Source organism: Pinus tabuliformis, chromosome 5_2 (assembly GCF_031772625.1).
Source record: "Pinus tabuliformis cultivar Carrire ecotype Pingquan chromosome 5_2, CPIR1, whole genome shotgun sequence".
In the NCBI taxonomy this organism is placed as follows: domain Eukaryota; kingdom Viridiplantae; phylum Streptophyta; class Pinopsida; order Pinales; family Pinaceae; genus Pinus; species Pinus tabuliformis.
The window spans coordinates 987,194,705-987,266,793 of NC_142306.1; the positions used below are offsets into that span (position 1 = coordinate 987,194,705).

Below are 72,089 nucleotides of genomic sequence, written 5' to 3' on the forward strand. Positions count from 1 at the left end.
TGTGCATAAGCCACACATCCAAAAACTTTCATGTGGGTGACTCCTTGCTTTGTCCCACTCCATGCTTCTTCTGGCACTCTGTTCATGACTGTTTGTGTAGGGCATCTATTCAAAATGTACGCTGCACAGTGCACAGCTTCAGCCGAATAATCATTTGGCAAATGCTTTGCCTTTAACATACTCCTTGACATATCCATGATTGTTCTATTCTTCCTTTCGGCAACTCCATTTTGCTGCAGAGTGTACCTAGTGGTAAACTGATTATGAATTCCATTTTCTCTACAAAAACGTAGAAATTATTTGGAGATATACTCACCTCCTCTATCAATTCTTAGAACTTTTATGCATCCCGCTTTGGTTTTCTACAAGTGCTTTGAAATTGCAAAATCTTTCAAACACTTCACTTTTGTTCTTCAGGAAATAAACCCAAGTTTTTCTAGTAAACTCATCAATGAATGTTAGTATATAGTGGCTGCCTGCAAGTGATGGAGTTTGCATTGCTCCACATAGATCTGAGTGGACAATATCTAAGGGTGCTTTTGCCCTTATGCTTTTCCTAGATGGAAAACTTTCTCTGTGTTGTTTCCCCAAGATACAACCTTCACAAAGGCTGTCTGGTTTCTCTATCAATGGTAATCCTCTTACCATTCCTTTTCTTTTCAACAATTTAAGACCTCAAAAGTTGAGATGTCCAAATCTCAAGCGCCACAACCAATTTTCATCCTTTGGTTCGCTTTGGAAAGCCTCTTGTGTCACTGCTGCTATTTCTTCTCCATTTTTTAAATCTACTTTCATTCTGAGAGGGAACATCCTGTTCCTTGTCATCTTCATTTTAGCAATACATTGTTTGTTGGGTGTTTTATCCATGATGGTGCATACATAATCCACAAAGAAAACATTGTATCCCTTTTGAACAAGTTGTCCAATACTTAAGAGGTTACATTTCATTCCAGGAACATAATAAACATCTGCTATGGTTTTCTTTTCACCTTTCTTTGTTAAAACTTTTACTTCTCCTTTTCCCATAACAGAAACTTTATTATCAGTCCCTAGTGTGACTTGTGACTTCACACTCTGATCTAACATAGAAAACAGGGCTATGTTTCCTGTCATATGGTTATTGCAACCAGAGTCTAGAAACCATACATCTTCACTCTTTTCTTTAGCCATATTACAAGCTAAAAACAAATTATTTTGGATGATATTTTCTCTAGTGAAATTTGCACTAGTTCTATTACTCATATCATGTTGTTTCTTCCTACATTCATTTGCATAATGCCCATATTTTTTACAATAGTGACATTGGACATTGGATTTATCATACCTTTGTCCTTGAGCATGATGTTGACCACTTTGTTGGCTACTGCCTTGGCCTTGGTTCTGATTTGGATTGTTGTCTCTTCCTTTCTTGTTTCCTCTACCTTGACCTCTTCCTCTTCCAAAGAACATCTAGGTCTTAAAGGCTTGTTCTAGAGATGAGTTTTCATTTCTACTCAATCTCTGCTCATGTGCTATCAGTGATGCATGTAGTTTGTCAACTGAGAAGTTTGTGAGATCCTTTGTCTCTTCTATGGTGGTGACAATCACATCAAACCTTGAGGGTAAGATCCTCAATAATTTCTCCACAATCCTCCTTTCTTCAATAATCTCTCCATGAGACCTTATCTGTGTGACCAAACCAATCACATGTGTGAGGAATGAGTCCATATTATCTAACTCCTTCATGCAAAGATTCTCAAAATATCTCCCCAGCAACTGTAGTTTTGTTGTCTTCACTTTCTCCATGCCTTGATAGGCTATCTTGAGAGTTTCCCATGCTTCTTTGGATCTCTTAGCTGCTGCTATCCTTGGAAACACACTCTCATGCACTGCTTGATATAAAAAGTAGAGGGCTTTAGAATCCTTCTCCTTGTTGCTCTTCAACAGATCTTTCTCTGCCTGAGTTAAACTATTAAACTCATTTTCATCTGCTGGTTCTTCAAAACCATCCTCAACAAATTCCCATAAGTCTTGGAAAGCAAGCAAAGCTTTCATAGTTATTGACCAATAGTCATAGTTTTTTCCATTAAATTGTGAGAGCTGAGTATTACAAATACCCATGCTAGTGCTGGCTCCAGCCATTCTTGCACTCTTAACTATGCTTCAAAATACTTGACTGTGTATTTAAAATAACTGACTGTCCTCACAAAAAACTAACTTGAGAAATACCTTGGATTCTTTCTTGACTAAATCTTCACTCTGCTGGAGAAGCTGCTATAGCAAAAAATGCTTCCTTCAGCTTCTTTGACACCTTCAAAGAGCCTGGACAAGCTCCGATACCATGATGGGAATTTCTGGTAATTCCAAAAAAAAAATGAACAGAGAATAATGCTCTATTTTATCACAGGATCTTAACACAGGGAAGCTAAAAATTGTTTGGGAGAATAGAGTTTTCAACACACAAAAAAAACTTTGTTTGCTGAAGACAGAATTTTACACATGCACAAAAACACTTGTATTCATTAACAAAAGATTGATGTTACAAAAGATCTTCCTCTCTCAGAGGGATTACAACTAGAGAATGCTTCAATTCCACAAAAAAAAATTACTTTGTCTTCTCCTGAAAACTACTTTGTCTCAGCTGCAAATTTTTCATTCACGCTGCTGCGTAAATTTACACTGTTGTAAAAATTTCTTCACATGTGCACTGCTGCGTGCTTCCCTTGCATTACATATGCAATGAACAACAAAACATTACATTCAACCCGCTGTAAAAACTTCTTACATTCGCTGCGGCGAGTTTTTCATATATTCCATTACATACTCCAGAACAACAAAAAACAAAACATAGCTTGACTTTTTGTTTTACCTGTGCCCTAAAACAAACTCCCGTAAAATAAAAAACAATAAAATTAAAGATTTTACCTACAATCTACGAACCATCGTAAATTACATTAATTACTTTAATGATAAACTGGCGGTCAAACAAAACATTTCACTTCACGTCAAGTCATAAATGACTCCATGGTGCAGGCCTGTACACAACCGTTGATTTAATCAAACAGTTGACGGCAATTCCCCAGAGGTCAAAATTGCACGGACTTTATGCGCTGGGGAAAGGTGGTTTTGGAATGGACTACCCAAACACGTGGCAGCAGTTGATTGTGATCGCTGCCCTCTAGTGAAATACCAGCGATCAGCATAAGGCGGTGCGGGGAAGTGTACGACAGTTTTGGCGCTGCACAAAGGCGGATTCCAGCAAACACAACAGTTTAAATTAATATTTCAATAACAATGACACATAGGTAAATTGCATGCAACTTTCAATGATGGGCATTGGCACTCAATGATCGATGGATGCTATGAGATTGCGCAACCCCTCGGTTGTCTGAAATTTAATAGAAGCGGGGGGGTCCGCAATGAATGGTTTCATTAAAACTATTTTTGCTAACATGGTGCTGTGAGGTGAAGTGCGTACCACCCTGCATCAAAACCGCTTACCATCAATAGTCCCTCCACATTCTATTTTCGAAAACGATTATAGTCAAACAGTTAGAGTAGGCTTGCAATCCCACTTGTTATAGAGGGTTAGAAGGTCGATTCGATGAGTAGTGAGTAGTCTTATTAGTTGACGGCCCCGACAAGCTGGAATTTCTTTGGCAATTACCGTCACTGCTCCACTATGACCGGCTGTTTTGTGTTACATTACACATTGGTTACGACAGCTAACAATGGAAGGTGGTAACGTCACGTAGCTAACAATGGAAGGTGGTAAGGTCAGGTGGCTCCCATGTGGCCTCCACATCGCTTTGACAAGACATAAGAAAGGGTCTTTCTTCCACATTAGCATATTTCCACACCAACTCACCATTGCCATGTGGCATTCACCGTTGACATGACATGCACCCTTGGACTCTCAGACTACACTTCAACTTAAATTAAATTTGGCCCCAATATTTATCCGGTTGTGGCAAGAGTGTCTACTCTTGTGTCAACCCAGATACCTGATTCCCTAAATCCATCTCTTGCGTAGCACATCTGGCATAGTACCAACTAGATATCATCCGACTTTACACATTGTATTTGGGCCACGGTGTATCCGAGCCTCCAAAGAAGTGTGCACTCTCACCATAGCTGGATTTCCAAGATTGCTAGATAATCCAGTTACGCTTCAAAGTAATCTGACCCCGAATGAGTTTTGTATTTCTTCTAAAGCTTGCAGAGAAAGAAAACCTAGGGAAATTTACCAGAATTTCTTGAAGATCAATAATTCTAGCAAAAACACCAAAACTCGCCTAATCCCTACGAACAGCCTTGAGATGCCCTATGACATTTCCACAAGAACTACATGGCATCAATAGAATGCAACTTACAATGGATTTGAAGCAAAAGGAAAAAGTGGCTCCAAAGGATAGATTTCACAAAAAAGCTTCAAATCGAGCTTTGATCACATAATATCAATATCTCTCATCAATACAAAAGTTTACATAAACTATAAAATCATTGCATCACTCCTTAACTAAGTGACTATCATCACAAGCTGAATTATTATTTAACATCTAATATATAATTTAACTTCTCATCATGTGAGATAATCTTAAATGTGGCAATGAGGCATTCAATTCATAAATGCTTATGGCTAGAAAAGTCATGTAATAATAAGTTCATAGGAGACCTCATACAATGAGACATAATCATATAATAACCTTACAGTTCATGAAAATAATAACTATCACATAGTGCCAAAAGCTTAACATATCCATAAAGGCATATGAGACCATTCATTCACCATGAACATGCAATGAATTCAACAACCTTCTATGAGTAATGTTGAACCATAAATTTACAAATAATATATTAAACAATTTCATTACCCATAGTTCATTCATGTGTAAGTCATTATGGTTATTTGAATAACTTGAAATGGTTGGAAATTGAAGGTAGAAATTCAACTCTCCACCCAACAATATGCCATCTATGCCACAATATTTCTTGCAGCTAACCACCTCTGAGATGACTCCAAAATATAAGAGGATTCTTTCTTGGGGAATTCACCCAAGGCTTAGTTGAGGCATTACTCAGTTCTAGGAGTCTAATTTAGGGAAAATTTTAAGGATGGAAATTTATCTTAAAGCTTAGAAACCTTGGCGAATCCCACTAGTCCATAATATGAAATCTATAAAATGTTTGGAGATATTTTTTTTTTAAATATTCAAATTTATAATATTTTTATATAGTTTATATATAATTTTTTGGTGATTTTAAGGGTAAAATAATTTCATTCTATAAAATTAGGGCGAATCATTTTTACAAAAAAATGGAAATTAGCGAATCTTTTTTTTGGAAAAAGTATAGAAAATTAGCCCATGGGAAAATATTAGCCCCTAAAATTTTCCCTGGTCTAAATCCACTATAAAGTTGGTTTATCAGTTGTAGCACTGCAGGAATCTATATCCCACTATATACATGGTTTATCAGCCTCACGGCAAGTACCACAATGGCTCAATTCATCCTACCTAGTGGTTTATCAGCTTTATAGCAATCACCCAAGTGGTTTATCAGCCCATTCAACAAGAACTAAGTGGTTTATCAACCTTCTCAATAAGTACTTAGTGGTTTATAAACTTACTCAACAAGTACTTACGGTTAAGTCCTCTTCTAAGCCTCCCACTAGTGAATCAGGCTTGATACACACAATCCAATGGCCTCAACACATCAATACAAGAGAATACACCCCAATTCAATAATACAGGGCTTGGTTTCACTTCCAACAATGCTCCTATGTTCCATGTCCATTTTTCTACGCTTCTTTCTCTATAGTGCTCCCTCCTCACTTACTTTTCCTCCTTACCTCTTATTTTTCTTCGAGGCTCTTTGTTTCTTGTGAGTCTGTCAACTTCACCTTCCCTCGCGTTGTGGGACAAAATTTCTATACTTTCCTCCATCCAATCATGTCTTTGTCATGTGTTAGGTGGTGGCTCAGTCCATTATGCCACCAGATACCACTCTCCCACTTGTCTGATCTCCGTCAGACTTGGATCCATATGCCCCTTCTTCAGGCCAACATTTCATATTTTTATTATTTTTAACAAAATAGTTAAGACCTGATCCAGATTTAAACAGGAATGCAACAAATTACAGATATAACCATAAATACAGAGATGCAGCAGAAATAACACTTCCTTTGATTAATATCAAATAATGAAATATGCTTACAAACAATATGGAAATGATATTAGCTTAACGATGGTAGCTTATCTCTGAGAAGAGATGTGGTGGCTACATGCCTCTGAATTGCCTTACAATGAGGCTCAAGGGCCTTTTTATTATTGAAAAATAAGAGCAAACCCTGAACAACTAAAACCCTAACCCGAGGAGATGTAACACCAAGAATTTATGGGCCCCGTTGGGGTCAATTGGGAAACCAACTTCCCGGGGTCGTGACTTGGTCATATTATCTTTGTTTGACGTGCATGATACGACTAAGAAATTAATTTATCAAAATTCATTGGTGATAAATTACTAAAAATGGTCGTTTAGGGCCTCAAAACGGCTCCGGAAGTTTAAGACCCGAAAAACTATTAAAAATAGTAAACTTTGCTACAAATAAGGAAACTGAAAAACTGAAAGCACAATGGTGGTGGTACACATGGAATTGATGGGTGGCCACCAATATCCACTTGGATCATTCCTCCCCCCTTAGGAAGCAATGGTCCCCATTGCGTTGGGTTCCTCCATGAGATGAGGAAACTTCTGTTGAACTTGGTCCCTGGTGAGCCACTTGCCCTGGTGAAGGAGTTGGCCTGCTTTGAAAACTTGATACAGTTGGATCTTCTGTTGGCGAGTGTTATTGATCTGCGTATCCATGATCCGATAAGTTGCAGCTTGTTCCATGCAATCTAGATTTAACTCTATTGGTGTGAGTTGTTCTGCAATGTCGGATGTGTCTAGTAATGGTGGAAAGTATGGCCGAAGGCGATCCACATTAAACATTGGGTGCAGGCCAAGGAATGGGGGAATGTTGAGCTCAAAAGCATTATCTCCCACAACCTTGGTGATGGTGTATGGCCCATATTGAAGTAGGCAAATCTTGCAGTGGGGCCCAACGAGGCGCTCCTTCTACAAATGTATCCAAACTTTGTCGCCCACCTGGAACTTGTGTGGCACCCAATGTTGATCATGTCACTGCTTGTACTTGGCATTGGTTTTGTCCAATATGTCATGGACCTATTGGAAAATGTGTTGAATATGCTCAATGAAGCTATTTTCCTTGTCGACTTCGGACTGGACATGAGCCGAATCTCCCTGAGTCACTGCAACTGGTATGGCCACATCAATGGGACATAGTGGCTAGAATCCCAAGCCCACATGAAAGGGGCTATGGCTAGTCGAGTTGTGGAGAGCCCGGTTGTAGCTGTGCTATACATAGGGGAGGTTCTCATGCCATGTGCGTGGATGCTTTGAGTTGTACATGTGCAGAATGTGTACAACCATCCTGTTGATGACCTATATCTCGTCATCAGTTTGGGGATGGAAAGTTGTGGACTTAGTGAGCTTGGTGTCCAGCATCGATGAGAGACTAGACCAAAATGTATTGAGGAACTCGCTATCCCGATCTGAGATGATAAAAATAGAATCCAGAATATTCCAATTAAAATTGTGAATTAAATTCGAATTTAGTCTCACCAACTACTTGGAAATAATTAATTAATTCATTATGGATTATTTAGTTGGAGAAATTCAAGTTAGAAGTCTTTCTGAAGTCATGCAAGAGTTATCCCTTAAATTAAGGAGATTATCCTTAATTAAGGAAATAATATTGAGTTATATTTGAATTCAAGTAATTAGTTAGTTTAGTTTACTGAGTTAAGTCTAGTTAAATTAGTTCCAAACTATTTGAGGAACTAATTGTGAGTTATCAGTCAGTTGATGCATGCATGCACTCAACTAGTGTACTCCAGATAACTGAAGATTCTCTCATCATTAACTCATGCATGTCTATTCTAAGAAAGACCCAATTGAGCTAAATGTCAAGGACAGGTTACTATCAGTTGCATGTGTTTTCCTATAAAGGAAATTCATCCATGCAGTCAAGGAAAGGTTCCTTGAGGATTGCGTAGTTCTGACAGGGTGTGAGATCAGTGTTACACTTGGTAACAGGAGGATCACCCAGGAGAAATTGCACAAGGAAATAGGAGCTTGGAGGGAAGAGGAGAACGCTTGTGAGAAGCTTTAATTGCCTGTGAGCATCCAGGAGGATTATACTGAGAGCTGGCTAGCTGTGAGAGCTAAGGCTTTGTATAATTTTGATGTATTTCCACCTTGTATGATATTACAAATAGTGGGGTTTTTAACTGAGGCTTTCCCCTAAGTATTTGTTGTGTTTCATGTGCATTGATTCTTCTTCTTCTGGTTATATGTGTTCAGCTCAAATCTTGCTCAATCTTTAAGCTTCCACAAGTTTGATAGTAGAAGTAGATTATAGTATTTTGCTTTGGTATATTGCATTATCGAGTTAATCTACAGTTAGATTTTCTACATAGATCTCAGAGGTAGATTTGTAAAGAATTTGCAAGAAATTCTACATGGTACCAGAGCTCGTTGATCTATAGAGAAATTTCTACATGGTATCAAAGTTGAGTTTATTGGAGCTGTGAATAGTATATGGAGAAGAGAATTTGAAGTTTGAAGTTCGGGGTTGCAGGTGCAAATCGAATTCTTATCATACTTCAAGGTTGGCCAATGGTGTTATATGGCTTGAGACTCGAGTATGCCTTGGAAGGAAGCTCGAATTACATAGCATGGAAAGATCACATGGAGGTTGTATTAGAAGACAACGGCTTGAAGGATTTCATTGATCAATAAATCCCAAAGCCAGGTTCAACTAATGCACAAGAGTTGGCTGAGTGGAAGAAGTGAGTGGCGAGGGAGAGACAGATCATCCTTGAGGGAGATCGAGACCATATTGTCTCAAGTCTCCATGGGAAGGATACTCCATATTCAATGTGGAAGACATTGAAGGACCTCTACCAAAACAATAGCGACCAGAGGAAATTGGCGCTCAAGGATAAGCTTCGAAGAATCAAGATGGAGAATGGCGATACTATTTCCACATATCTGAACAAGCTCACCACCTGTAGAGATGAGCTTGAAATTTTGGGAATAACTACTGTCGATGATGATATGGTGAGCCTTTCTCTCCTTGGCCTTCCAAAGAGCTGGAATAGCTACCAGGACTCTGTGAATGGAAGGGAGAAACTGTTGGATTGGGAACGATTGTGGTCAGATCTCATGCAGGAGGAGATTAGGAGGAGCACACGAGATGGTTCTTCATCCAAGGATGATGATGAAGAAAATTTGGCCTTAGCGTAAGGCAAGGAAAGAGAAGGGGAAGGCGTCCCATTCTGAATCAAATTATTCTCATGGAGGGAAGAAGGTTGACAAGTCTAAAGTGAGATGCTTTAATTGTCATAAGATGGGACATTATGCGACTAATTTCCCATCGAAGAAGTCCAAGAAGGTATCCTTGGAAGGATCGGAAGGTGAGGCATTAGCCTCTCAGTTTGAAATGGACTTTACCCTCATCACATGCATGGTGTCATCGATGATGGGTTGTGGTTGGTATCTTGACAGTGGAGCCTCATTCCACATGACCGGCGATAAAAGTTTATTCAGTGCTTTGGAGGAGAAAGACCTCAAGATGCACATAGAGATGGGTGACGACGAAAGGTATAGTGTTTCAGGAGTGGGCACAATTTATTTCAGAGAGAGCATGAACCTCTTATCACCTTGACAGATGTGAAGTGTGTGCCTGGACTGAAGAAGAACTTGGTATCGGTCACGATGTTGGAGGACAAAGGCTACGATGTTGTTTTTAGTAAGGGAAAGGTTTTCCTTAGACACATCACCACGAGACAGGTGAAGCAGATCGTTTCATGAGTTAAGAACCTGTAAGCTCTTGAGGTTCAAGATGCATACCAAGCCTTGAGGAGCAAGGCAAATGTTAGAGAATTGGTGGTTGAGAGGGAGAGTAAATTACCTCTCAACATGCAGCCCCAGAAGAAGTCTTAGACAATTGTGGAGGAGCCACAATTGGAGAAGCTAACAGGAGACCGAGTGGAGGCATCCACTCATGCTGAGACCTCCTAGGGGGAAATTTTGAGCTAAGTGGGCAGAGAGATCACATGCAACCATACCTCTAGGTGTGAGGTAGGGCAATGTGAAGTGATAGTCCCAAGAAGGCCGAAATTGGGTAGGGTCCATTGAGATGTTTTATCCCATGGATCGTACCTTACTACAAGAGCCCAAAGTACATAGTAGTGGGAGGAATCAGTGGGGTTGATGCAGTTAGAGATCAAAGCGACAGAGGCTAGAGTAGTTAGACACTAAAGAGCGCAGAGAAGGATTGACGACAGTGCAGAAAGGCCGAGTCAGCAGAAGCACAGAGTTTTCAATTGACAGAGGTAATAGCAGTCAGAGACTTTAATGACAATGGCATCATTCTAATTCAGGTTGGATGTTTTTTTTGTTTTTGAAGTTACTCAAGCAACAACACTAGAGATAAGTGTTGCACGTAGACAATTCCAAAGGTTCAGGATCAGGATCGAGCTAAATTCCTTTCTTGTTGAGAGGGAGTGTTGAAAATAGCAACAAGAAATGATAAAATTAGAATCCAGAATATTCCAATTTTAATTTGTCCTTGACTTCAAATTTTGAATTAAATTCGAATTTAATCTCACCAGCTACTTGGAAATAATTAATTAATTCATTATGGATTAATTAGTTGAGAAGTTCAAGTTAGAAGTCTTTCTGAAGTCATGCAAGAGTTATCCCTTAAATTAAGGAGATTATCCCTTAATTAAGGAGATAAGATTGAGTTATATTTGAGTTGTAATTAGTTAGCTCAGTTTACTAAGTTAAGTCCAGTTAAATTAGTTCCAAACTGTTTGAGGAACTAATTGTGAGTTATCAGTTAGTTGATGCATTCATGCACTCAACTAGTGTACTCCAGATAACTGAAGATTCTCTCATCATTATCCCATGCATGTCTATTTTGAGAAAGACCCAATTGAGCTAAATTTCAAGGACAGGTTACTATCAGTTGCATGTGTTTTCCTATAAAGGAAACTCATCCATGTAGTCAAGGAAAGGTTCCTTGAGGATTGCGCAGTTCTGACAGGGTGTGAGATCAGTGTTCCACTTGGTAACAGGAGGACCACCCAGGAGAAACTGCACAAGGAAATAGGAGCTTCGAGGGCAGATGATGAAAGGAGATTTTTGGGGTAAGCCAAACTCCCCTTTCTTTATAAATTTCATTCCTGAGGCCTGTGGGTTATCGGTCCACAAACCTATCAGAAGCAATATTGAGGCCTTAAGCCTCAGAACCTGGGAGCATTCACTCCATCGGATTACACAGGAACTACATGGAAATACACGGGAAACCCTGCTTGAACCCTTGTGTTGGTCTTCAAAATCTATAAGCCCGCATCTATAAATATCGACGGGTCCGTTCTCGATCCATCGCCTTCCCGCAGCACTCTCATTCCACCAATTTCCAATCGGCCCAATCTCCATCATCGATTCCATTTTCCGATCCAAAGGCTATTGGCACATCGCTTAATTAGCATTCCATTGCGTTGTCTGCTAGCCCTTCACCTTTGTGATTAAATCATGACCGTTGATTTGGCACTCGATCTAATGGTTGACGTTACATCCAATCAATGAAACCAATCGTTGATCCTTCATCGTCGATCTTCCTCCATCATATCCAACGAATTTTAGGGATTTCGGGTGGACAACAAACACAAGGATTAACCGCCTGAAAATCAGTTTCCTCTCTCCTCCTTGCTGCTACGTGTCCTTTGTTAAGTGGAATCAGGTGCCAACCCAAATTACCACTTACCACTTGTGACCTCGCCCGAAATACCACCTTCTGTCGTGAAACCACTTCTCTTACGAATTAACACCCTCACATCTTTGTTATGCGATGACCGTTGATTTATGAGATCCAATGGATCTCATGCACTCTCTGTCTGTTTCCCCTTTGACTTGTTTTCGCTTATTTTGATGGATCTTTGCGTTAAAAATACAGATCTGCCACAATCTGGAAACACTCACATCACACATATTAACATTGGATCGCCATCGATCCTTACAGTGATCGATGGTCGATCAAACCTACAACACTAGAACATTTAGACTATCTACGAAATATACACAGTGCACACTATATCCACACTGAAACACACACTTTTATTTAATATACAGAACGATTACAAATCTAAGGCATTTCAGCCTTAGAACGAGTTCTCTTCTTGACTACATTTTGATCACTCTATTCTCACTCTATCCTTATTGAACACATAAGTTCATCATTTATAAAACACATTGGATCGATCACTGGAAGGATCCGATCAAATCCTCTCCATGAATCACTCAACTATCCCTAATTCTCTCTACATGCATACATATGTGGCAAATTACATTTAATAAAGTCTTCGAGAGACTTTGTCCATTCCATCATTTACTCTGTTTTAAACAGATTTGTCCCGTGTTCAGCTCCGATGGTCCACGTCCTCTTCCTTGCTCCGCTTTGGATTCCTTCTTTAATGATGAGTGCTGGATGGTCCTGCATTAGAATCCCAAGGCACAAAAATTTATGACCTCGTGGTCATATGCTTCTCCTTATCCTTAGAAATTATACCCACTTCTCAGTGGAACTGCCTTCATGATCTTCTGTGAGCTACAACTAACCTCTGCAGTAACGGTCTTCCTCTGCTACATGATACCTCACAAAGCTTTCTCCTCTGAGCTTAGTCTTTTGGCATCCTTTTGGTTCCCTCCTTTGGAACCAATTGAGCACTCCTCGCTCTACGTTGCTGCAAGTCTTCCCACCTTCTACTGTCGTTGTCTACACGACAGTAAGACCATAAACTCTCCATACCTTAAACAACTATACCTCTTCTTCTTCTGCGTGCACTCCTTCTTCTACACGAAATCTCTTTTACGCAGGAAAACCTTTCCCTGCTTTGATACCACTTGATGAAAGGAGATTTTGGGGGTAAGCCAAATTCCCCTTTCTTTATAAATTTCGATCCTGAGGCCTGTGGGTTATGGGCGCACAAACCTATTGGAAGTGATATTAAGGCCTTAAGCCTCAGAAACTAGGACCATTCACTCCATCGGATTACACGGGAACTACATGGAAATACATGGGAAACCTCGCTTGAACCCTTGGGCCGGACTTCAAAATCTATAAGCCTGCATGTATAAATATCAGTGGGTCCGTTCTCGATCCATCGCCTTACCGCGGTGCTCTCATTCCACCGATCTCCGATCGGCCCAATCTCTACCGTCAATTCCATTTTCCGATCCAATGACTATCGGCACATCACTTAATCAGCATTCCATCGCACTGTTCGCCAGCCCTTCACCTCTGTGATTAAATAGTGACCATTGATCTGGCGCTCGATCCAACGGTTGACGTTACATCTGAACAATGAAACCAATTGTTGATCCTCCACCGTCAATCTTCCTCCATCATATCCAATGACTGTTAGGGATTTCGAGTGGACAACAAACACGAGGATTAACCACTGGAAAAGTGGTTTCCTCTCTCCTCATTGTTGCTACGTGTCCTCTATTTAGTGGAATAGGGTGCCAACCTAAATGACCACTTACCACTTGTGACCTCGCCCAAAATACCACCTTCTATCATGAAACCACTTCTCTTGCGAATTAACGCCCTCACATCTCTATTATGTGATGACCATTGATTTATGAGATCCAACGGATCTCATGCACTCTCCATCTGTTTTCCCTTTGAATTGTTTTCGCTTATTTTGATGGATCTCTGTGTTAAAAACATGGATCTGCCACAATTTGGAAACACTCACATTACACATATTAACATTGGATCACCATCAATCCTTCCAGTGACTGATGGTCGATCAAACCTGCAACACTAGAACATTCAAACTATCTACGAAATACACACAGTGAACACTATATCCACACTGAAACACACACTTTTATATAATATACAAAACGATTACAAATCTAAGGCATTTCAGCCTTAGAACAAGTTCTCTTCTCGACTACATTTTGATCACTCTGTTCTCACAAATTTACTCTGTTCTCACTCTGTCCCTATTGAACATGAAGGTTCATCATTTATAAAACACATTGGATCGGATCACTAAAAGGATCCGAACAAATCCTCTCCATGAATCACTCAAATGTCCCTAATTCTCTCTACATGAATACATATGTGGCAGATTACATTTAATAAATTCTTTGAGAGACTTTATCCATTCCATCATTTACTCTGTTTTAAACAGATTTTTCCCATGTTCAGCTCTGATGTTCCACGTCCTCTTCCTTGCTCCGCTTTGGATTCCTTCTTTAATGATGAGTGTTGGATGCTCCTGCATCTGAAGCAGAGGAGAAGGCTTCTGAGAAGCTTTGATTGCCTATGAGCTTCCAGGAGGATTGTACTAAGAGTTGGCTCGCTGTGAGAGCTAAGGCTTTGTATAATTCTGATGTCTTTCCACCTTGTATGATAATATAGAAAGTGGGGTTTTTAGCTGAAGCTTTCCCCTGAGTATTTTCTGTGTTTCATGTGCATTGATTCTTCTTCTTCTGGTTATATGTGTTTAGCTCGAATCTTGCTCAATCTTTAAGCTTCCGCAAGTTTGATAGTAGAAGTAGATTATAGTATTTTGCTTTGGTATATTGCATTATCGAGTTAATCTATAGTCATATTTTCTATATAGATCTCAGAGGTAGATTTGTAGAGAATTTGCAGGAAATTCTACATGGTATCAAAGCTAGCTGATCTATAGAGAAATTTCTACATTTTGAGTTCGTACTTTCATCCTTCTGCTCACAATAGGTTTCCCACCAGTCCTTGACGTGGGGGGCGGCTTTGAAAAGAGAAAAAGTAATATTTTCTCGGTTGGAAAAATCATGAACAGAAAAATATCCTTCTAAATATCCTTCTAACAGATTCAACCATTTATCTACGGCGTTTGTATCTATTTGGCCCTCAAATATGAGAATGTCAAAGTTTACTTGTACCTTAAAATGTGTGGAGCCTCCAGAGTGGTTGTTGGATGTGGATGCGCCACCGATGGGCAACCGTTGAAGGATGTGGACAAAGTTATCCATCATCGCGTTCCTTTATTTCTCGAAGGCCTCCTCGAGCAATATTTTGATAGGATCTTCTGCTCCCTCATCTTTCTTTTCTTCCTCCATGGGACGCCATCGGGATATACAGGTCCAGTCTTGCAAAGATTCGACCAGTTCGAGCCCTAACTCCTTATATCCTAACCTCATTGGGGACATGCAAAGAAAAACAAAGAAAGTGCAGACCCCTATGATACCACTGATCTGGATTTAAATAGGAATGCAACAAATTACAGATATAACCATAAATATAGAGATGTAGCAGAAATAACACTTCCTTTGATTAATATCAAATAATGAAATATGCTTACAAACAATATGGAAATGATACTAGCTTGGCGATGGTAGCTTATCTCTGAGAAGAGATGTGGTGGCTACATGCCTCTAAACTGCGTTACAATGAGGCTCAAGGGCCTTTTTATTATTGAACAATAACAGCAAACCCTAAACAACCAAAACCCTAACCCGAGGAGATGTAACACCAAGAGTTTATGGGCCCCATTGGGGTTAGTTGGGTATCCAACTTCCTGAGGTCGTGACTTGGTCATATTATCTTCGTTTGATGCTCATGATACCGTGTTGGAAAGATCTCTCCGAGGACTATGACAAACAAAATGAGTTAGTATCGGTCGTTGGCAGTAGATTTCCAAAAAAACGTCGTTTAGGGCCTTAAAACGGCTTCAGAAGTTTAGGACCCCAAAAACTGCTAAAAATAGTAAACTATGCTAAAATTAAGGAAACTGAAAAACTAAAAGAACAATGGTGGGAGTCCACGTGGAATTGGCGGGTGGCCACCAATATCCACTTGGATCAACAATTGAATTGTTTACAGGATTTGTCTTATCCAGTTATCACTTCCACATTGGCCTTTGCATTTATGACCACATATACAGAAAAAGAGGGTAGAAAGGCAGGGTTGTTACAATTTTGTTTCTTGAATCATGATGAAAGTTAGTTGACTCAATTTATGTTTTTTATTTTAGGAGCCTCTACTTGGATTTTCTATTAAGGCTCCTCATATTCCATGATATTATCTTCATAGAGGATTGGATGGGGAGGGTTGGAATTTTTATATCATTAGGGATACTCTTCTTGAGTTTATAAGTAACTCTCCTAGTTCCTAAAAAAATGGTTATGCCTTATTTCTTTTCCTCTTTATTGCCTTTTTGGGTTTCCTTTAGAGTGTTGACTTTGATACCTAGTGGTTCATGAGGATTGTGCATACCTTTCAACTTTGTTATTTGTCATTCCTTGTTTTTTATGTATATCTTTTTTATTTACTGAATCTACTGCTCTGAGATGGACTCTACAAGTCCAAATATTCTAGTTTCATATCTTCCCCTTCATCCAAATATGAGAAATTATCTACTCATTATGTCATCTTTATATATTTTTTTTGTTGTTGTTTTGATTTTCTTTTTCCTTATGAGCATTATTTTCTCATTTTGTTCTTCTCGGTTGCCTTATGTTGTTTTTTTGTATTGCTTGAGATGTTACTTTCAATTTCCTCTTCTTTGTCATATAGAGATGGATATTTTTTTTGTGATATTAGGTCAACTACTTTAGGGTTGGAGTTGGGTCGTTTGTTACCTATCCTCCTACTTGCCACTTTTTCAAGCCCCCCAAAATCTTTGTCCATTTTTCCTTTTGGTTTGTTCTTGGATGTGGCTGAGTGGACAATTTATGAAGAAGTGGCCATGCTCATGGTATTTCCAACACCTAAATGGGATGTGCTCATAATATATTGTTTGTGTCCATTTATTATCCTTATAGTTGAGGCATATTGACATTAGAAAGGGTATATATATATATATCCATGTATGCACAAATTCTATTGTACTATGTATACCTTCCATGTTTTGTAGCATCCAAGGATGTAATGTATGTTCATAAGGTACTACCAATGCCCTCCTATATTTCCTCTTCCCAAAAATCCTATGGAAGGGAGTACAACTAGACCAAAATAGGGGCTACTATGCAATCTTCTTTGTTGGGGTTGAAGCATTCTTTCCAAAATCTAAGATATAAACTAGTTGAATTGAAGAAATATGGTCCATTTTGAAAGATCCTATCATTGTTCTCCAGGTTGTTAAAAATTTCCATGAGAAATCCCTTTGAGCTTGGATTCAAATTGACATGGTACTTTGGTTTCCAAAATGTCTTATTCCACCATATTAGAGCCTTCTTTGTTGGTTATATTCCTATAACTTTCCTATTAATGCACGATATTGCATATATCGGATATTTTCTACAATAATTTTGGAATGTGTTCAACCTAAGGAATGCAAGTAGACACATATGGGTTCTCTATCCTAATATGGCCTTGTTGGTTTTCTTGTGTCTCAATTTTTTTATTATATGTTTCCTGTTTTCATCATGTTTGCTTGACTCTAACATGAATTCGAGTTCCCTACTTTGATTATGCATAAGGGGACATGGTCGTTTGATTTCCAAAATGTCTTAATCCACCATATTAGAGCCTTCTTTGTTGGTTATATTCCTAGAACTTTCCTATTAATGTGTGGTCCTACATATATTGGACACTTTCTTCAATCATTTTGGAATGTGATTAACCTAAGGAATGCAGGTAGACACCTATGGGTTCTCTATTCTAACATGAACTTATTGGTTTTCGCATGTGTCAATTTTCTGATTATTCGTTTCCTTGGGGTTGTTATCTTCATGTTTGCTTGACTCTAGCGCGAATTCGAGTTCCCTACTTTGATTTTGCATAAGGGGCTCGCCCCCCTTACCCCTCATTTCCTTCTTGATTTCTCCATGGCGACAAATCAAAACCCTAGTTTGTTAGAGCCTCAATATTTAGTTCAAGTGCTCTCCTAATCCCATAATTTATCAAAATGTGTCTACATTCCTAGTATATTATCAAAATGTGTCTACACTCCTAGTATATTATTTCTTCCTCCAAAGCTTATATCTCTAAATCTCTCTTTTTTATAGAAAATATCACAACTTTTATATATATCCACATTTCTATTATATCGAGTCGAGAGGCTCATTCTACAACATTCTACAACTCAGTATGAGGGCGATGTGTAATTATGTCCATGCTCAATGTGGAATTGACACCTATTCCTCTTAAAATAAAAATAAAATATTCTCTAAATAGAAAAGCAATGTCGGCTATAATAAAAAGCAAAAAATGAATATGTTATTATGTTTAATAGTTGTCCATATGATGTAATATAATTTCATGTAAAGTAATTGAAAAAAAAAAAAAAATGTGTGAGTAAGATGTTAAAACCTTATACTTTTCAAAAATGTTTCAATAGAGGATTTAAATAAATTATTTGAAGATCTATGTTAACTAATTTATGTCATACCAACTTCATATATATCTACATATAGAAAAAATGTTAAAATAAAATATTTTTATGTTGTTTATATTTTTTTTATTAGAAATCCAATAAAGATGTTTTGGACTTACTAATTTAAGTTATATACTTTATATAACATTCAAAAATACAATTCAAAGAATGAATAATTAGACATTGTATTAACATTCAAAAATACAATTTAAAAAATGAAAAATTAGACATTGTATTTTGCAAATTTACACTGAAAAAAATTTGATAACTAATACTAAATTTAAAATACATCTAAACTGGACTCAAATATCACAATTTTGATAATTAAATACATCTAAAACTGGGCTCAAATATCACAATTTTTGATAATTATATCATTCTTCCGGATAAAATAATAATAATTTCTAAATCTAAATTATTATAAGCTATAACATTGAAGATGATGTCTTAGGACCACCCAACATTTGGCCTCAAATAATGATATTATTATGATGTTTTTTAATTTTACAAGAACCACCCCATTTTTGGCCACAGCAAGTTTGGAGCCCTCGGGCTGTCTTCCAGGAATGCGTCCTATCATTGTGGACTCCCACTGGCATATCATCCGAACATAGCAAAACCGACATTGAACAACCTCAATACAAAACAGCGATTCAATTGCTCCGTTATATACCTCAACCAACATTGAACATCCTCATTCATTAATATCAACTTCGAAACCACTGTGACAGAGTAGCAGTTGTTTGATTAAATCCATTATATGGGCCAACCAATATTGAACATCTGCATTCCTTGTCAAGTTTGATGCAAAACCATTCTGACATATATTTAATTACATCGGTTAGATACCACAATCAAAATTAGACATTCTCATTCCTTGATATCAAGTTTGATACAATACCACTGTAACAGAGTAACAGCTGCTTGATTACATCAGTTTTAGATAACGAAAGGAGACGCACCAACTAGACTAAAGATATTCTAGGTCCTAAAAACATAATCAGAAATCTTTGTTATTCTATTCGTGGAGGGCCACACCTCCACCTTAGATCCATGGAAAACCAAATTCAAATATATACGATTATTATAACAGATGACCCTACAAGATGACCAGAAAAAGAAACGACATCTCAAACGTGAACTGCAGAAAGTGTTTCTAATTGCTTGTCTTTTCAAATCCTCACCACCGAGGATTTGGCGGCCTGCTATTTTCTGCGGAGACTCTCGATCCCCACTCAAGCAACTCTTTGCTTGTGTCATCCTTGTGTACAACAACTTCAATGAAGCATAAGCAATCCTTTTTGGGGCCTAAGGAAATTTCAATAGCCTCTACAAGCTCTTCTTCTGTTTTAACCTGCACAAAATAGAAGCAGCGCTGTTAAATGAAAACAAAAATACTTATGCAGTTAAATGGCCACTGACATCCGACAAAATGGTCCATCCATTGGTGAAATGATACAAAACCATGCAGAGCGGACAAGAACAAAATACTCATGGAATAAGAATGAACAAGAAAATCAAACAGAATAAAATCATGCTTGAGATATTTCAGCAAAACAGATTAATGGGAATCCCGCATTTTTGTTCGTATATTAATTCGAACTGCCGTGCAGGGAAAACGACGGTAGCATAGTCAATTGCCGAACCATCACGCCGCAGGAAAACAGCTCCAGAAAACCGCCTGACCTTATCAAACCGCTTTTGCTCAGCAAGTGGTTTTCGTACTAACGTGCCCGATGCAATAAGATTTTGTTACCCTTAAAATGTACCTTCTCCAAAACAGCCTTTCTATCGGGACATAACGTTCGTTTGATTTGGCTGAGCGATGATCGTTGGATGAATGAGAAGACTGCTTGCCGTCGGATCCAGGTCAAAGCTGGGTACGCTCTGCAAGGCATGAAGATTGAGTAAAGTTTTGTCTTTCACCAATAAATTAATTTATGAAGTACCTTCCCCATGCTGAGAATTAAATGGCGTTCCTAGATATAGGTGAAAAAAATTAACTTTGGTGTTTTGTTTGTTTTAGGCATGGGGTTTTTACTTTCACGGAACAAGTAAAAAAAAGATTTATTATTTTGATTGCATATGATATATATGCATTATGTTTTTGTTCAGTTGACTTGTGTGAGGAAATGGTGAAATGCACCGCTGGTGCAAATGGGATTGGTATGAGAGGATCGCACAGCAGTGCGAAAATAATTTTTTTTTATGAATTATATGCATTGTAATGCAAAGCAAGGAGATCCGCACATTAGTGCGAAGGCAGAACAAAAGGCAAGGGATGAAAAGTAAAATGGTTCGCAGCAGCAAATAAAAACCCAGGGGAGACAGAGTCTATGGTTATGGGTATGCACAACAGTGTATAAGAAAAAGGCAGGAGCGTGATGGCAAGAAGGAGAAGCATAGCAGTGTGAATGTAAGTAGTGTGAAGACACAGCAGACAACAAGATTTTGTTGAGATGGGAAATACGTGCAGCAGTGCGTGAGATGAAACAACATTGCAATATACAACCGTGTGAATATAGAGGAACAAGCCAGCGTGGGAATTTTTTTTGTTGAAAGAAAACAGAGCAGCGCAATTTTTTTTGTTGAAAGAAAACAGAGCAGTGCCTGTATATATTTTTGAGAATATGAAATTGCCATACGCAGCAGCGGAGAGGTAAGTTTTGTTGTTACTCATTGAGATAAAACGAGAAGGAATTTCCAGCAGAGCATGAATGTAATATTTTGTTGAAAGAGAAATGTGTGGGATGCAGTAGCATATGTATTTTTTTTATTGCAATGTAAGTGTGAAACTCACCGCAGTGAGAATGAAGAAATGTGTTTTTACACAGCAGTGAAAAGGGCAATCATGAATGAAGCAAGAGGATTTTTTTTTTATTTTTTTTTACAGCAGTAAATGTAAGACTTTGTTTTTACATCAGTGAATGTAAAATATTTTTACACACATCAGTGTAAAATCTCAGGTGGAGGCAGAGTAATTTTGTTTTTGGTGGAAGCTCTTGGTGAATCTCTCTGTTAAAGAGGAAGGTGCTCTTTAGCATAGTCTCTTGGTGAATCCCTCTGTCAAGAGGAAGATGCTTTTCAACATAGACTGGTGAATCCCTCTGGTTAAGAAGAAGATGCTCTTCAGCATAATCTTTGGTGAATCCCTCTGTGTGAGGAAGATGTTTTTTTTGTAATAGCAGTTGGAGAATCCCTCTGTGTGAGGAAAATGTTTTTGTAAAAGCAGTGCTGGTGAAATCCCTCTGTTAAAAGGAAGACTCTTTTGTTTGTGGAATTGCATTTGAAGCAGTGTTGGTGAATCCCTCTATGCGAGGAAGACCCTTTTTGTAACAGCAGCTGTGTAATCCCTCTGTAAGAGGAAGAAGTTTGTACCAGGCATTTTATTAATGAATACAAGTTTGATTTGTGTGTGGAAAACTCTGTCTGCTCAGAATTTTTTTTTAGCTTCCCTGTGTTAAAGATCCTGTGGCAGAAACAGAGCATTGTCTCTGTGTTCAGTTTATTTGTTTTTGGGATTTTAACAGAAAAATCCCCAACAGTGGTATCAGAACTAGTCCAGGCTCTTTGAATGCGTCAAAGAAGCTGAAGGAAGGTTTCTTTGTTGCAACAACTTCTCCAGTAGAGTGAAGTCTCAGGCAAAAGGATTCAGGTATTTCTCAAAGTTTTTTTTCTGTGTAACTGCTAAAGACAGTTAGTTGTTTTAAAAACACAGTCAGGTATTTGAAGCATAGTTAAGAATGGCGAGGTCAAAGAAGAAAGTCTCCAATCCTCCTAAGGATGTGTCTCCCTCTACTACTAAAATAGAAAACAATCAATTTGAAAGCATTCTATTTGAGGCTCCAAGGTTCAATGGGAACTTTTATATATGGGAAATAAAAATGAGGACTTTCTTAAAGTCTGAAGGGATTGAAATTTGGGAATCAGTGATTGATGATAGCAGGATGGATAGAGAATCCAAGGAGTACAATGCAAAAGCAGCAAAGACAATCTTGGATGGATTGCCTGATTCTGTAAAGAAGAATCTAGGAAAATATTCATCAGCAAAGGATATATGGGACAGACTTCATGACCTTCACGCAAAGGGAGCACTGATCATGACTATCAGTCAAGAAGGAAATTCTGAACCCATCATAGAAGCTGAAAATGAGAAGGTTGATCTCATCAAGCTTCAAGTATAAGAAAGGTATGAAGAGCTCGCCAAGCTTAAGAAGGAACTTGACCAAAGCAAAAGGAAGCATCATGAAGAAGTCATATCCATGACAAATCAATTGAATAAAGCAAAGAAGTAGGAAGATGTCTTGTCAAGTCAACTTGAACAAAGGCACAAGAGAGTGAACAAACTTGTAGAAGAGATTGGACAGTACAAGGTAGAGGTCTCCTCCCTTAAGTCTAAACTACAAGAAGCCAGGAAACAGGCACAAGACGCTGAGAAGAGAATGGAGATAAGTCAAGCAAAGAATGAAGAAATGAAGTCAGATATCATCTCCCTTAAACTAGTAGCAGCTGAAGCTACTCGTAGCAAGGAAGAAACTGAGGAACAACTTGCAAAGAAGAATAATGAGTGTGAAAGATTGGAAGAAGAGATTGTCCTCCTCAGGAAAAAGGTTGAAGGGATGAACAAAATCATGAAGAGCTCTCAAGCCTTGGATGACATGCTTAGCTATCATAGATCTCCATCTGATAAATCAGGACTCGGGTATGTAGGTGAACCCTCAAACAAGAATGAAAATGCTTTAAGCAAAGGAGATGTGAAGAAGGCAGAAAGAAATTGTGATGCTCCTAGTTCCAGCAAAGGCAAGGAGAAAAATCAAGGCTACAATAGAAGAAATCCTACTCCAAGTAGAAAACCAGCTCCAAGAAGAAATGTTGATAATGTCAAAGAGGCAAGAGGGAATGGTTATCATCAAAGGATCTTGAGGCAGAAAGGCTTCAGAAGTACATCAAGAAAACCTCCATCTCCCAGGTACCAAAGTTCATTTTTTGGTTATTGTTATTCTTGTTCAAACTTTGGTCATATGGCAAAAGACTGTAGAGCATTTCATAGAGATAGATGTTATGGTTTCCGACAACCTCCAAGAAACAATTTTACAGGAAGAAATCATGAAATCTTATTCATGAACAATGTAGAATGTTTCAAGTGTCATAACATTGGGCATATGGCACGTGATTGTAACTTAACATGGGCTCTTACACAAGCTAGACCCATGCAAAAGAAGAAAGTTACACAAGTATGGAGAAGGAAGGAAATACAGTCTGAAATTCCCTTGAGCTCCCCAGCCAATCTAAGTATTTTTTGAGAAGACTCTGCCAAAAGAAGATGATGCATACACTTAGGGGGGCCTGTAATTCTTGATCATTATTGCTGAACTATATTAACAATCATTCTTTGATGAAGATCTTCTTATAGGGGAGAGATATGAAATTAAATCTGCCATAAGAGCAGAGAAGAAAAGGTTGCAGGATAGCTTGGAGATGCAAAGATTGGAAATCTTGCTTAAGGAAGAGAGAAAGAGGATATTACATGATTGGAGTGCCTGAGCACAGCAATGAAAGTGATGAAAGGAAAGCTGATACGAATAGGAAGAAAATCTTTGAATTTTTATGAAGTGTTTGGGTATGACTGAACGCAGTTGAAATTAAAGGGGAGTGTTGGAATATTAATTCCAACTGTCGTGCAGGGACAGCAACGGCAACATAGTCAATTGCCGAATCCGCCATCACGCAGCAGGAAAACAGCTGCAGAAAACCACCTAACCTTATCGGACTGCTTTTGCTCAGCAAGTGGTTTTCGTACAAACGCGCCCGATGCAATAAGATTTTGCCACGCGTAAAATGTACCTTCTCCAAAACAACCTTTCTATCGGGACATAACGTTCGTTTGATTAGGCCGAGCGATGATCGTTGGATGAGTGTGAAGACTGCTCGCCGTCGGATCGAGGTCAAAGCTGGGTACGCTCTGCAGGGCATGGAGATTGCGTAAAGTTTTGTCTTTCACCAGTAAATTAATTTATGAAGTACCTTCGCCATGCTGAGAATTAAATGGCGTTCGTAGATATAGGTGAAAAAATTAAGTTTGGTGTTTTGTTTGTTTTACGCATGTGGTTTTTATTTTCACGGAACAAGTAAAAAAAAGATTTATTATTTTGATTGCATATGATATATATGCATTATGTTTTTGTTCCGTTGACTTGTGTGAGGAAATGGTGAAACGCACAGCTGGTGCAAATGGGATTGGTATGAGAGGATTGCACAACAGTGCGAAAACAATTTTTTTTTATGAATTATATGCATTGTAATGCAAAGCAAGGAGATCCGCACATTAGTGCGAAGGCAGAACAAAAGGCAAGGGATGAAAAGTGAAATGGTTCGCAGCAGCGAATAAAAACCCAGGGGAGACAGAGTCTATGGTTATGGGTATGCACAACAGTGCATAAGAAAAAGGCAGCAGCGTGATGGCAAGAAGGAGAAGCACGGCAGTGCGAATGTAAGCAGTGTGAAGACACAGCAGACAGCAAGATTTTGTTGAGATGGGAAATACGTGCAGCAGCGCGTGAGATGAAACAACATTGCAATATACAACAGTGTGAATATAGAGGAACAGGCCAGTGTGGGAATTTTTTTTGTTGAAAGAAAACAGAGCAGCGCCTGTATATATTTTTGAGAATATGAAATTGCCATACGCAGCAGCGGAGAGGTAAGTTTTGTTGTTACTCGTTGAGATAAAACGAGAAGGAATTTGCAGCAGAGCATGAATGTAATATTTTGTTGAAAGAGAAATGTGTGGGATGCAGTAGCATATGTATTTTTTTTATTGCAATGTAAATGTGAAACTCGAGAATGAAGAAATGTGTGGGCAATCGTGAATGAAGCAAGAGGATTTTTTTTTATTTTTTATTTTTTACAGCAGTAAATCTCAGGTGGAGGCAGAGTAATTTTGTTTCTGGTGGAAGCTCTTAGTGAATCCATCTGTTAAAGAGGAAGGTGCTCTTCAGCATAGTCTCTTGGTGAATCTCTCTGTCAAGAGAAAGATGTTTTTCAGCATAGACTAGTGAATCCCTCTGGTTAAGAAGAAGATGCTCTTCACCATAATCTCTGGTGAATCCCTCTGTGTGAGGAAGATGTTTTTTTTTGTAACAGCAGTTGGAGAATCCCTCTGTGTGAGGAAGATGTTTTTGTAAAAGCAGTGCTGGTGAAATCCCTCTGTTAAGAGGAAGAGTCTTTTGTTTGTGGAACTGCATGTGAAGCAGTGTTAGTGAATCCCTCTATGTGAGGAAAACCTTTTTTGTAACAGCAGCTGTGTAATCCCTCTGTAAGAGGAAGAAGTTTGTATCAGGCATTTTATTAATGAATACAAGTTTGATTTGTGTGTGGAAAACTCTGTCAGCTCACAAAATTTTTTAAGCTTCCCTGTGTTAAAGATCCTGTGGCAGAAACAAAGCATTGTCTCTGTGTTCAGTTTATTTGTTTTTGGGATTTTAACAGAAAAATCCCCAACAATTTTTTAAGGTTGATACAAAACCATGTAGAGCTGACAAGAACACAAAACTCCCATTCAATAAACCAAAACTCCCATTAAATAAACCAGCAGATTAATAAGTCATGTTTTGCATATTACAGAAAAAACTGTCTAATAAAGCCATCCTGGCATGATATAAAATTAGAACCATGTAGGGCTGATAGGAACAAAAACACCCATCATAATGAGAATAAAAAAAAGAAACCAGTAGATTCAGGTCATTCTAATTTTACTGAGACAGAAGTTATTTTCTTGTTTCTCTAATCCGTCAATTGGCTGGAAACTGCTATTGAAAGTAACCAACACAAAGGTTCCTAACAAGAAATACAGTTGTCCCTCAGCTGACATGCTGGTTTGTAAAGTCGAGAGTGCAATAGATACCTCAATAGATGTAAACCTATAAAAACAGTCCTCCAATATGATATTGAGTTCTGGCCAATTCAAAGAGGAGTCCTGAAGGCTACAATAATATAATTTTCAAGGAAAAGTAGTTGGTTAGGAAGTGGGCCTTGGCAAATGACAAAATGGACAAGCAACCATACTAAAACAAATCCTTAGCTTATGCAGAAGTACTCCCTTATCAGAAAAAAAAAAACTAGAGGCACTGGTAAAAAGGTTGCCCATGCTGTACCTTGACAGTCCAGCATTTTCCTTCACCGTTATGAAGGGCATCTACTAAGCCGGTGTAGTTCCAATTCTTTATAACGTTGTATGGTCCATCATGAATTTCGACCTCTATAGTGTATCCTCCATTATTAATCAGAAAAATGATATTATTCTGCCCATTTCGAATCATGGTAGACACTTCCTGGACTGTGACCTGTTCAAATGAGCAGGAATACATTTAGGGATAAAAACTGGCTGAATTTCGGACGAAACAACTAATTCAAAGGAATTCAATATTTCAAATCTTATGTACATTGGTACTCTATCATTGTTCTCCATTAAAACAATATCTCGAAATTTGAAATAAAAATCCTTGCATCTGCACCTGGAAGCTTCCATCACCAATGCATGCGATTACACGCTTGTCTGGCGTTGCTTGAGCATAACCCAGTGTTGCTCCTACAGACCAGCCAATTGATCCATACTGCATTTGGAACTCATACCTGTCAAACACACGTTTAACACACGGAACAAACTATCTGTAAATATATGGACAATAATACTTGTAAATAGAGCGCCAGCAAAGGACAAAAAGAGCACCTTAGAAAAGAGTTCAAACAATTGACCTCTCTCTGATCCTCAGATTTAATCCACATAAAGATGCCCCTCATTAGAGAATATTCATTCTCTTTCATCACTCATTGGGTTGTGATGGTAGTATTATTTAGTTATTGATTAACAGTAACATATATTGTTACGGAATAGATTGTTTGAAAATTAGGCATGCCCATGCATTTACTCCTTCCAAAATTTCCTAACTAAAGCTAAGAAACTAATGGGAAGGAGCATAGAAAACTTCGTTCCTGTTCATACCATTCTAAACACACCCTGACCTTAACATTTCCTCACGTGATCCATATTTTGTTAGAAAGAATAAAGGGTAACTTTGGTTTATAGAAAATCCTTGAAACCATAAATGATATGCAATAATATTGCAAATTTTTTTTTAGCAAAAGTAATACTTATTAACCAATACTGTCAGCCTCTTGGCAACAAGCAGATTACTGAATTACAGCGTCCTTGACAGAAAAATGATGTTTGACTTACCCACATTTTTCTGGCAATTTAAGCTTCTGGCAATTGAACCAAGAGTCACCAGTTTCAGCAATAACAGCAGTTTCATTTGTTAGCATGCCCTGAAACCAACCATTTTATACCAGTGAATATCTAACGAAAATCCCACTGCATATGGACCCTATAAGAACACAGCCAACTAAACAGTAACTGTCTTACGAATTTTACTTCAGAATTTGGTTAGATTCTATGAGGCCTTGCCTGGATGTGTTTGAATAGCACGTTGACCTTTAAGGGCTCATTTGGTGAACTTTTCAAGGGAATGCCTTCCGGTACGAAAATACGCCGATAATTTTCCAGTGATGTGGGGTTGCGTTGCAACTTCTTTGCAAGGGCCTCTAAGAAATCTTTCATCAATACACACCCAAAAGTTGGTCCATTTCTCACAGTCACCCTGTCAGGTTGCACTATTATAGCTTTCTCCTTGTTCAATAGTAATGAATATCCCACTGAAGTATAGTCATTGAGAATTGGCCCTGCAAATAAATATGCATCTGCAGATTCAACTATTTCAGCACAGAATGGAGTACTTATTCCACCCCAGTAAGTCCCTATGAAATGAGGATGAGTCTCTGGAACCTGCCCTTTAGCAGACGGCATTACAGCCATCGAATAACCAGATGCATCAGCTAATTTCACAAATGCATTTTTTGCCTGAGCAACCTTCATATTTGACCCACCTATCAACACTGGCTTCACTGCTGCATTTAGGAATTATGTTGTCATGTCCACTGCAGCTTTCAAACTTTTTGGATTGCTTAGCCTACCGTGTCAAAAGAAAAAGAAAATTGGGATTAGCGAATGATCAGCAGAACACAGTAGAACTTCATTATTTCAATCTAATCCCGTATCAAACTTTGAATTTTTTTTGGAAATGAATAAAATAAAATTACTCCACGTAATACCACAGACAGAAGTTAGCACGGGTAGGCAAAACACCTTGCTTAGCAGAGAAGCGCATTCTACACATGGCCATGTGTGATTTCGTTAGTGATGAACCATGAGTTTTGTTTTAAATTAAAAAATGAATAAATATTTGCTTAATAAGAAACAAAATAGTTTTAAGAGAGTAAATAAAAAACATAACAGTTGTAAGAGAGTTATAATTGAAGATATTTAATTAGTAGAATTTGAATATTTTATAAATATTAAATAAGGATGGCTATCACTTTTTTTTGGTCTGTAAATTTAATGTATATTAATTAATTTTTTTATAATTTTTTTTATTAGGATTATTTTTCTAGTACAGTTCTAATGTATATTAATTAATTTTTTTATAATTTTTTTTATTATGATTATTTTTCTAGTACAGTTTTCTTTATATTAGTGGTATTAAAGCAGAGATGAATGGTATAGAGAATAGAAAAATAGACTTAAAGGAATTGAAGAAACAATTAGAGAGATGAATCACCAAGATTGAGGTTGATCTTCAAGGTGATATTTTCTTTCCTTTCTTTTTGGAGACCTTGACTTAACCTTCCTAATGCGGTTTGATCAAAGTGATATGCAAATTGTCATTTCACGCTAAAGAAGAGTTTGTGTCAGAGTTCAAAGAATTCGACTCATAAGCTCGTTTCAATATACCCGGAGAAGCATTATTACTCAATATCTTTGTGCTTGTTGAAGGAGCATAGTCCACATTAGAAACCACAGGAGATGTGTGAGACCTTGAGTCTTGGACCTTGTCCCTCATCATCAACTTCTTCATCCCCTTTCTATGACATAGAGGAGGCCTTGCCCTCCATAGGAGGAGGTTTGAAGGACTTCCAAATTTTAAATCTGAAATTGCAGATGTTCCACTTCTGTTGAGAATTAAACACTGGGGAAGAATTTTGTAAGTGGTCTGCTTGATGGTAGAAGTTGCAATGAAAAGAAGTATTTTCATAGTCTAGAGCCTGAGTCCAGTGAAAATCAACGATGTTTAAATTGATTTGGTCAGGCAACCCTTTATTGATATCGATTTCAACATAAATTTGACATAGGTGTATACACCAAGCTACCCATTAAAGACATCAGTAATAACACGATGACCCAAAGAGTTGCCAGAAAGCTCAAAGAGTCTCCAGTGCCTGAAGGATTGTGTAGTGCCATAGGGGAGCCGGTAGATTAAGAAGCCTTGCACATATTGGCGTCTTGGTAATGACACTTGTGCGAGGGTCAAAATCTGGGAACCAAGGTGTTAGAAGCAATCTAGCATTACCCCAAAACAAGGGCTTTTAAATAAAACTTTCTAATAATCTTGAGATAACACAATGAGTAAGTCTTTTGAGCAAAAAATAACCTTACAATTCTTAGTCCATATGGAAAAGATCCTTGTAGGGAAAAAAAACCATTAAAATGAAAAATTAGAACTGCCTCTGAATACACCTAGTGAAAATCCTCATCTCAATAATACCTTATTAATATATATTATTTAGATTATTATGTAAATATATATATTATCATTATACTCTAAATATCATATTTTAGGTTACTGATCATTTTTTATGGCTAATAAATTATATTGTTTTATAAATATGAAAAATATTTCTCTTAAAATAATTAAAGCTCTCGAAGAATTTGATCCCAATCAGAGGTTAGAAGATCTAGACTAGTATATACACTCTCTTTATATATATAAACCTCATAACAATCCAGTAAGTGTTAGGATGATATATTACACATGGGAAAAATTATAGTATTATATATGTGTTTTGAAAGTGTATTTTGAGATTTAATTTGTCTAAAATTTTGCAATAATTAGTTAAAATTATAAATTTAAATTATCAACTCTAAGATAATATAATACTAGTACCTATAAATTTTTCAAAATATTAAATCTATCTATATAATCAAAAACCTATTATAAACCACCCATATCAAAATTTTACCCAAAACAAATTCACCCCTCCAAAACCCTAAACCATATAACGTTTAGACAACACAAACTAAGCCTCTAGAATTAATCTAGGATAAAAAAAAAGGAGAGGGGATAGATTATTCAAATTTCAAGAATCTATTACCTGGGCGATAAGCAATATGGAACCGGTTGCCGGCTGAAAGCGGGGTGCTCAATGCCAGCAAGATTACAGCTGATGTTGATATACACAGGTTTGCTCTTTCTGAGCGCTGTGGAAATCGCATAGTCGATGAGCTCCTGGGCATCGTCCAAGTGATTCACAATAACCTGCACAGTTTTGAAATACTAACATTCAGACCGTGGATCTAGGAGCAATCCAGTCCTTCGGCCCTTACGAAACCTGCTCAATGCAGGAAATCAACATACAATCCAATACCAATTCCAGTATAAGATCACATTTTACAGAAATCGGAGACCTGAGCGCATGTGACCGCATGGAAGCAGCGAAGCTCCTAGCTGAAGTCGGGCATCCCAGTGGTATGATGCAGAATGCGGTTGGTGCCATAGTCGTTAGAATTAGGCCCCCCCACGATACAGATGACGGGCAGATTGTCGCTGTAAGCCCCCGCGATCGCGTTGATGACGCTGAGCCCCCCGACTGTGAACGTCACGACGCAGGCCCCCACGCCTCTGGATCGCGCGTAGCCATCGGCCGCGTAGCCGGCGTTGAGCTCGTTGCAGCAGCCTACGAGATTGAGGCCCTGCTCCTCCAGCAGATGGTCCAGTAAGATGAGATTGAAGTCCCCAGGGATCGAGAAAACGTCCGTGACGCCGACCTCAACGAGCCTTCGCGCCAGGTGGCGGCCTACCGTGGAGGAGGAAATCGGCAGATACTCCGCGTCATGACGTTGGTACTGAGGAGAGAGTTGGAGATATTCATATTTCACCTCATCGGCTTCAATGGCTTCAATGTTTGCATCGTGAAAACCAGTGATTGCACTATCACTATCGCTTGAATGGGCGCAGAATGGTGAAGCGGCACGATGTTGGACAACTTTTGCGGAAAAAAACAATTTATTCACAGAAAAAGCAAGTGTTGGGAGGTGACTCCAGTTGTTGCCATCATGAACTTGGGATCTTCCGTTTATATTCATAATATTTGTAACAGCAAGAAGAGGGGAAGAAGGTGATCCAGAACTGTTCCTGCTCATTTCAAAAGAAACTCCACCACAGCTAGACAACCGCGGGAGTAGCAGTTGGGCCGCCATATTTATATCCACAGAGTTATGTAATAATACGACAAGCAATCTTAATTCAGAAAGCGATAAACAGGATTGGAGAATTTATATAGGCTTGTTTCCTAATGGAAATTATATTGTAGACAAGGCTCAGCCAAGTTCGGGGAATTTTTTTTATATGGGAGAGTAAGACTAGTTACTCTGTATGTAGCAGATATATATGAGCCGCAAAGAAGAGGAGCACAAGAAAACTGCATATCATTGCAGGGATGTAATGGAAGTCTTGAATTAAATTAAAATGATTGATATCTTTATAGCTGGAACGGTATGTTCTCTAAGACATTTGGCATGCGATTTGGTTTGAGAATTCGGGATGGCATTTCCTATGAAGCCAGCGATGCGCCGAGTTAGCAGAGTTGACTTAAATTAATTTTTATTATTAATAATAGCCGAGTTAGCAAAGTTGACTTAAATTACCTTTTATTATTAATAATAGCCGGGTTACCAAAGTTGACTTAAATTAATTTTTATTATTAATAATAATTTATTTGCGGCTACCAAAGTCGACTTAAATAAATTTTTATTATTAATAATAATTGATTTGTATTTGTATTGGTATTGAATATTAGTATTTTTATTTTTAGTGTATTAGTTCTTTGTCATGTTTATGCAGGTGAATTGGAATTTTTTTATACTGAATTTATAATTAATTTAAAGTAAGAAGATATCTAATTTAAGTATGAATTAAGTTGAATTATAATAACTAGATTTCGATATGTTGGGTTAACTCAAGGTTGTCTTTCAAAATGGTGGCATAGATTATTATGGAAGGGACAAGATCTCTTAAATGTAGGTTGTTTTTTTGTTAGTGTTGGACGGAAAAATATTGATCCGGGAGATTCTTGTTAAGTGAGGATGGGAAGGTCCTCTATCATGCAATCTAAGTTGGATGAATGAAAATTTTATTGTTCATTTATTTATTCAGTGTTTTTTTTATTTTCTATTTGGAAAGTGGTTTTCTCTTGTTTTAACCTTGATGCATTGTGGAATGGAAGCTCACTTGAAGAGTGCTTCTAGACTTACAAACAAAGGTTTATTTCCTCTTCCCTCAAATTATTTATTGTAAGGAATTTGGCTAGGGCCAAACCGTTGTATGTTTGAAGAAACTTATGGTTTTCTCTGAAGTTATTTCTCATAATCCAAAATCGTCTTATCTTGAGCAAGTGAAACCGTCGTAAGGGAAGAATATCAAGCTTATGAGAGATGTGGAGGTTTCGACTAGTACAATATGGGGATTCTTTGATGGACCTAGTAAGAGGGATGTTTTTGGTGTGTATAGTCATTTTTTCTCCCATAATCTAATGATTAAAATGAAAACTAGGTATTGGCTAAGGCAAAAAATTTACAACTAAACTCCTTGCTATGTGGTGTGCCATGAGGATTATTTGTTGGAAGTAGATAGAAGTATTTAGATTGTTTGGATATTCAAAAGTCTTTATGGACTAGTTCAATGGAAGAGTTGATTTAAGAATCCTTCATTTAAAATCATGCCAAAGGAAAATCCACTAGCTATAGGAGCAATATGATGATGTGCAGGTTCTTCATACAATCAAGGAAAATAATACCATGGTGGATATGTTATCCAAGGAAGCTCTACTATTATATGTTGGGTTAGTTTCCATGTCAAAGGTGTCTAATGGTAATGTGTTGTCTATTTTGTCTTTTAATTTGTTTTATCCTATTCAAATAAGATTTAGTTAAGTTTCAAGATATGTTTAAAGTTTAAGATATATCTGAGATTTATTTTCAACCCAATTTTTTAAGTTATCAAGTAAGTTACTATACAACCAAGAAATTGTACTTTTTGATTTCCTATGAAATCTCAAAAATATGTTTTCTCTTTTGCAAAAAAAATATTGTATTTATATTACTACTAATATTAGTATTTTTAATTTTTTTTAAATCACCATAGAGGATTTATATTACTTTAACCAAAACAAATTACAAAATAGTATGCCTGATAACATATTAGTATTGTTTTAATATTACTAGAAAATTAGTAAATATGGTTATGTGTAAATTTTTATAGAGTGAAAAATACAATGTGTTTTTTTTTCATCGCTTAAATTGTATTTTTGAATTTTTGAATGCTAAATAAAATATATATAGGACCAAATAAAAAATTTAACCATAAAAACTTATTTTTTTTCTATTTATAGATATATATGAAGTTGATATGGACAATTAATTAACATACATATTCAAATATTTTATTTAAATCTCTTGTTAAAATATTTTTGAAAAGTATAAGATTTAAACATATTCACACATTGTTTTACTTCTAATTACTTTAAAGCATATTCACACATTGTTTTACTTCTAATTACTTTAATGGGTTATGGTTGTGGTTAGCTAATCTCCACAAGTGGATTTTTGAAACCTCTTCTGACTAATGAAATGAATATTTATCCTCTTGCTTATGGTTTTTCTTGTAGTTGTTTTTTATAATATCGAGGATAAGAAGGTCATTTGTGAATCCAAGCCCTAGTTCGAGGGTAGTGTTGGTCTCTTCATGCAACCCTAGTCTCCCACCTTTGATCTTGTTATGACGTCAATCTCCACAACTCCAGTATGGGTAAGACTTTTGAACCTTCCCATGCATCTATGGAATCTCTCATAGTTATCTTCTATTAGAAACGCATTAGGGAAGTTTTATTCTTACAGCCCAGAAACTGGAAATTTTTATAATATCGCTTATGCTTGAATATGTGTGTAGATGGATTTCAGCAAGAAGATTTTTTTGTCAAAGAAAATTCACCAAAGGAAAAAAATTAGTAAAAAAGAAGCGCATGTAAACGAGGACCGCCTGGATTCAACGTTAGTGGAAATGCAACAAACCCTGGTGAAAGCTAGATCCTCCATCAAATCCTCAAGGAATAAAGATGGAAGAGCAATTTCTTGGGCAGATCAAGCAGATGAGGAAGAACTTAAATATAACATATCTCACTCACCAAAGGATATCCCATTGGATGTAGCATAAAATATGGGTTGGATTCAAGTGGGGAAGAAGGGAAAAAATATTTCCCTAACGAAAACAAGAAGTCAGTAAAAATCAAATCAAAAAGTTGTACAAAATGGAATGTAAAGGTATTTGAATCTTGGGAGTATTACAGAATTTTTTTAGCTAGAATAGAACTTAAATTTTTGTATCATTGGGTAATTGATTAAGGGATTAGATTGATCCACCATGCTCAATCTTGGTAACTTTGAAAAAATGTAACGGTTCTAGGCCAGATCTCAACTTTCTCTTTTAATAAAACTTTCATGATCATTTCATTTAAAATAAAAAATAATGTATTATCATAATAATAATAATGATATTATAATAATAGGACATTTGAGCCATAAAAAACCATGAAAAGAGGATACAAAGTGTTCCCAATTCTTATTTATCACTCTTATTTTGGTCTCTATCTACCATAATAACTTTCCTATTTCTAATGATTTCCCATTTTCCTTCCTTTCTTGCCTCCTTTACCTTTTAAACTTAGTTCAGCTTGCTCTTCTAGAAGAATATCCTCATTTATAAATAATTTTAACCCTTTTATTCTTGGATATTTACTAAGTATATCTTATTTTTGGTCATTACAACTTACCTTAACCCTGAGCAGTCTATGTTTATGCTCAAGTATCTTTCCCACCCTTTTCTCTTATGTGAGATAAGTTGTTTGAATTTGTGACTTAGTTTTCAATTGTTGATTTACTATTTCTAATGTGTCCTCATCTTTTTCCTCTTTTATACTAACAATGATAAGGTTCGGAGCTCTTTTACAATGCTCATGATGTAGTTTAATTATTTTGTTCATCTCCTCTTTGATGGGTTTTATATCTAATTTATTCTTTGTGCTACTTAAGAGTTGATCTGGATCTCTTCAACTACCAAAATTAACAAAGATATTTTACTTCTGTGATGTTATTAGAATTGAATTTAAAAGAGTATAAAACAACCACATGTGCATACTAAAAGAAGAGGAAACATAATGACGATATGTAGAAATTCCCACTGTAGATCAACAGATTATGCAATAGACTAAAGCAAAATACAAGATCTACTTCTACAACAAACTTTGCGTAAAATTAATTCAATTGAGCAAGATCAAGAGAACACATATAACTAAGAATGAGAAATCAATCACACATAACACAGAAGAAATAACCCGGGGAAAGCCTCAGCTTAAAACCCCAATCTTTGTATTATCATACAAGTGGAAATCATGTTCAAGTTACAAAAAGAATCAGCTCTCAAGCCATCTTGCTCCCTCTGCAATGAAACAATACAGCTCACAGACTGAATAGACATAGTATATGTCCTCCTCAAGCCCTCGAAGCCTCCTATTTCCTTGTGCAGTTTTTCTTGGGGTCCAGTGAAGCCACATGTGTGAATTGGCCTCATCACACTCAAAAAACCTGAAGAAGTAACTGCGCAATCCTCAAGGAAAGAATTCCTTCTGCATGCAAGGGATATTCACAATGGAATATTCTAGCAACTGATAGTACATTGTACCTCCATCTGATCTTAACTAGGTCTCTTTTGGAACTGACATGCATGAGTTATTTATGAGAGAATATTCAGTTATCTGAAGTGCAACAGTTACATGCATGCATGCAATAACTAACTGAACTTACATTAATTCAACAAATTGTTTGAATTAATCTAACTGGACTTGACTCGATTAACTGGGCCAACTAATTACAACTCAATATTACAACTCATACTTATCTCTTTAACTGATGGACAAATTCCTCAATTAATGGAGAAATTGTTGCATGTCCCCACATAGACTTCATGTTTGATTTTCCTTAACTAATTAACTCATGGTGAATTAATTAATTATTTTACAAATAGCTGCTAAGATCAAATTCGAATTTTACTTCACTATTTTAGTTTTAGGGACTGACTAAAATAGGAAGGTATCCCGAAATGCTATTTATACCAGTACTAAATTTAGCACTTCTATATTTAGCATTTCTTGTTGCTATTTTCAACACTCCCTCTCAACAAGAAAGGGATTATCAGTAACCCCAATCCCATCTCTGTGGAACTCGAACTTGCATTTTGACAATGCCTTAGTCAAAATATTTGCATCTTGTTCCTCGGTTGAAACATACAACAACAACATGATCCTCTTGACCACACAGTCTCGAAGATGGTGATACTGAATATCGATGTGCTTGGACCTGTCATGAAAGACTAGATTCTCAGAGAGTTTGATACAACTCTGGTTATCGCAGTAGATCACTATAGGATCCATCCTCTGACCAAACAATCCCACTAGAATATTCCGCATCCAAATGGCCTCACATGCAGCCTAACTAGCAGCCATGTATTCAGCCTCTGCTGAGCTAAGTGCAACTGATCTCTATTTCCTGTTGTACCAGGAAACTGCAGTTGAACCAAGGTTGAAGATTCCTCCAGAAGTGCTCTTCCGGTCTGATGGAATCCCTACCCAATCCACATCTGTGAAGCCCTGAAGCTTCACTCCCTCTGTCCGTCTATACCACAATCCGAACTGAAATGTGCCTCTGAGGTATCTCAACACATGCTTCGTTGCCTTCCAAAACAACTTGGTAGGCTGAACCATAGCTTGACTTAGCTGGTTCACTACAAAGCATAAGTTGGGTCGTGTGTTCACCAGATACATAAGTGAACCCACCAGCTGTTGATAAACAATAGTAGCTACTATGTCAGTTGAAGTAGCATCCTCCTTCCTCCAGTTCCCAGCTAGAGGAGTCTGCATGGGCTTGCACTTCTCCATGTGAAATCACCTGAGTATCTCATTGGCATACTTGCCTTGAGACACAAATACTTCACCATCTTTCTGCCACACCTCCATGCCTAGAAAGTATTGCATAAGGCCCATGTCCTTCATCTCGAACTCTCTTGCAAGGTCCTCCTTGCAAGACTGTATCAGCTGACCCTATCAAAATCAGATCATCAACATAAAGAACAATGATCAATGGTTTACCTTCTACCATGATGTGGTAAAGGTTCGCATCTGCTTCACTCTTGGTGAAGCCCAAACTGGTGAAATAACTGTCAATCCTAGTGTACCAAGCACAGGGTGCTTGCTTTAGACCATACAAAGCCCTCTTGAGTCTACACACATGCGACTTATGACCGAAGGTCTCGAAACCTTCTGGTTGTTCAATGTACACCTCCTCCTCAATCTTCCCATTGAGGAATGTTGTCTTCACGTCCATCTGGTGGATCTTCCACCCCATCTGAGCTGATAGTGCCAACATCAATATAACCGATGAGCACCTTGCTACGGGAGAAAAAGTCTCATCGTAGTCGATCCCCTCAAACTGTGAGAAACCTCGGGCAACAAATCTTGCCTTATGTTTCTCAACACTACCATCAGCTACCTGCTTTACCTTGTAAGGTCATTTGGAACTCGCCACTGACTTGCCCTGAGGTCTTGGGACAACATCCCACACACTGTTCCGAATGATAGAGTCATACTCCTCTACCATTGCATCAACCCAGACTGGTTGTTGCACTACCTCCTCAAATGAAGAAGGTTTGGTATCTACACACTCCCCAACCAGGGCCATGTACCCAGTGTATCGCTCGAGCAACCTCCTCTATTTGCGCTGAGAAGATGGTTGTCCCACATTCTCCCATGCATCCAGCATCAACCTGTCAGCTTCCTTTGAGCGTTTCCGCCCATCTCTGGAAGTCTCAGCATGAGTGGATGTCTCCACTCCAAGATCCTCTACATGCGCTGCTCTGCATCAATCTGAGGCTCCTCCTCCTTAGGAACTGAAAGTTCCTCCTCTGCATGCAACTTGAGTTCCCTCTCAAGTGATAAGCGCATGGCTTTCTTCTCGTTGAAATTCAGATCCCTGCGCACCACTGTCCTCTGAGTGGAAGGCAGGTACACCCGATAGTTGTGGGGTGTATCTGTGTACCCCACAAGTATTCCCAACTCAACTGTTGGGTCTAGCTTCTTCCTGGCATCTTTGGTCACATGACAGTAAAATGATGATCCAAATATTCAGAAGTGACTTACATTAGGTCACTTCCCGGAAAAGGCCTCCATAGGTGTCTTCATCCCCAGTATATGGTGCAAGCTTCTGTTTTGCACGTATACTGCTATATTGCATGCCTCAGCCCACAAATGCAATGGTAGGCTTTGGTCATGCAACATCGCTCGAGCTGCTCCCACAATCAATCTGTTCTTCCTTTTGTCCACCCCATTCTGTTGTGGGTTATGGGGTGCCATCAATTCCCGTTTAATTCCTTTTGCAAAGAAGAAGTCTTTAAACTATTGGGAGACATACTTGGGAGACATACTCTCCACCATTGTCGCTACGCAAGGCTTTTATTTTCTTTCCAGATTCTTTCTCTGCAAGGCTTTAAACTCACAAAATCTCAAGAAGGTCTAATCCTTCTTTTGCATAAAGTAGATCCAGCATCTACGAGAAAAATCATAAATAATAATAACATAGTACCTTTTTTTAGCAGTGGAGGCTATAGAGAATGGTCCACAAACATCTGAGTGAACTCTCTCTAGGATTGCTCCAGCTCTACTGTCTCGATCTGGAAAGGAAGATTTCTCATACTTGCCCAAGGTACAACCTTTGCATGTATTTGTCTGCTCAAGTTTTCCCTTAGGTAATCTTGTAGAAATATGTTGCATGATCTTCAGGGCTCCATGGTGCAAGTGGCCCAGTCTTCTATGCCATAGCTCGCCAACATCTTGGCTCTGCACCATCTCAACCTTGGAACTCAATGCAGCACATTCGTCTACCTCCAGCTTGTAGAGATTATTTACTCAAATCCCAATTTTCTTTGTCTGTCCAGTATCGATATGCCTCAAGAATACCTTTCCTTTACTAAAGACTACATCATAGCCTTTATCTTCTAGCATAGTGATAGACACAAGATTCTTCTTCAGACCTGGTACATACTTTATAGCAGTCAAGGTGAGGGGAGCTCCATGCTCCCTCTGAAACACAACCATACATTCACCTGAAACACAGTACTTTCCATCATCTCCCATCTCGATCTGCATCTGGAGATCCTTCTCCTCCAAGGTACTGAAAAGATTCTTGTAAATGTGTTAGAAAGCGTGCATAGATGAATCTAGCTAGTAAAGGTTGAACACACAGCTTTGCAGACCAAAAACACTAAAAGAAAATCGAAAGAACAAAAGAATGATTCGTTAGAAAATAGGTTACAAGCTCATGATATAGCATTGCTGGGTGAAGATCCCAAGGTAATGCACCATAGTGGTGATCAATTAGAGGACTCAACACCTACAACAATTTCTGGAGAGAACTAGCCAGTTGCGGAGTGAAAGGAGGAGCAAATCAAGGAGTAAATCATGCAGAAGAACTATCCAGTTGCTGAGTTAAAGAAGGAGAAAATTAGGGAGTAAATCATGCAGAAGAACTAGCCAGTTGCCCATTTAAATAAGGAGCAAATCAAGGAGTAAATCATGCAGAAGGAATCTTGCATGTAGTCCCATGCTCTAACTAAGTGTCCACATGTAGGTGTGTAGTACCTCCAACACCCCCCCTAAACACCACTATGGGGAAAAATAGAAAATGGGCCCTGGCAACTAGGGCCAAAGGTCACCCAAAATACAGTGCAACTTGTACTAAAATTGAGGAAAGAGGGAAAACCTTGTGGGAAATACCCCCCCTCAAAATACAATGTAATCAAAAGAAAAGAGGAAGAAAAGACAGTTGCTAAGCAACTGTGTCCTTCACTCCAAGACAATCGCGCAGAGAGCGAAACTTCTACTCAGTGAATGTCTTGGTGAATATGTCTGCAGTCTGTTCTGCTGAAGGACAGAACTGCAAATCAATGACCCGATCATGTACTAAGTCTCTAATGTAGTGCATATGGATCTCTATGTGCTTCGTCCGCTGCTGCTGTACTAGATCCCTGCAAAATTTGAGAGTGCTCTGGTTGTCACACCAGATGACAATGGGTTGGTGGAACTGGATGTCCAACTCATTGAGGAAGTGTTGTAACCATAGAGCCTGAATGGTGATGTTGACTACTCCTCTATACTCGGCCTCATCTGAAGAGAGAGCAATAGCAGCCTGCTTCTTGCTCGACCAATAGATAGGGCCAGACCCTAGACTGAGTGAATATCTGAAGGTGGACTTGCGATCAATGCTGTCACCCACCCAATCAGAATCAGTGAAGCCAAGGAGATTCAATGCAATGCCTGCTGCATAGTGAATCTCGAAGGTGATGGTGCCCTGCACATATCAGAGGATGCGCTTGGCAGTGTTCCAATGTAGCTCATGCGGCTCCTGCATGTATCTCGAAACTGCCCCTACTACATATGAGAGATCTGGTCTGGAGTGGGTGAGGTACAATAAGCTCCCCACTAGATGTTGGTAGAGAGTTCTGTCAACTAATGGAGTGTCACCTCCATCCTCAAGGCGTACCCCAAACAGAAAAGGAGTCGGTGTTGGCTTGCAGTCAGTCATGTGAAATCTCTTGAGGAGATCCTGTGCATACTTAGCCTGAGAGAGATTGATGCCTGTGGCATCCTAGCTGATCTCAAGACCAAGAAAGAAGTGTAATGGACCTATGTCCGTCATCAAGAACTTATCATGCAAGGCCCTCTTAACTGCAACAATTGTTGAAACCAAGTTGTCAGTGATTAGGAGATCATCCACATACAAAACTAAGATAAGAAGAGAATCATGTGTCCTGAGCATGTAAACATTCGGATCAGACTTACATCTTTCGAAGTTTTGTGATAAGAGAAAAGAATCCATTTTTGCATACCAAGCTCTCGGGGCCTGCTTAAGGTCGTAGAGAGATTTCTTTAGTCTGCATACCAAAGATGAATCCTGAATGAAACCATGTGGCTGCTCCATGCAAATCTCCTCTGACAGGTCTCCGTGAAGAAAGGTATTCTTCACATCCATCTGATGTACTTCCCATCCCTGGGCAGCAGCAATGGTAAGTGTAAGGCGTATGGAATCCATCTTTGCTACTGGAGCAAAGGTCTTGTCATAATCAATGCCATGCACTTGTTGGAAGCCTTTGGCTACTAGCCTAGCTTTCTGTCTGGTGATTTGCCCATTTGTAGCACTCTTGGTCCTGTAGACCCATTTGCATCGGACAAGTTTCCTTCCTGAAGGAAGGGGGACCAGATCCCAGGTCTGGTTCTCAAGGAGGGAGTTATACCCCTCCTCCATGGCAGACTCCCAAGATGGATGCCCAGCAACCTCAACATAAGACTGTGGATCAGAAGACTAAACGAAAGGACAATGCCAGGATGGCATTGGTTCAGTGGAAGTGAGGGCAAGAGGAGGCTCAATAAACTCTGATCTAGTCCTCTGCGGATCAGAATTATCCCCCACGAGACCATTTCTAGCAACTGGGTGGTCTTGTGCATATATCTCACGTAAGCTCCTTGTTCTCTGATTTATGACAGGGGAAGTTGATTCACTGCGGAAAGCCCGATCTGTGCTTGGATGTGGATCATCATATGCATGCACTAGATTTGTATGCTGCGGAGTGTATGGAACTATGTACTACAACTGTATGCCAGACTCAAGGCAAAGTTTCTAAAGTGTTGTGTTAACATATTCCCCCCATTGTCTGTACGGAGGGCTTTGATCTTTCTCTCTAACTATGTCTCAACTAGTGCTTTGATATCTTCAAAGTGCGCAAAAACTTCAGATTTGGCCTTGAGAAGATACATCCAAGTATACTGTGAGAAATTATCAATAAATGTAAGCACATACCTTGCTTTGTTGATGGAAGGATGAGGAAAAGGCCCCATGAGATCACTATGGATCAGATCTATAGGAGAGGATGCTCTGTGAGTCTTGCTGGTGTCAAACTTTTCTCTAGGATGTTTTCCAAGGACACACCCTTCACAAACTCCTTTGGAGAAACTGATATTTGGCAAGCCTTCCACCATCTCATTCTTGCTTAACTGTTGTATATACCTGTAATTTAAGTGACCAAAACTCTTGTGCCAAAGCCTACTACTATCATCAGCATGTGTAAGCAATAAGGAGGATTCAGATTCAATAAATTTAGAAAATGTATACAGTCTGGCTCCATTATTTACCTCACCTGTTGCAATTTTGGAGCTGCTATGTAGGTCATATATGTTCACTGCATCTGGAGTGAATTCCACTCTCTTTCCAGTGCCAAAATGAGTGATCTGATAAATTGAATGCAGATTTACCGAAAGTTTTGGAACATGAAGCACATCTTCAAAGCTTCTATGTAAAAGTTCCACTCTACCTTTTCTGGTGACCTCAATAGGTGAGTCTTCTCCCATGAGGATGGGAGGTCCTTTGCATGCATCCAAAGAGGAATAGACTTCCTTTGCAGCAGCCATATGATGTGATGCACCAAAATCTATAATCCATGCATCAGGGGAAGAATTAATTGCAACTAAAGCATGAAAATTGTTACCTTTCCCGTGTGGCGGATCCTTAGTTTTCTTCTTGGCACCCTGAGGGATGTGGTCCCCAAGGTTGTGCTTCTGAAGGATTTATGCCATTTGGTCAATTTGTTTCTTCATGCAAGAGGATTTTGGATGGAATCCTCTTTGACAGTAGGTGCATTTGTTTCCTTTCTTCCCTTTCTCATTTCTCGAGCCGGAGGAGTCATTGAAGGGCTTGGTGTACCCTTCCTTCTTTGGATGGGAATGAGCTTTTCCCTTGTCTTTTTGCTGCTGATTTTTCTTATTTGAATCAGATCTGTGATTTTTATTGTGGCTGCCATCATGCACAGCAAGTGCATGCGCTTTTGGAGGTTTGATTTTCCCCATGCCAATGAGTTTATCTTGCTCAAAAGTAAGGGACCCCATGAACTCTTTGAGAGAAGGCACGGTGTAGGATTTACCTGTTGCAAGCCTTACTGAATGAAATGTAGAAACAAAGATGGAGTATTCTGGTCCGAGCTTTGACATAATAGAGAGAACTTGGCGACTCTCCTCCTTGGATTTGTCAATTCCACAACCCTTGAGTTGTAGCAATAGATCATTATATTTGGTGAAGAAGTCTTGAATTCTGTCATAGTTCTGTGGATCCAATGACAGCAGCTCCTCTTTGAGCTGATGTCCTTTCATCTCATCCTGTTTCCTATAGAGTTCTTCAACCTTTTTCCAAATCTCATTGGGAGTATTGCAGGCAGATAGATGAAACTGCAACTCTGGGGAGATGCACATGCATATGGATCCGTGGGCCTCATCCATGCAGTTGAGGTACTTGGATTTCTCTATGGCTGAAGTGGGTTCCACTTCTGCAGCCATGGTAATCTTGTACAACCCTTTTTGACGAAAGTATTGAGCCATTTGGTCCTTCCATTCGTGATAGTTGTACGGTGTTAGGATCGATGCTTTGGGAAACTCCATTTTTTTGTCAATATTCAATCTCCAAGCTGTAATACCTGCAAAATAAAGTACTAGTGCACCTTTTATCTAGCAACCTGTGGGCTCTGATACCATGTAAATGTGTTAGAAAACCTGCACAGATGAATCTAGCTAGTAAAGGTCGAACACATAGCTTTGCAGAGCAAAAACACTAAAAGAAAATCAAAAGAACAAAAGAATGATTCATTAGAAAATAGGTTACACTGCTCATGATATAGCATTACTGGGTGAAGATCCTAAGGTAATGCACCATAGTGGTGATCAATGAGAGGACTCAACACCTACAACAAGTTCCGAAGAGAACTAGACAGTTGCAGAGTGAAAGGAGGAGCAAATCAGGGAGTAAATCATGCAGAAGAACTAGCTAGTTGCAGAGTTAAAGAAGGAGCAAATCAGGGAGTATATCATGTAGAAGAACTAGCCAGTTGTGGAGTTAAAGAAGGAGCAAATCAGGGAGTAAATCATGTAGAAGGAATCTTGCATGTAGTCCCATGCTCTAACTAAGTGTCCGCATGTAGGTGTGTAGTACCTCCAACATTCTTGTCACCTGACATGTGGAATGAAGCTCCACTGTCCAAGTACCACACACATCCCACCATGAATAAAACCATGCATGTGATAAGTGATAAATCTAGCTCAAACTTTGAGTCCAATGCCTCACCATCAAATCCCTTTGAGGAACCCTTCTTGGATTTCTTCTGTGGACAATTCGTAGCTTAATGGCCCACTTCATGACAATGAAAGCATCGCACTTTCGATTTTTCAATCTTCTTCCCACCATGGGAAGAACCAGATTTGGGATGGGATGCCTTCCCTTTCCCTTTCCTCACCTTACTCACTAAGGCTATATTTTCCTCATCATCTTGATTCGATGAGGATCCACCTCTGGTGCTTCTTCTTATTTCCTCCTGCTTCAGATCTAACCAAATTCATTCCCAATCTGGAAATTTTTCTCTTCCATTAACCGAGTCTTGGTAGCTATGCCAGCTCTTAGGAAGACCAAGGAGTGCAAGACTCACCATGTCATCATCAGCGGTCATGATCCCTACACTTCCAAGCTCATCCCTGCAGGTGGTGAGCTTGTTCAGATATGTAGAGATTGTGTCGCCCTTTTCACACTTGATCTTACGAAGCTTGTCTTTCAGTGCCAGCTTCCTCTGATCGTTGTTGTTCTGATATAGATCTTTCAATGTTTTCCACATTGAAAATGGTGTATCCTTCCCATCGAGGCTTGAGACAATGTGGTCTCGAACTCCCTCCAGGAGGATTATCCTTACTCTAGCCACACATTTCTTCCATTCCACCAGTTGAGTAGCATCAGTCGGCTTGGGGACTTCTTGATAAATGAAGTCCTTTAGACCGTTATCATCTAATACTGCCTCCATGCGATCCTTCCAAGATATATAATTTGAGCTTCCATCAAGGGAATACTCGAGTCTTAAACCACTGAACGCCATTGGTGAAATTGAGATGTGATAAGAACTCGATTTCTATATTCAGGAACCTCAAACTTCGAACTTCTCCCTTCTTGTATACTATTCTTCACCTTGATCACCTTTGCTCTAATACCATGTAGAAATTCCCACTGTAGATCAACAGATTATGCAATAGACTAAAGCAAAATACAAGATCTACTTCTACAACAAACATTGCGAAAGCTTAATCGAATTGAGCAAGATCAAGAGAACACATAAAACTGAGAATGAGAAATCAATCACACATAACACAGAAGAAATAACCCAGGGAAAGCCTCAGCCTAAAACCCCAATCTCTGTATTATCATACAAGTGGAAATCTTGTTCAAGTTACAAAATGAATCAACTCTCAAGCTATCCTGCTCTCTCTGCAATCAAACAATATAGCTCACAGACTGAATAGAAATAGTATATGTCCTCCTCAAGCCCTCCAAGCCTCCTATTTCCTTGCGTAGTTTTTCTTGGGGTCTAGTGAATCCACATGTGTGAATTGGCCTCATCACACTCACAAAACCTGAAGAAGTAACTGCATAATCCTCAAGGAAAGAATTCCTTATGCATGCAAGGGATATTCACAATGGAATATTCTAACTACTAATAGTACATTGTCCCTCCATCTGAAGTGCAGCAGTTACATGCATGCATGCATTAACTAACTGAACTTACATTAATTCAACAAACTATTTGAATTATCTAACTGGACTTGACTCAATTAACTGGGCCAACTAATTACAACTCATCCTTATCTCTTTAATTGATGGACAAATTCCTCAATTAATGGAGAAACTGTTGCATGTCCCCACATAGACTTCATGTTTGATTTTCCTCAACTAATTATCTCATGGTGAATTAATTAATTATTTTACAAACAGTTGCTAAGATCAAATTCGAATTTTACTTCACTATTTTAGTTTTAGGGATTGACTAAAATAGGAAGGTATCCTGAAATGCTATTTATAGTAGTACTAAATTTAGCACTTCTATATTTATCATTTCTTGTTTCTATTTTCAACACAATAAAAAAATCAAGAACATATAACACATTGATAACAAAGTTCACCCAGTGAGGGTTACGTCTTTGGGCCCGGTGTCAACAGTGCGGAGGTCACTTCATTAAGTGTTGAAAATGATGATGATGTACATGGTATGTTCTTTGTCATTACAAGGAAAAATACCCTCAACCTGAGTCATGTGTCTCTCCACGAGACATTCTCTCTATAGGAACTCTCACTCAAATGGGTCCTCCTTCAACATGAAAATATAAACAAATCTCACATGATGTGGAAACAAGTATCCCTCAACATAATGGTAATGAGGGATCTCAACAATAAAGACATCACCTCAACAAATCAAGAAGAAAGACATGGCATAACTACAACATATACCTCCACTTTCGAATATGGCTGAAAAATTCAAAGCTTAGCTTCTAAAATGGAAAGCACCACTGAATTCCTGGCAATGAGTTGTGTAAAATCAACTATAAATTTGTCCAATTATAACACCGTCAAATTTTGGACTCTCGGAAATCTTGAAGATTCCCCCAAAGATTTTTTCCTAAAGATGGTTGGAAAATCCATTGCTCAGATGGAAATCCTTAGCAATCCACTGTGCTCCCTATGAAATTCTGTGAAAAATGACTATAAAGTTGGCATCATTCTGACACTGGAAAAAATCAGCCTCCAAGGGAATCTTTTAGATTCCCTAAGGTTCTCCAAAGATTCTATATTGCTAGACACTAGCATTCTACTACTTAGATGGAGATTTTGACTGCACGATTTGACTCTTGGTGATAAAATGTGTAAAAATGAATATAAGCATGACAAATTATGTCACAGGCATCTTTGGCTCTCAAGGAATCTTTTCAACATCAAAATATTCCCAAGTTCATGGTTCCACTCTTGTGGCCCACTCATGGTTCCGCTGGTTGGAACTCCTCCACCGATCTATCGTCCAGGTTCCACCTCTGCTCTGATGTTCTCTCCCCTGGTCGACTGTTTGGAGAAGGTTTATATAGTAGATGAGCGGTAGAGCCACCAAGGAACGAGTCATGGCTCATTAGTGGCGGAGTCCTCTAGCCCGGTGGTGGTTAAGGGTTCGAATCTTGTATTGGCAAGTCGTTTTGGTGCCTTTTTCCCCGGCGGTTAAGTCTTGGCTGGCAGTTATAACATTTTTTTTTTTGTTCTATGATGTGTTGATAGTCACGTAATGGAGGCGAAGTTTATGGTTATGTATTATAACCAAATAACATTAAATTTGGTGGAGTTTATTTCAATGGTTGTTATATAGTTTAATATATGGTATGAGTTTGTTCCGAACCATACCATAACAAACCTTACCATGAATACACTATATTTTTGTTGGATTTAATACAACCATTGGTTTATATTAATACAACCATATTTAATTATATGGTTATTTTAATATATAGTTTTGTCTTATATGGGGTGTATAAATATTTTCTTTTTTGTTTTGTTTTTAATGACTTTTGTCACTAGATGATATTTTTAATATCATTTATTTTTTTCCTTTTTTAGATGCAAGAGCCAATGATGGAGTGCCATGTGTCGATGGTTGATGGGTTGCCATGTGGGTCCCACTTGCTGACTGGGATGCCATGTGGCACACTGTGGTCCCCACTTTCTCCCTGTCTTGTTAAACTTTAAAGAGCCATAAGTTGGTCATACAGACTCGGATTTGAGCATCATCTATGCCACAAAAATTGTAATGATGAGCACTACAATTTGGTATTGGTTTGGATACATTTTAAAGACTTTTATTTTTGAGCCTTTCTGGAGCCACCTTCGATTTATGAGCATGTTTGAAGCTACCTAGATCATTCCCCCCCCACTGAGGAGCTTTTGGTCCTCTAAAAGCATGAACATAATCTTCCACTTTTGTGTTACATTGTCTGCACCAAAAGTATCTTGATGGTTCACCCTTCCTTCTCCTTCACCTTTTTCCTTCGGAGCCATAAGCGATGAACTGACACCTACATCCGCTGCAAACCTGTAGTATTTCTTTGCAAACTACATGGTCAATTACATGACCAATAATGACCCAAGCATGCCCATACTTGCCACAAGTTTATAACACATACTTTGTGGTCGAGTTTACATCATAATAGAAATCAATTCCCCAACTATCAATTAAAGGCCAAAAAATCAGTGTTGCTTTAACAATTGATGGAAAACACATCATTACCTTTACCTTTATATCGAAAAACATGATTTACGAAATGTGACTTGACCATGACAAGCTACCAAATCTAGTAAAACCATCTTTTACTCAATAAAGTGCTCTAAGAGGAATGTAGTGGATTTTCTTGTTGAACACCTTCACCAACTTCTTTCTACACGGGCACTTTGACCCTAAGGCATTTCTCTGGATGGAGCCTCCAACATGTGGCTCTTTGATGACCACCTCTATTGTAATTACTGCAAAAATTCCTCTTCCTCTAGACCTGCTTAACCTACTTCCTTCCCTGATGTGGAGAAGGCCTTTCATGCCTCATCCTCTTTCTTTTTGCCATTCTCTTCCAACACTCAACAATCACATGGTTATGTAAACTACAAAAACCACAAGTCTTTATATGCCATGATTTATGCTCATCATTAACATGCTTGTAATCAAAATGAACTCTAGAATATCGAGACTTGTTATACCTCTCTTGGCTATCTCTGGTGCGATTCTGGTTATGAGAGCTTGCCTCGGCTCTTCCTATGCAATTTACACTCCCATGGGAGCATGTTAATGTGTTCCCATCATTCTCTTTCCTCGACGGTTTCAACAATTTCTTGGGAACTTCTGATACCTTTGAGCACTCTCCTTCAGTGTATCTGAAACCTGCAAATCTAGGTCTTTGTACAACCTCCAATGGTTGAGTCATTCCTTGGCCATTAGCACCATGTCCTCCTCCTTTATACCCTATCTTGGTAAGGAGTCTCATGCTAGTTCCTGTAATGGGTACCTCCATGTTTCCAACAGAAACAATGTATTTGAAAATGAAATTGAAGAATGATCAACATTGTTTACATCAACTCTCGATGCTAAAACATGTGATGATGCCTTTACTAAGCCTTCTTTACGCTTCAATTATTCCAAGGCCTCTTTCATGGCACATAACTGAAGATACAATACTTGCTTCTCCTCTTTCTCTTCTCGTAGAATGCTCCTCAATTCAACATTCTCTTCTTGAAGGCTCTGATTGATCTCTTCATCTCAATGATGAGAAGACAATGAAGAAGATGAATGTACACACTAGGGGGTAGATGAAGCATCTTCCTTTGCTCTTTATTTCTCCCATTCCTCTCTTGCCATTTTCTTCTCATAAGCTTCATACATTATGTCCACCATTTTTGACATGCTGAGGAAGGCCTCGTACATATCTCTATCATCCTCCATTTTATTTCTTGTTGCATGTTCAGTCATTCACACTCGCAATTTACATCAACGAGAAGACTAGTTTGACACCAAACTTGATTTGAATCTCTTTAGCTATTGGAATTAACCAAGATCTTTTACTTTTGTGATGTTATTAGAATTATATTTAAAAGAGTATAAAATAACCACATGTGCATGCTGAAAGAAGAGGAAACATAATGATGATAAATAAATCAAGAACACATAACATATTGGTAACGAATTTCACCCCATGTGGGTTACATCTCCAGGCTCGGTGTCAAGAGTGGGGAGGCCACTTCATTAAGTGTTGAAAATAATGATCATGTACATGGTATGTTCTTTCTCATTACAAGGGAAAATACCATCAACCTAAGTGGCATGTCTCTCCACGAGACGTTCTCCCTATGGGAACTCTCAATCAAATGGGTCATCCTTCAGCATGACAATCTAAACAAATCTCACATGATGTGGCAACAAGTATCCCTCAACATAATGGTAATCAAGGCTCTCAACAATAAAGGCATCATCTCAACAAATCAAGAAGTAAGACATGGCATAACTGCAACATATACCTCCACTTTCGAATATGGTCAAAAAATGTAAAGCTCAATAGCTGAAATGGATTGCACCACTGAATTCTTGGCCATACGGCGTGTAAAATCTATTGTAAACTTGTCCAATTCTGACACAGTCAAATTTTGGACCCTTGGGAATCTTAAAGATTCCACCAAATATTCCTTCCAGAAGGTGGCTGGAAAATCTGCTGCTCGGATGGAAATTTTGAGCATACCACTATGTTCCCTGTGAAATTATGTGAAAAATGACTATAAAGTCGGCATCATTCCCACAATGGAAAAAATCAACGTCCAAGGGAATCTTTTAGATTTCCCAAGATTCTCCAAAGATTCTGTATTATTGGGCACTTGCATTCTACTTCTCAAATGGAGATTTTGTCTGCATGGTTGGATTCCTGGGGAGAAAACATGCCAAAATGACTACAAGCATGACAAATTCTATCATTGGCATCTTTGGCTCTCAAGGAACCTTTTCAACATAAAATTTTCCTAGGTTCATGGTTTCACTGCTGTGGCCCACTCATGGTTCTGTTGGTCAGAATTCCTCTACCGTCCGGGTTGCACCTTCACTCTGCTATGCTCTGCCCGGTTGACTGTTTGGAGAAGGTTTGTATAGTATATGGGCAACGAAGCCACCAAGGAACGATTTGTGGCTCATTAGTGGCGGAGTTCGCTAGCCCGACAGAGGTTAAGGGTTCGAATCTTATATTGGAAATTTGTTTTGACAGTTCATTCCCTAGAGGTTAAGTCTTGGCTGGAGGTTATAACATTTTTTTTCTGTGATGTGTTGGTGGTCACATAAAGGAAACAGAGTTTATGGTTATGTATTATAACCAAATAACATTAAAATTAGCGGAGTTTGTTTCGATGGTTGGTATATAGTTTAATATATGGTATGAGTTTGTTCCAAACCATACCATAACAAACCTTACCATGAATACGTTATATTTTTGTTGGATTTAATACAACCGTTGGTTTATATTAATAAAACCATATTTTATTATATGGTTATTTTAAGATATAGTTTTTTCTTATATGGGGTGTATAGATATATATTTTTTGTTTGTTTCTAATGACTTTTATCACTATATGAGGATATGAATATCATTTTTTTTTGTCCTTTTTCAGATGCAAGAGCCAATGATGGAGTGCCATGTGTTGATGGCTGATGGGCTGCCATGTGGGTCCCACTTGCTGACTGGGCTGCCATGTGGCACACCGTGGGCCTCGCTTTTTCCCTGTCTTCACAAACTTTAAAGAGCCATAAGTTGGTCATACAAGCTCATATTTGAGTGCCATCTTCACCACTAGAATTATAATGTCGAGAACTACAACTTGGTATTATTTTGGCTATATTTTGAAGACTTTGATTTTTGAGCCTTTCTCGAACCACGTTCAATTTCTGAGCATGTTTGGAGCCACCTGGATCATTCCCCCCACTGAGGAGCTTTTTTTCCTCCAAAAGCATTAACATAATCATCCACTATTGTGTTACATTGTCTACACCACAAGTGTCATGACAGATCACCCTTCCTTCTCCTTCACCTTTGTCCTTTGGAGCCATAAGTGATGAACCAACACCTGCATCCTCTGCAAACCTATCATACATCTTTGGAAACTAATTGCTCAATTACATGACCAATAATGACCCAAGAATCCCCATACTTTCCATGAGTTTATAACACATACTTTGTGGTCAAGTTTACATCATAATAGAAACCAATTCCCCAACTATCAATTAAAGGCCAAAACATCATTATTACTTTAACAAATGATGTAAAACACATCATCACTTTTAAATTTATATTGAAACACATTATTTACAAAATGTGGCCATGACAAGCTACCAAATATAGTAAAACAATCTTTTACTCAGCAAAGTTATCCAAGAGGAATATGGCGGATTTGCTTGTTGAACACCTTCACCAACTAGTTTCTGCACAGGCATTTTTTCCTTAAGACGTTGTTCTGGATGGAGCCTCCAACATGTGGCTCTTTGATGAATACTTCTATTGTAATGAATACAAAAATTATTCTTCCTCTAGAATTGCCTAACCTACTTCCTTCCCTGATGTGGAAAAGGCCTTTCACGCCTCATCCTCTTTTTTGTTGCCATTCTCTTCCAACACTCAACAATCACATGGTTATGTAAACCACATAAACCACAAGTCTTTCTATGCCATGATTTATGCTCATCATTAACATGCTTGTAATCAAAATGAAATCTTGAATATCGAGACTTGTTGTACCTCTCTTGGCTATCTCTGGTGCAATTATGGCAATGAGAGCTTGCCTCATCTCTTCCTCTGCAATGTGCATTGCCATGGGAGGATGGTGATGTGTTCCCATAATTCTCTTTCCTCGACAGTTTCAACAACTTATAATACCTTTGAGCACTCTCCTTCAGTGTATCATAAACTTGTGAATCAAGGTCTTTGTACAACCTCTAATGGTTGAGTCATTCCTTGGTGATGAACACCAAGTCCTCCTCCTTTATATCCCATCTTGGTAAGGAGTCTCATGCCAGTTCCTGTATTGGGTACCTCCATGTTTCCAACATAAACAATGTTATTTGAAAATGAAACTAAAGAATGATCAACATTGTTTACCTCAACTGTTGATGCTGAAATAGATGGTGATGGCTTTGCAAAGTCTTCATTGCACTTCAATTCTTCCAAGGCCTCTTTCGTGGATCATAGTTGAAGCTAAAATCTCTGCTTCTCCTCTTTCTCTTCTCATAGAAGTATCCTCAATTTAGCATTCTCTTCTTGAAGTCTCTAATTGATCTCCACATCTGAATGACAAGAAGATGATGAATAAGATGAATGTACTCGAGGGGGTAGATGGAACTTCGACCTCTTCTCTTTCTTTCTCCCCTTCCTCTCTTTCCATTTTCTTCTCATAAGATTCATACATTATATCCACCATTCTTTTGATCCTGAGGAAGGCCTCGAACATATCTTTGGCATCCTCCAGTTTATTTCTTGTTGCACGTTCAATCGTTCACACTCACAATTCACATTAGCAAGAAGATCCCTCTGATACCAAACTTTCTAACAACCCTGGTGAAAATTCAATGTAATAAAAGTTAAAAATAATAACCACAAATGAATGGGACACTTATTCCAAGCTTAATGTTTGGCAAGACATCCTGGGGGTGTTAATTTGGTTGTTTATGGCTAAGGAAATTAGCAAAGTCAATGGCTAAGGATTTGGAAAGGAAAAATGGAATTTTTGGCACAATTATTTATAAAAATAATGGAAATTAGGAAAAAAAGGAGGTGAAAGTCACAAGTTTCATGTGAGGAGGAAAATGAAGGAAAATAATGGAAAATAAAGAAAATAGAGGCCTCATTCATAACAAGGCATCTGAGGATTGGTTGGTAACCTTTTGTCAATTTAGCTTTGGAGCACTTTCATTATTCTCTCTCTCTCTCATACTCTTGGACACTTAGAGTTTTCTTGGAGCACTTTGGTGTTGGAGCAAGAAAGTTAAAGAAGGAAAGAGGAAGTAAGGATCAAGCAGGGAAAGGCAGGATTAAGCAGCTACAATAGGACTCATTGCAGGTATCAGTTTCATGTGTATTTTCCTGGCTAGATTTGGCATACATGGGATCACATGTGTTTATTTTCTACCATGGCATGGGTTTTTCCAGGAGTGACAGAATTTCCAGCCTCGCCTTGCCATTTCCTGATAGCTTTGATGAGATGGGTTCTCTCATTTGGTTTATGTGGGATGGCTGGATTGGATTCGAAGCTAAGTGGGGTGGATCTCTGAATTGAAAAACACATGGTGTAGTGGTCCCTGAACCAGACTAAGGATGCATGAAGCCACTGGCTTAGTAACCCCTGAACTATAATGTGGGTTGTAGTAAAGCCATATTATGTGCCTCGGTGGACCTAAGAATCCTTTCTGGTGAATGGAAGGATATATGGTAAAGAAAAGAGGTGGATTTTTTCTCCATTGGGCCTAGTGATTCTAGGATGGAATGCATGGTAAACCCTGGAAAGTATGTCTCAATGTAGGGCCTAGTGATCCTTGGATATGACTATAGATGCACAGTAAAGTCTGAGAGACTAGGAGGCACTCAAAGTCCTCACGGTGTAGGCAGATAACTTCGGTGGCATCCACATTGATTGGTGTTTTTTATGTGTTCTATGTGTCCCACATTCATGCTTGGAATATGGCACGAGACTGAATGGCTGAAGAGAGACTTGGCTCAGCCAATCTATGGTCAGGTGGAATGTGGTAGTCCCATCATCGGTTGGTTCATTCCATTGATTAATGAGAAATTTAGTCCATTTATTTTCATGTGTAAATTTACTGGGGTAATATGGATTTTGATGGCTGATATGTTTATTGTATTTATGTTCCTATTATGTTGGTTATGTGAACATTTTATGACAGCAGCTATGTATGGCTCTCAACATGTTTTTACTTGTATATGAATGGATAATGTGTCTATGACCTAATAGATGAACATGAAACAAATTACATGAGGAACAATGGATTATAACTGTTAAACACACATGGGCAGCTAGAGAAAAATGAAAGAAAAAACATGACAATACATTTTTTATTAACATGAGATATACATTTATAGTACAATATGTGACTCTTGGGTTTCAGATCCCAAGGTCTCTTGGACTCCTTTTGTCCATTTGGCTTCCACACTAACCCATTGAGGATTAGGTGTCCAACATTCCCCCCCTTAATCCGAAGGGTTATGTATGAGTCCAAGAAGAGAGCTGTAATACAAAATGTGCAAAAAATGCATGGCAGCACAAGGTCTGAAATGTTGGTATAAAGGGCGGTGGTTTAAGGATGACCACCAACACTGGAACGCTTAGTGCAGTTCCCGGAACTCTTCCAAAACTAGCAAGAAGCTGAAGTCTTCTGCTAGAGGAAGTGCTCCTATTGATTTGAAGAGGGAAACCTTCAACCATGAAAGGGAGGTCTCACCCCGCATAAAAGGGAGAACTTCAACCTGAAAAGGGAAGTCTCAACCTGTGATGGTTTAAGGATGACCAACAACTCTGGAATGCTTAATGCAATTCCTGGAACTCTTCCAAAACTGGCAAGAAGCTGGAGTCTTCTGCTAGAGGAAGTGTCCCCAATTTTGTTCCTGGAATTCTTCCAAAACTGGCAAGAAGCTGAAGTCTTCTGCTAGAGGAAGTGTCCCAGATTGCCAACTGAAGGCATGTTCATGGGCATCTTTGTCTCTGGCTACAACTCTGAAACTGGTGTGGCAGGTTGTGGTTCAGGCTCGCTTGATGTGACTTTGAAGCTTGTAGATGACCATCATTTCCTCCCCTGTCAGATACAAGGTGAGATGATGGAGAAAACTCAACTGCAAGACTGTTCAATACTCTAGAACAAGTTCTGACATGTGTTTGGAATATCTTCTTGGCTGTTGATGCCCATTGCCAAGAAGTGATCCATCCAAGATGAATCTTTGTTCTTGCAGGACGTTTGTTTTTGAAGCATCTGTGTGAAGAATGGCTGGTTTTATGACAGTGCTTACATGGATGAAGATCAAAATAGTGATCTTTCAAATGGCCAACTCGGTCACAGTGTTGGCATTTCACGATGTGTTTTTGTTGTTGTTGTTGTTGCTGTGGAAGAAGGGCAGAGTCTGGAACAGCTGAAGCTGAACTGTCATGAGGAGCAGCTGAACTGTCATGAATGAATCCAGCACTCTGAAACTGAATGGGTTTGGCATAGTCTGGAATATGAAAGGACAAGTCCTTGTCATATCCAAGACCAGTTCTGTGCTTGTTGTGGACAAGCTGTTCCCAAGGTCTGATGATGGGCTTGGGAAGTGCTGACTGAGTTTCTGCATCTGCATGTACAACTGCTGCTTTCTGCTGATGGGTGATTGTTTCAATGTTCTGAACAAAAACAGGTACAGAATGATGTCTATTTTGATGTAGCTCTTCTTGCTGTAGCTGTGATTCAATCTACAAAAAATCAATCTTTTCCTGTGCATTTTGTAGACATGTCTGAATTTCTGAGAGAGATCCTATGCTGATTTGTAATGTGTCATCAACAGTAGATTGTATAAGAGTTTTCATGAACTCTAATACTTCACTGATTCTGGCCATTTTTCTTCAATGTCAGATTTACACCTTAAAAACTTATCACAATTATTACTTTATGCAGAAAAGTAATAGTGCACAGCAATATATTGTGTAAATGTGCAGCAAATGAATCAGGGAATCAATATATGTAGATAGAAACTATAATGGGTTTTAAATACAATGCCACAATTGGGGCAACAGCAACTGCAAACTTGCTTGGATCCTTCAAGTACTCCTTCACTTTCAAATCAGAAATGATGACTATCAAAACTTCAATAACACCATGTCATGGGCAGGACTTGAATATTCATATGCTTTGACTGGGGTACAAATTAATATTCTCTGATCTTACCACTTTCTAGCAATGAAGAGAAGCAATGAGAGTAAATTCCAGCAAGGACTTTCAGACCCAGAATGCTGCTCCAACAACAAGGAATATAGTCAACAAAATGACAGTCTGTGCCCAGGAAGATAATAATTGTGAGACTGATTTTATAAATCGGATACAAATATTCCGCCCTCTAATATTATGCAATAATTCAGTCTTGAAAACCACTGTTGTGACAACAATTCAACCTTTGAGTCAAATTAACTCGGCCTTGAGACTACCACATACTATAATTGAACTCGGATCTCGAAATACTCTGCCACAGAGAATATGTCAGATATGGAATCAGCGAATGCCCACTCCTTTGAACTATGATGACCCAAACTAGTGCTCGGCTTTCTCTTTTAAAGACAGATAGCTTAATCTATTATGTGAACCTGTTTAGAAAATAAATGGGATACTCGGCCTCAGTGGATAGCGTAACAATTAGTCACAAAGGTATTCTTGGTGTATGAGGATTTCTGGTGCCTTTCAAACTGATACACACAGCCAACAATATGAGGCATTGGTCCATCCACAAACAGCCTATAAGCCACTGGCACTTCGGCCCAAACACCCACGTTACTTCCCAACTGGTGATAACTCTGTCCACACACCCAAATTTGTCTCAGACTTGGCACGGGGTTTAGGTGACTCGGCCTTCCTAATGGAAGAAATATATATCAAGAGAAAATCGATGCTGCGAGATGGTGTAGCATGAGGGAAAACTAACGAATCACTTTACAAGGATCTCATTGCAAGAGCGAATCCACATTGTGAGTTGGTGTAGCATGATGTAAAACTAGTGAAGCACTCTACAGGGATCTCATTGCAAATGAATTGATGCTCAAATGCACATACCAGATTGATCACAGTTGTAGGTTACCATCTCCAAGATGACCATACCCCAGAACTTTAACTAATTCACCTCATATACAATAGCTATCAAAGAGAGGTGTGATACTCCAGCTCGTGGTACAGGGATGTGATACTCAGGTCTGAAGCAATCAGTTTAGACTCCAATATAGCCACACATCCAACCAGCTAGCAGTAACAAGTTCGAACCACCCAGAATAGCCTTCCACAAAATTGTGACCAGCGCAACACACAGTGGTAGGGATGCTCACACAGGTGAAGAGTATTCAGCTACCACCAGTTCGATTCTCCTCCCCAACGATAGTTTCTGCCTTGGAATATACCATACGGTCAGTCAACTGAAGTTGGGTTCGTTGCTGCTGCTGTCCGCTCTGCTCTGCGAATTGGCCTGGCGAACCATTTCTTCAGCTTGGATTAAACCCTAATAATCATGGCCGGAACGGGAGCAGATGCAACTCTCTTCGACGCTCGTCAGTATGACGCCAAGATGAAGGAAATACTTTCAACAGAAGGCGACGAGCTCTTCGCAAGCTACGATGAAGTTCACGAAAGCTTCGATGAAATGGGCTTACACGAGAATCAGATCATCGAACATTCAACGCATATCAGATCCATTAAACTCACTACTTTAAAACGGGTCACATCAACTTTGTCTTCAAACATACATGGAACGCTCCAACCTTGATAAATGAATAACAGATAACATATACATCCCAACCTTGATAAATTAATAACATATAACATATATATCCGAGCAAAGCCGTTTTTCGAAAAGCTTAATTTTTCCTAGAAGGCTTAAGCTTGTTATTTCTCTGCATCTTGATATATTGTCGAGTTCTAAATCGGTAATATGAATATTCTTTGCCCAAAAAACGTCCACCGCATAAAAAATATACAGAAATAATTTCTTGTATATTTATCAAGAAATACTGGACATGCTGATCGCATCCGTGACTTGGGCTCATCATCAACTTCTTACCATCTAAAGATGGATCAGTAGCCTCGTGTTCAATGCGAAGGGTTCAAGCCCAATAGCATGTTGTTGCCAGAGGGCAAGTAGACCACATTAGGGCTCCGAGAAAGGGTGGAAGCAATCTCCTTGGCAGCCTCGATACGCCTGAGCCAACGGAGGTTAGATAAGTATGAGATCCATACACTTAATTTTGTTGTTTACACCCATAGGTTACATGTTGATGATATGTTTGACGAAATGCCTGTCATGGCTAGTAGGGGTCTGGTTAAGTTCTTCTTGAGTTTATTTCTTTTTCTTCATTGTTTCCCTGTACTTTTATTGATTTCAAGCTTTCATTCCATTCTGGGCGTTGGCCTAAGCTATGGGCCTGAAAAAGTGGCTTAAATCCCTTATTCGCTGGCACAAAACTAGAAATTTGGGTCCACGATCACTAGCATGTGGGCCTATGAGAGCGACTTTAGGTTTCTGGTCGCTCCCTTACCCATAGCATGAGAGAAACTATGGCCTCAGAGGTCCAGAACAATAATGGGACCCAAGGACATGTTATTTGAGTGGCTGAATTGTCTCTTGAGGTTTCTGTTGATGATGTTGAATGACTATGTGTGACATTTCATCATTTCCACTTCCTTGAGGTCATATAGGAGGTCGAATCTAATCATAGTAGCCTCTTGTCTCATGTTTACCCTCATTGGCATGATTACTTGGGTGGATGTGGGAGGAGGTTGTTACAAACTTGATCCAGATCTCTTAAGCTACTAGAATCAGCCAAGATCTTTTACTTTCGTGATCTTATCAGAATTGCATTTAAAAGAGTATAAAACAACCACATATGCATACTAAAAGAAGAGTAAACATAATGAAGATCATCAAATCAAGAACACATAACACATTGACAATGGATTTCAGCCATTGTGGGTTAAATCTCTGGGCCCATTATCAAGAGCAGGGAGGCCGCTTCATTAAGTGTTGTAAATGATGATGATGTACATGGTATGTTCTTTGCCATTACAAGGACAAATACCCTCAACTTGAGTGGTGTGTCTCTCCATGAGATGTTCTCCCTATAGGAACTCTCACTCAAATGGGTCCTCCTTTAGCATGACAAGCTAAACAAATATCACATGATATGGCAACAAGTATCCCTCAACATATTGGTAATTAGGGATATCAACAATAAAGACATCATCTTAGAAAATCAAGAAGAAAGATATGGCATAACTACAACATATACCTCCACTTTCGAAAATGGACGAAAAATGCAAAGCCCAGCTGCTAAAATGGACTGCACCACTGAATTTCTGGTGACGAGTGGTGTAAAATTGTTTGTAAACTTGTCCAATTCTGACACCATCAAATTTTGGACCCTCGAGAATCTTGAAGATTCCCTACAGATTCCTTCCTAAAGATGGCTGGAAAATCCGCTACTCAGATGGAAATTCTGAGCATACCACTAGACTCCCTGCATAATTCTGTGAAAAATTACTATAAAGTTTGCATCATTCTAAAACTGGGAAAAATCAGCCTCCAAGGGAATCTTTTAGATTCCCCAAGATTCTCCAAAGATTCAGTACTGCTAGGCACCTGCATTTTGCTGCTCATATGGAAATTCTGACTACAAGGTTAGACTCCTGGCAAGAAAATGTGAAAAAATTACTATAAGCATGACAAATTCTATCACTGGCATCTCTGGCTCTCAAGGAATCGTTTCAGCATCAAAATATTCCTAGGTTCATGGTTCCACTATTATGGTCCACTCATGGTTCCGCTAGTTGGAACTCCTCTGCCGGTCCACCATCCGGGTTCCGCCTCCACTCCAGTATGATCTCACCCGTTTGACTGTTTGGAGAAGGTTTATATAGTAGATGAGTAGCACAGCCACCAAGGAACGAGTCCTGGCTCATTGGTGGTGGAGTTCGTTAGCCCAACAAAGGTTAAGGGTTCGAATCCTGTATTGGCAAGTCATTTCAGTGCTTTGTTCCCCGGTGGTTAAGTCTTGGCTAGTAGTTATAACATTGGTTTTTTTTATGTGATTTGATGGTGGTCATGTAATGGAGGCAATGTTTATGATTATGTATTATAACCAAATAACATTAAATTCGACAGAGTTTGTTTCGATGGTTCGTATATAGTTTAATATATGGTATGAGTTTGTTATGAACCACACCATAACAAACCTTACCATGAATACATTATATTTTTGTTGGATTTAATACAACCATTGGTTTATATTAATACAACCATATTTTATTATATGGTTATTTTAATATATAGTTTTGTTTTATATGGGGTGTATAGATATCTGTTTTTTGTTTTGTTTTTAATTTTTGTCACTAGATGAGATTTTTAATATCGTTTTTTTGTCCCTTTTAAGATGCAAGATCCAATAATGGAGTGCAATGTGTCTATGGATGATGGCCTACCATGTGGGTCCCACTTGCTGACTGGGATGCCATGACACCGTGGGCCCTGCTTTTTCCCTATCTTGTCAAACTTTAAAGAGCCATAAGTTGGTCGTACAGACTCAGATTTGAGTGTCATCTGCGCCACTAGAATTGTAATGACGAGCACTAAACCTTGGTGTTGGTTTGGATACATTTTGAGTAATTTTATTTTCAAGCCTTTCTGGAGCCACCTTTGATTTCTGAGTGTGTTTGGAGCCACCTGGATCATTCCCCCCCACTAAGGATATTTTGGTCCTCCAAAAGCATGAACATAATCTGCCACTATTGTGTTACATTGTATGCACCACAAGTGTCCTAACAGGTCACCCTTCCTTCTCCTTCAGCTTGGTCCTTCAGAGCCATAAGTGATAAACGACACCTGCATCCTCTGCAAACCTGTAGTACATTTTTGCAAACTACATGACCAATAATGACCCAAGCATCCCCATACTTGCCACAAGTTTATAACACATACTTTGTGGTCAAGTTTACGTCATAATATAAATCAATTCCCCAACTATCAATTAAAGACAAAAACATCGTTGTTGCTTTAACAAGTTATGGAAAACCATCATCACTTTTACATTTATATCGCAACAGATGATTTAAAAAATGTGGCCATTAACAACTACCAAATCTAGTAAAACCATATTTTACTCAACAAAGTGATCCAAGAGGAATGTGGCAGATTTTCTTGTTGAACACCTTCACCAACCAGTTTCTACATGGGCACTTTGTCCTTAAGACATTGCTCTGGATGGAGCCTCCAACATTTGGCTCTTTGATGATCAACATTGTTGTAATGATTGTAAAAATTCTTCTTCCTCCAGACCTTCTTAACCTACTTCCTTCCCTGATGTGGAGAAGGCCTTTCACACCTCATCCTCTTTCTTGCTTCCATTCTCTTCCAGCATCCAACAATCACATGGTTATGTAAACCACAAAAACCCCATCTCTTTATTCCATGATTTATGATCATCATTAATATGCTTGTAATAAAAAAGAACTCTAGAATATAGAGACTTTTTATACATATCTTGGCTATCTCTGGTGCGATTTTGGCGATCAGAGCTTGCCTCATCTCTCCTTCTATAATCTACACTGCCATGGGAGGATTGTGATGTGTTCCCATCAATCACTTTCCTCGACGGTTTCAACAATGTATTGGGAGATTTTGACACCTTTGAGCGCTCTCTTTAAGTATATCCTAAACCTACAAATCGAGGTCTTTGAAAAACCTCCAATGGTTGAGTCATTCCTTATCCATTGACAACAAGTCCTCCTCCTTTATACCCCATGTTGCCAACGAGTCTCATGCCAGTTCTTGTAATGGGTACCTCCATGTTTCCAACAGAAACAATGTCATTTGAAAATGAAAATGAAGAACAATCAACATTGTTTACCTCAACTATTGTTGCTCAAATAGGTGATGATCATTTTCTAAGCCTTCATTGCACTTCAATTCTTCCAAGGCCTCTTTTGTGGCTCGTAGCTGAAGCTGCAATCTCTGCTTCTCCTATTTCTCTTCTCGTAAAAGTCTCCTCGATTTAGTATCCTCTACTTGAAGTCTCTAATTGATATCCTCATCTGAATGATGAGAAGACGATGAAGAAGATGAATGTACACTCGAGGGGGTAGATGGAGCATCCTCATCTACTCTTTCTTTCTCCTGTTCCTCTCTTTCTATTTCTTCTCATAAGCTTCATACATTATGTCCACCATTTTTTACATCCCAAGGAAGGCCTCATGCATATCTATGTCATCCTTTATTTTCTTTCTTATTTCACGTTCAATCGTTCACACTTGTAATTCACATAAGCGAGAAGATTACTTTGATACCAAACTTGATCCATACCTCTTCATCTGCCAAAATTAACCAAGATCTTTTACTTCTATGATGTTATAAGAATTACATTTAAAATTGTATAAAACAACCACATGTGCATACTGAAAGAAGAGGAAACATAATGACGACCAGTAAATCAAGAACACATAACACATTGATAATAGAGTTAACCTAGTGTGGGTCACGTCTTCATGCCCAGTGTCAAGAGTGGGGAGGCCACTTCATTACGTGCTGCAAATGATGATGATGTACATAGTATGTTCTTTGTCATGACAAGGACAAATACCCTCAACCTGAGTGGTGTGTCTCTCCACGAGACGTTCTCCCTATAAGAGCTCTCACTCAAATGAGTCCTCCTTCAGTGTCACAAGCTAAACAAATCTTACATGATGTGGCAATAAGTATCCCTCAACATAATGGTAATTAGGGATCTCAACAATAAATACGTCATCTCAACAAATCAAGAAGAAATACATGGCATAATTGCAACATATACCTCCACTTTCGAATATGGCCGAAAAATTCAAAGTTCAACTACTGAAATGGACTGCACCAATGAGTGGTGTAAAATCGACTGCAAACTTGTCCAATCCTGACACTGTCAAATTTTGGACCCTAGAGAATCTTGAAGATTCCCCTAGAGATTCTTTCCTTAAGATGGCTAGAAAATTCGCTACTCGGATGGAAGTTCTGAGCACAACACTGTACTCCTTGTGAAATGCTGTAAAAAATGACTATAAAGTCGGCATCATTTTGACATTGGCAAAAATCAGCCTCCAAGGGAATCTTTTAGATTCCCCAAGATTCTATATTGTTGGGCACCTGCATTCTACTGCTCATATGGATATTCTAACTACACAGTTGGACTCCTGGCAAGAAAATGTGAAAAAATGACTATAAGCATGACAAATTCTGTCATTGGCATCTCCGGCTCTAAAGGAATCCTTTCTACATCAAAATATTCCCAGGTTCATGGTTCCACTGTTGTGGCCCACTCATGGTTCCACTAGTCAGAACTCCTATGTCGGTGCACCATCCGGGTTCCACCTCTGCTCCGTTGTGCTCTCCCCGATCGATTTTTTGGAGAAGGTTTATATATTAGATGGGCGACACAGCGACGAAGGAACAAGTTGTGGCTCTTTGGTGGTGGAGACTGCTAGCCTGACGGAGGTGAAGGGTTTGAATCCTGTATTGGCAAGTCATTTCAATGCTTTGTTCCCTGACAGTTAAGTCTTGGCTAGCAGTTATAACATTTGTTTTTTTTTGTTATGTGATGTGCCGATAGTCACATTCAGTGGATTTTGTTTCAATGGTTGGTATATAGTTTAATATATGGTATGAGTTTGTTTTGAACCATATCATAACAAACCTTACCATGAATACATTATATTTGGTTGGATTTAATACAACCATTGGTTTATATTAATACAACCATATTTTATTATATGGTTATTTTAATATATGGTTTTGGTTTATATTAATACAACCATATTTTATTATATGATTATTTTAATATATAGTTTTTTCTTATATGGGGTGTGTATATCTATATATATATATATATATATATATATTTGTTTTGCTTATAATGACTTTTGTCACTAGATGAGAATTTTAATATCATTTTTTTTCCTTTTTCAGATGAAAGACGCAATGATGGAGTGCCATGTGTCTATGGTTGTTGGGCTGCCATGTGGGTGCTACTTGCTGACTGGGATGCCATGTGGCACATTATGGGCCCCACTTTTTCCCTGTCTTGTCAAGCTTTAAAGAGCCATAAGTTGGTCATATGGAATCGAATTTGAATTCCATCTACGCCACTAGAATCATAATGACAAGCACTACAACTTGGTATTGATTTGGCTACATTTTGAAGACTTTGATTTGAGTCTTTCTAGAGCCACCTTTGATTTCTGAGAGTGTCTGAATCCACCTAGATCAGGAGTGAACTATTATTTAGTTTTTCTTTTAACTATTTAAATTTGTCTCTTAAGATGTAATTTTATTCAACCTTTGATTGTTTTTCATTTTATATTTCTTGCACCCTATCTAATATTATTTTAATAACATCATTACAATTAAAAAAAATAGCATTACTATATTAATATTACTATTGTATTTATTTTATATTAATATGTTTATTTTATCATTTATAATAATAATAATAATAATAGTAATAATATGATGATAATAAGAGTACTACTATAGTAGTAATATTATTGTAATAATAGTAATACAACTATGATATTATTATTAGATGTCATATTAATTCTACTATTATATTAAAATCATAATAATATTATTAGTGTATTTTTGTAGTAAGAGGTGTTTTATAGCTTTATATGTGTGTGTGTGTGTGTGTGTGTGTACTTTCCTATTTTCCGCCTATGTTATATTGTTTGTTGAGGTAGTATCTATGAGACAAGAGGTTCGCTTGAGGTTCGCCGGAGGACTCTAGTGTATGAAAGTCCAGAGGTTCATGTATGGGTTTGTGTAAAGGTTCGTGTATTGATCACAGAGAAGAGACTCAACAAGAGCAAGCTTGCAGAAGCCCCTGCTACAAATTGGTATCAGAGCCAGTGACATCTCGTTCATTATGGTTAGTACTCATTCTTTAATTCTATAAATGGATAATTCTAGAAGATCAGTATCTTTCAGAGAGCTTGAAGCTGAAGAACAAACTGAAGAAAACTCATTAAGAACTCAATTTAAAAGGTAATAAAAATAATAAATTGATTCAATTCAATTTGTTATATTATAATTGATTTATTATTAAAAAAATTATACATTTTGTTCAAGAAAAAATCATAATATTGATATCAAATTTAAATAATAGACATATAATTAGGAATACTAATATATATATATATATATATATATATATATATATATATATATATATATAGATATAGCCCTTAGGGGCTACTCAATGGGTGATGGTAGTGAAAATGATGTATTATGTACTAGGAGGTTCTAAGTTCAAATCCTCCCGATTTACTCTTGTTTGTGGAAGGGGCATGAGTAGGCCCCTATGTGAGTATGTTGATTCCTCTAGTTGAATATCTATATATATATATATATATATATATATATATATATAGAGAGAGAGAGAGAGAGAGAGAGAGAGAGAGAGAGAGAGAGAGAGAGAAATTCATTTTTCGTAATTGTTATATTTTAAAACTTTATATTTAAATTTAATTAATAAATATATAAAAAATTAATACTTACGATAAACCTTTTATTTTGAACTTTATATATATAATCAATGTTATGCGTATCACATTAAAAAATCAAATTAAAACAAATATTATAAAAAATGTAAAAGAAAAAATTCAAGTACACATATATGCAATTACATGTATTATAAGAGTTTTATTAATTTAATTTAAAATAAGAATATTTATGTATCCATCTTGAATATGGAACTACCAAGTTCCTAGATGAATTAACGTCTCTAGGTGCAAATTTTTTTCCAAGTTTTGCACTCAAAAAGGGATTTACATCTTGAAATATTTGATCCCTCTAGACACTCGGTAGATTTGGAGTTAAGATGGATCTATGTTGGCATTGCATTCAAAGGCACGTAAGCTCACTATGAGGGAGATGTGTGATTCCTTTCGTGCTCAACCTCGAGTTGACATGAGTCCAACCATTTTTGGGGAATTAAACTATCCCAAGGAGCATCCAAGCAAAATATTTGTGATAACATCCCATTATGCGTAGATCATTCATCAATCCAAAAAAATTATAGCCTATAATAAAAAATAAAAATGAATATACATATTTGGATAGTTTCTATTAAAAGCATTATAAAACATAAATAATCGTACTCTCACTATGTTCTCTCCCACTCTCACTATGTTTGGTTGGTTTGTCGAGAGGCGATCTACAACACACATTATGGGGCAAATGTCTAATGACTTGTAATATAATATGCTAGATCAAAAAATAATAATAATAAAACAGAGAATTCATCTAAATTAGAAAATAATAGAAATAATAAATGAGTTCAATTTGTGTATTGTATTTTTGTTTTTATTAATAAAATTAAAAATATTTTTCTAAAGAAAAAATCGTAGTATACATAACACAGTAAAATAAATTAAATAATAATAATTTATATTGTAATCATGATATTTGAGAACATATTATTAATAAATATAGGTATAAAAACTTAGCAAATTTAATTGATAAACATATAATTAAGAATAAGAATATTTCTCTATTAACTATATATAAGAGATATATATATATATATATATATATAAATTAAGATCCATTTTAGCATATGAATTAAAATAATGATTCATATCCCTAACCAATATATTTCATAACTTTATATTTAAATTTAATTAATAAGCATATAAAATCTTAATACTAATGATAAATTATTTTTCAACCGTGCATATATATATATATATATATATATATATATATATATATATAGATATATATATATATATATATATATATATATATATATATATATAAAGTTAGAGTTATATTAAAATTTAAAATAAAAATATTTCTATATTTTTCTCTCATGGAAAAAAAATATGTAGTTCTATTTATAAGAATTAAACAAAATTATATGAAAATATGCATTAAACATTTTAATGGCTATGTAACCTCAGAGAGGAAGGCCAACTCATAAAAAAAAGGAAGTACACACCCTTCCATGAGCTAGATACTTCCATATACATTTAGATACATAGTTATGCAATCTTCCAAAATTTAGGAATTATAGGAAAATAAAAATGACACTTTCATATAACCATATTTCCCCAAAATTCATTTATTCTGCATTTAAAAAAAAGATAAACAATAGTGGGTCACAAAAAGAGGCAAAACAACTGCAAGAATATATTCATGACCCACTATTGTTTATCCTATTTTGACATGAGTGTCATTTCTAGCCTTCCAAGAGAGGTATTCAATTATTATAGGGAAGGTTTTTATTATTTTTTTTCCATAGAATTGCTTATTTTTTTGTAAATTTGTAGGAAGATCTGATCCACTCCAGTTTGGCTAGTGGACTAATGTATTTTTGTTGTGTGATATATGCCCACAGGCCCCCTCCTTGAATGATATTTAGTGCCCCTTTGACAACAAGGGCTTATGATAACCAAAACAGTTTTTTAAAGCTCCACCCATAGTGATCCTTAAGGAGGGAAATGGACTTTCAATCTATGTAGGAAAATGTATTTTTGTCTTCCCTTCCTACCTAGAGAAAAAATGGTATGAGTTTTTGCATTTTTTGTAAAATTACCAACAGAATCCAAGAAAGAGAGGCCCAAAAGACTGAAATGGCTTCCAAAATCACTTTACATAAAACCAAATTCCCTACCCTCTAAAAAAAAATATTTCATCATATTCAACTTCTTTTTTGAGTTTTTTTCTAAGAGTTGTCGCTAGTTTGATTTGTGATATTTGACTGGTTTGAGGATGAAACTTAAATATTTTAATCCAAAATTCAATAGACCGAGAAAAGTGGAGAAAATATCCTCCACAAAGGTGTTGATCCATTTAAGGATTTAGATGAAGGATTTTTCATTATTTATTTGTTGGATAGTTGGCATTTGTGAATGATAGGTAGCATCAAGTGTGTTGGCATTGATTTCAATTGGGCTAGCATTGATGTCATATGAATAGTTTGTTTGACACTGATATGCTTTATGTTTCAAGTTCAGGGGGATTCCTATGGTTTCTATAGTCCTTGTTAGAGAACCATCATAGTAGCAGGATGAGGAAAAAAGCTAAAATCTTATGTCTATGATGGTTGGGAGTCATAGGCTTTGAAGAAATTTTTTCCTTAGGATATTAGCTTAGATGCTCCTAGAAATGACATATTTCGACAGTAATCGGAAAGAGATTTCCAATGGTATGTTGAAGTCCAAAAAATGCCTCCATGATCAAAATTTATGGCCGGTCAAAGTTAGTAGGCCAAAATTATAACTTGTGACCTAGCCATGGCTCCCATAGCACAATCAACACACATGATGTATAGGTGGTAGAGTGGCATTGGCATCTCTAAGCTCAAAAGGAAGTGTGTGGGTCTCATTCGGGATACGAAAACCTAGAATTTACAAAGGTTATCACAATGTGAAGTCCCGGGGTGACCAAGTAGTGGGCGAATGTGGCGAAGAACGTCATTGGAAGGATCGAGCATTGATTGGTGGAAGGAGGTCCCCACAAACATGGAATCCTAGTATACATACCCTGGAGGTTACAAAGGTTCACATAAGGGTGTACTACCAGGATGACGAGGCGTTAGGGTGAGCTAACATATAATTGATGGAACGAGCCTTGATTGGTGCATGACAACAACATAGGAGCCCACTAGGCACATGAACCTGGAAGATCCAAAGGATGTGCAAGGCCATGGATGATGTCAACATGATGTAAGATTAGACACATGGAAATTGAGGGCCACAATATGTAGCATGTAGATTCAACATTTTCAGGTACCCATGTGGGCCAAAAATGAATGACACATGGAACAATATTGAGAGGCCATGTGGCAGGTGTGACAAGAGAATGATATCATCCAGACATGTAGTACTAGAGGCCCTTCCCTATCGAGTTTTAAAGGCACGTAATTTTGAATAGCTAGAGTGACTAAGCATCGAGACACGTAGCAGAATAGGTGGCATACAAAGCAAGGACATGGGATCAATGGAAATTCCACATATGGTTAGAGAGCAACGCCATCGAGACACGTCATCCAAGATTGTGGAAGGTTAAGGACATAAGATGTTATTAAGTTTGTAGCAGGTAGGTTCTTTGCGATGAGTAAGCTCTGGGACAATGTGGCTCATGGCTAGAGTTGTAGATCAATTGGAAGGGCACAATATGGATAAAGGAGTGGGACCACCAAGACACGTAAGCCCAAAAGGCTTACACAAGAGGGAAGTGAAGGCGCACCATTAATTTGTGTTAGAGGCCAAGGCAAAGAACTAAGACTTAGATTTGAGTGCACAATGTGACGTGGACATAGAAAGTTAGTGCATGCAGATTAATCCCTCAAGGGATATAGCTCAAAGCAGCCCTAGTTTAGCGACGATTTTGTGGTATTTTCACGTGTTAATGTGACCAAGGTTCTATTGTCCTATTTCACTAATAAATGTTAGGGGTTTCTATTGAAAAAGTGTTGTAGGCTTAAGCATGTCAAGCCATTAATAATATAGAGAGGTCATATATTTCAAAGGGTCATATGCTCAAAGGCTTAAATGAGTCGACAGTTGGTTTAGTTGAGAATGCCATATTTGGAGAATATCCCTCTATGTGTAGCAACTTTGTCAAAGGTGGAAATGCCCATTAGTTATCGTTAGAATGATATGAATGACTCAAAAACATAGCGAACTCACCAAGTTCAACAACACACTAGAGGCATGGCTAGAGTTAATAGTGATTACAGAGAATATGGGTTCAAGGAAGCAAGAACCATAATGCTAATAGAATTAATGGAGCATTTTCCACTCTAATGAATTCCATCACTTATCACAGAGGTTGAACTAAGATTAAACTCATAACACAAAAAATCACTCCAAAGGCCATTCCTTGAATTAATATAGTTGTAGTGGTTGAGAAGCATTACAGAACGGGATGGTAAGCCATGATGTGATATTAAGATAATTGATAGCATGTTGCAGATACTAGAGAAAAGAAAGTAACAATAGAACAAAGAGCAATGTTGGAGTATTCTCTCAGGTAGCATGTACGATAGAATTGTCAACATCGTTCCTTGTGAAGAATAGGAATAAAACTCAAGAATGATGAGTTTGGTAGTAGGGGAATGTAACATTGTTTAGATAAGAGTAGAGAGATCTAAGGGAGTGTGCACTGATGTGAAAGGGTGAGAGTTCCTGTGCTACTACAAAAGGTCAAGAGTGCATGTGGAATAGTAAGGGTCTAAGAGTCATCATGTTGAATGCATGAGGGATGAGAGTTGAATGTGTGTTCTTGTTGAATGAGTAAAATGAGCAGAAGATGGAGTGTTGCATGGGTTGAGTGAAGAAAATTATACTCATTAGAATAGAGGGCTAATGAGTTGAGGATAGATGGGTGAAAATTGGTGATTATCATCGAATAAAATTAGGTAGAGTGAGTTCCAGCTCAAAGGGCCAAGGATTGAAGAACATAGAACTGAAATCAGGCCAAGTGGGTGACATTACATAGAGGAAATAGTTCCTTATTGAGTGTGGATCGGAGCCTACAAAATAGGGAGTTAGAGCTTCCATCAAGTGGGTGTTTGAGAAAATTTTGGAGGTTGGTGCCTCCTATAAGTGGCTGCTTGCATAAATCCATGAATTTGGTGCTTCATAGTATTCTGATTAGGTATCTGTAAAAAAGGGAGTTGGGATTTCCTACTAGTGGGTGCTAGCAAACAAACTAAGGGAGTTGGAGCTTCATATGAGTGGTGGATCACAAACAAATTGATGTAATAGAGTAGAAGCTCATATTTACATCATAAAACAAAGATTGGTGGTTTTCCCTTTTTGGTTTCCAAGTTAAAAAAAAAATTATCAATATGTTTATTGCTCATGCTTTTGTTGTGTATTTTTATGAGATGGTTTCATTTGTTTCACATGCTATAATGGTTGTTTCTCACATGAAATAATTCAAAGCTTGATTGAAAATTATAAATTGGGATAAAAGTTAAAATTATCCTTAATATTGATTCACCCCCCTCTTAGTATTAAACATTGTTTCCAACATTATTTTCATTCATGTAGCTTCAGTGAAGGTGTACAAAATATCTCTTAATGTGAGTAGATGAGATATTTTTCCTTC

At 38.0% G+C, this 72,089-nt stretch overlaps 1 pseudogene; it reads right to left on the reverse strand.

Moving 5' to 3' along the window:
- Nucleotides 1–19,671: 19,671 nt before the first annotated feature.
- On the reverse strand, nt 19,672–53,061 carry LOC149162615 (pyruvate decarboxylase 2-like; annotated as a pseudogene).
- Between the last annotated feature and the right edge of the window lie 19,028 nt (nt 53,062–72,089).